The 72,089-nt window shown below is 39.4% G+C and overlaps 2 protein-coding genes across 7 annotated transcripts; both read left to right on the forward strand.

The window, feature by feature from the left end:
* Window positions 1–23,644: 23,644 nt before the first annotated feature.
* LOC140516692 (syncytin-2-like) lies at window positions 23,645–25,378 on the forward strand. Its single transcript, XM_072627679.1, has one exon. The coding sequence runs from the start codon at window positions 23,645–23,647 to the stop codon at window positions 25,376–25,378; it is 1,734 nt and encodes a 577-aa protein (XP_072483780.1).
* Window positions 25,379–30,703: 5,325 nt separating this feature from the next.
* LOC140516585 (E3 ubiquitin-protein ligase Mdm2-like) lies at window positions 30,704–60,500 on the forward strand. 6 transcript variants are annotated; one of them, XM_072627534.1, is made up of 11 exons: window positions 31,183–31,315; window positions 31,445–31,529; window positions 33,485–33,559; window positions 36,858–36,991; window positions 38,098–38,147; window positions 41,806–41,873; window positions 41,994–42,087; window positions 43,783–43,943; window positions 54,298–54,441; window positions 54,889–54,966; window positions 59,339–60,500. In XM_072627534.1, exons 2-11 carry the CDS (start codon window positions 31,464–31,466, stop codon window positions 59,900–59,902), a joined length of 1,434 nt encoding a protein of 477 aa, XP_072483635.1. In that variant the 5' UTR covers window positions 31,183–31,315; window positions 31,445–31,463; the 3' UTR covers window positions 59,903–60,500. The 6 variants fall into 6 exon arrangements, with proteins under 6 accessions (XP_072483639.1, XP_072483635.1, XP_072483636.1 ...); XM_072627535.1 differs by having other exon boundaries at window positions 43,786–43,943; XM_072627536.1 differs by lacking the exon at window positions 33,485–33,559.
* Window positions 60,501–72,089: the final 11,589 nt, after the last annotated feature.

The following is a 72,089-nucleotide window of genomic DNA, read 5'->3' on the forward strand; positions in this document are numbered from 1 at the left end:
AGAGATTTCCCAATAGGTGAAAGGATTTCCCATTCTAATCTAAGCCTCAGAGCCCCCAGGAAGCAAAGACTTTATAAAGTGAGGGGAATGGGTTGGATAAATTCTAAGGTTCCACCATGTTCTAAAGCCTACGATACTGGAATCTACAAAGAAGGCTTAGCTTCTAGAATTTGGCTCTAATACTTGTCTAAGGCTAACTCTCTGGGACACTGGCCAAACTGTTCTCTTCTTTCTAGGTCTTTAGCTTCTTTCTATGAAAAATGCAGCTGTTAGAAGAAATTATGTGTAAGGTCCCCTCTAAGCTCAGTCCTTGAAAATGCAATAGGAGATCCGATGTCGCCTGAGAGTGGCACAATAATAGAGTGGTATTCTCCCGTATTGGAGACCTCTGGTCATTTTGAAGCAGTTTCATGTATTATCTCATTTCCCCCTCATGTGAACTCTATGGATTAGATAGAATAGGACTTACTGCCCCCATTTTTCAGAAGAGGAGCAGACACAGAACTTGCCTAAGGTCATGCAGCTAGTTAGTAATAATGATCTCTCACATTCATATAATGCTTTAGGTTTGCAGAATCATTCTCACGATTTATCTCATCCTCACCATAACTCTGTAAGATGCTATTATTATCCAGATAAAGAAACTGCAGATGAATGAGGTTAAGGGGCTTTCCTAATAAATGTCTAAGGTGGGATCTGAACTTAGGTCTTCATGATTCCAGCACTCTACCCACTGTACCATCTAGCTAACTACCTTTAACTGTAGTCAGTGATCGAACCCATGTTTCCTGCTGCCAACATCCAGTGCTCAAAGCACTACAACAAGGTTTTTATACGTAGGGTCTAGTCTGAAGTAATAGCAGTCTCAACCACTTCAGATACATCATGTCAAATGATGAAATTGGGTCATTGATGGCAAAGTCACCAGACACTTCAATGTCGAGGTCAGAGCTGAAGAGCACTAGAACAGATGCCCATTGTCAGGAAGTTCAGGAATCAAGATTTCCCATGGACTTCAAGTCACAAGGGCAGAAAAGACATTCCATGGAAGACCCTGAAATCGAAGCCTCACGAGGAAACCTTGAAAGCGGTTGCAGTTGCAATGGGAAATATCAGTCTGAAACCACAAGAGGGCAGAACTGTTGCACCAATCCATCCAGTCATTTAATTTAATTAATTAATTTTGTTTTCTGCAATAAAATTGCAGCTGGAAACCTCCCCCGGCAAGAATCCAGGAGAAATCATGTTCCTTCGCCTCCAACCCTGACCGTGGGGCACCATAAAAGAATTACAGTTAGCGTGCAAAGACCCCAATTCAGGATTCTTAAAGGATAAAACTCAAACCACATGTTTTTTTTCAAAGCAGATTTGTTTCTAAGCTGGAAGAAAAGGATGAGACCTGAGTGAAAAGCGCTCCCTTGTTCTCACTGAAAGACAAAAGAGAAGAAAATGCTGTAGTGACTGTATCTTTCTGAAATTACCTTCAGTCTTTGGTTGACTTGACTCAAGGGGACTGTAGATCTTTTCTTTCCTAAACTAATGTAATCTTTTCTTTTTAATAATTAAGTTATTTGTTTTCAGTTTTCTGCAATCACTTCCATAAGTCTTATATTTTCTCCCCCTCCCTGAAACGGCATGCAATCTTATGTGGGTTCTACATATACATCCTTATTAAGCACATTTTCACATTAGTCATGTTGCATAGAAGAGCTAAAATGAATGGAAGAAATCATGAGAGAAAACAAACCAAACCAAAACAACACAAAGCAGAAATGTTCTGCTTCATTCTGTGTTCTGATTCCATAGTTCTTGCTCTGGATGTGGGTGGCATTTTGTCTCAGTAGTCCTTTGGGAATGTTTGTATTGCTGTGAGGGGCTGGGTCTACCAGAAATAGTCCTCACACACTGTGGCTGATACTGTGTACAATGTAATCCTGGTTCTTCTCATTTCACTCAGCATCAGTTCATAGAAGTCCTTCCAGGCCTCTCTGAAGTCCTCTTGTCCATCATTTCCTAAGCCAGTGTTTTCTCATTCATTAAAGTCCTGGAATGGTCAGCATGGGGTATACAGTCTGCTGGTCTTCTAACCAAGCAAGAAATGACTCCACGGGCTGAATTTTGTGCCAATCACATTCTGTGTGGATAAACTACACCTCCCTTCTACATTCTACGAGTAGGATCAGTTATTTGATATGCAATGCATAAGCCCTTCTCTTTGCTTCCCTTCTCCCCTCCAGAATGCCTTTCTTTGGTTGTTTATGGTATGCCAGAGAGAGAGACTCTGTGACTGAGACCCAGGTTCCTTTACCCCTATAGTCCTTGAAGGGAGCCAATATGGACACACCTCCTGAATCAGAGCAAATGAGAATTAGCTACAGAAGAGAACTCAAACATCATGGGAAAAGCACAGACCTGAGAGTCAGGAGGCCCCAGGCCTGTCATTGAATAATAGCTAGCATTTAGAATTGGCAAGAACACTTTATAAATATTGCATCATTTTACCCTTATTACAATCCTGGGAGGGATTATTATCCCAGTTTTACAGATGAGGAGACTGAGGCCCAGAGAAATAAAGCGACTTGTCCAAGGACTCAAATGGAAGTAAGTGGAAGAGCTGGGATTGAAACCCATATCTTTTGATTCCTCCATCCTCTGCTGCTTGGCGAAAGCTATGGATCAGAGAAAAGACAAATGATTTAGGGCATAGGCCTAGAGAGATCATTTGCCTTTTCTATAACCCACCCCCTTACAGAGGTGGACTCAGGATGCAGAATGAAGACGTACTGTTTTGAACATGTCCAACATGGTAAATTTGTTTTGCTGGCCTAATTCTGTTTGTAACAGGGGTTACAGGGCACGGATGAAAAAAATTTGAGAGAAAGGTATTAGATGAGGAAAGCTAGAGGCTGAAGAGGAGGGGATTTTCAGGCTGAAGTGATTCAGGATGAATGTGAAGGGTGGATGAAATTTTAGGGTCATGATAAATTGAGGGAAGACAGATCATATATTTCATAATGAAACCTTTTTTAGTGATATTTATATCCTCTTGAATATACTTATATTTTATGACTCAACTTAGAAAACAAGCTTAGGGGGTCAATCTGCCTAAGACTTGGGTCATTTTTTTCTTTCATATCTATTTCTTATTTACTTTTAGTGAATTTTTTCTAAACTTCTATGTCCTTTCCCCCTACACCCCCTTCTGAACATATCCTAGAAAATATACTCTTGTGGTACAATTCCTATGGCAGACAGAAAGTAAAGGAGGAAGGGAAATGGATGCCCAAAGTAGACATACAGTTAGGACTGAAATGACAGAAGAAGGAAGCGGGTAATTAAGAACTTGAGCATATACAACGTGTACAAATCCAGGAAGCCTAACAGACCCAGGGGATTAAGGTTTGGGGGCTCAGCACTGGTAACCAGAGATCAATCAAGGTTTAGAATTTAGCAAAGGAGAAAGACATGGGATGATGGGCAAAAACCCTAGAACCTAAGTGAAGATGGAAATGATACCTTCTCTAAAACAAACCAAAAAAAGGATGATGTAAAATGATGGCTTTTTGTTGAGGATTAGGGCAAGAACTTGGCAAAAACCAAAACCAAAAGCCCAAACGCTTTCTTTCCTCCCTGCACTTTACTTGACGTTATAGCAGAAAAACATTTGCCAATTTCTGATCTTTCTTCTGGACGTTCTAAATAGAAGCAGATGATACCAACATTTAACAAAGTCAAAGAGCTTTACAAAGCCCACATGAGTGAAGACTGAGTGACAGCTGGGGTGCTGAACTGTACATGATCCCAGTTAATATATTGCTCTTTTGTTCATTGTATTTGACCATCAGCTGTGGGAAATACTGGCAAAGGACTTTCCGGAAGCAGGCCGGGTAGAGCCCCATGATACTAGCTTGGATGCATTTGGCAGGATTTCTAGGGGGGAGGGGGGAATGCTGGAGTCACTGTTGGTCCCTTCCTACCTTGGAAAAGAAACGGACAAAAGGTCATCAAGCAGGTGTCCAGTTACCCCTCTGGAATGTTTTGGTCCTCAAAGACCTCATTTTGCCACTTACCACTTATAACCTCAAGGAAGTCATTTGAACTCTTAGCATCAGCTTTCCCAGATGTGAAATGGGGCCAAGAAGAGTTGTACTGGGAAACTAAAGTGAAATATGGAAATTTATGAAGTTCAAATTATGAAGTCACATATGCAGGTGGGCTTTTGTTAATTTTTTTCTATAATGGGTAATAAGTAACCTAGGATAGGTCACCATTGACTTATACGGTGGGATGTGAGATGTGAATTCATGGAGGACAAGGACAATGTCACCTTTTATCTTTGCAGCCCCAGTGCCTCCTAGAGCGTCTTATATGCCAGATTCTTGTAATAAATATTTGTTGAATGAGCGTCATCCCTTTCACTAACACAGGGTGTTCTTGTCTTGAGGCCAGTTTCCAAGTGACTTGATATTTGAACTTGGGGCCCACTGGAAATCAACACTTTTTGTCCTCTCTTTTACCCCAACTGGCTGACATAGCACCTTCCCAAATATGGAAGGATTCCTCTCTAGCAGAGAAAATTCTTCACTTCTAGTTATGCCTCCTAGGAAAAACCATAATGTAGCCAGGAAATTGGTAAGTTCGCATTCTTATCCCACAGGTTTTGCTAGAAGTCATACTTGGCGTTAGCAAAGAATTCATTTGAAAATCTTACAGACCTAGATGAACCTGTTTCATGAAGCTGATTAGTGAGTCTCGCTTCTTATTCCAAAAGTCTGGGAGATTTTCTTCTGGTGGATATTTGCAGCATGACACCTCCAACGTAATTTCAAAACACTGGGCCCAGATGTAGTTGTAATCTTGCATCCCACCTAAACAAAAGCACCAGACAAACAGAAATGGGTGAATTAGGCAGCTGCAGATGCTTGTGTTAAAGGAAAAGAAGAGGCATATCGCTCACAGTGATAAGAGCCTGCATTTGATGGCAGAGAATGTGATTTAAATTCTGTTTTTTTCTGCTGAAGACCTAGGAGATCCCTGGCAAGTCCCTTGACCTCTCTAAAATGAGAGGGCTGCATTAGACTGTCTCAGAAGTTCTTACCAATTAGTATTGTTTTCTTTTGTTTTCAAAGATGACCAGCGACCTCACAAATGATGTCTTGACTTGCCCTTCAATTGTATTTAAGAGAGGCAGAGTTGCATAAAGCCTCATTCTGTCTTCCTGAGTCATCAAAGTCCAGTCACAAGACAAAAGTCAAGATGACTGGTGATGATCTGGGGTGCAGTGGATGACCATGGCATCTTTGATGTCTGACCAAGCTCTAAGCACTCCACAGAGCCTGCCTCACCTCCTTCATGACTGCTGGAACAAATTGTTCTCATCTGCCCATTCCGATGGAGGAAGTCTTCACATGTTTGGTTTAGACATCCCCCTAATTCACTGATGAGGCCTGTTGGTTACCCTTATGGTTTAACTTGGGTAGTGACCACCTGCACATGCTCCAGCTTCTTGGAGCCACAGGTGAGAGTTGGGTGACAGGTGGATACCAAAGGTGGATGAGTAGCCCTGACAAGGGCTCAGCAAGCCCTCACACCAGAAGCACTAGCCTTCCCTGAACACCCCATTCACTCCATCAATTAGTGTACAGACACAAGACCTGACAAAGCAATTATCTAGGGGCAACTGGAAATGCTCCACTATGGCTCTTATACCAGGCTGCTGAAACATGTCCAAGATTGTCCCCATGTTACAAAATTTCCATTACAAAAGGATTCCTCCCTTAACAAAATGACTCATTGCTGGATCCTCTTAAGAGAGAGCTTCCTCAAGTGCACATCTCTTTAAGGCCAAAAAAAAAAAAAAAAAGAGAGGGCACACCTGCACTTTTGTAATGAAGGCTCAACTTCCTGGGCCATTTCTGGGTCAATCATCACCAGAGTAACCTTCTGATAGAAAAGCAAGGCACAAATTTTGCTGTTACTGATGCAGACTGAACTGGGGGTCCCCACTACTCCAGATGTTGAGGGTGTTCACTCTGACACTCTTTTGCCTCTCATTCCAGCACGTATTTTTAAGACGATTATAAATGTAAAGTACAATGTTTTATCTGATTTTAACTTAGAATCCTAGAAGAGTTGAAAAGTATGCACACATCAGGTATCTTCTATGGTTCAGGGGTTATTATCCTCTAAGGGTTATGTGGGTAGATGCCAGAAGGTCCATGAATTTGGATGGGGAAAAAAATTCTAACCTCATTTCAATAGAACTGGTTTCCTTTGTCATCCAATGTATTAAAAACATGCTTTTGTAGGCTTCATCAGATTGCCAAAGGGGTTCATGATGCAAAAAGATTTAAGAACCTCCCCTGGACTAGTGTATATTCCATCTGTAGAATGAATGACTTCTAACGATCTCCCTGACAAGGTTTGTGCTGGAATGGTTCTAGCTCTGATTTATAGACAGTTCTGTTGGGTAAGAGACCTTTATGTTGACTGAGATCTGCCTTCCTGTAATTTCCACCGAGTACTTCTGTGGCCAGGCAGGACAAATGTAATCCCTCCTTCTCACATGCTAGCCCTTCAAACATTTGAATAGAGCACACTTCCTGCCAAACTCCCCATTCATCAGCACTGAAGACACACAAGTCTATCGAGACTCACACATGGGAATGAGTCCCAGAATTACTGTTGTGTGTCACTATGTTTCCAACTAATCCCACGCAATACGGGTTTGTTCTCATACGCAAGAGACAGACAGTAAAGCTTGCCTTTGAGCCAGAGAATATTTCTCTTCTAAGTGTAAGGAGAAAACTTTGTATCAACAGTGGGGAGGAAGGTGACAGAAGCCTGGAAACAGAGGGAGCAAAGGAGGTGAAACCCATAGAAAGATGTGCTTAAGACACCTATTTATTTGGCTGCATTATCAATCCTACTGTCTGCTTGTTTTACATTCTTTCATGTGGCTGGCCCAGAGCCATCCTGCTGTAAAAAGTACCAACTTGTGTGTCTGCTCTCCGTCCTTCCCACAGCTGAACAACTGAATGGGGAGGGAGTTAGGAAAAGGGACTAGTGAGTATTCTGGCCCATCAGCACCTGGAATTCAAAAGAAGCAGTATCTAGGCTGCTATTTGTACAATCACGCCTCTAGGGGAGGGGACTCTTCCCATAGGGGCCTGACCCACTGTGGCCATGGAATGTTGCATTTTCTCATTTCTGCCTGGGTTCTTGATGACAGGAAACGTTATTATTATCTATGTCAAACACAAACTCATCTACACTCTGTTAGCAAGGGATTGCCAGTAGTCTGCAAGGACTGGGGGGTCTTTGGATAACTGCTTATAGAGAGAAGAACATATAACCTTTGGATTAAAGAGACAAGAAAAGAACCCAGTAGAACCAGAGAAAAACTAACCTTTGAGTGGGTACCACAAGTATCCATTTGTTATACCATCGGGGAAATTTATACTATTTTCACAAAAGTTTCCTGTTTTCATTTCAGGATTCTTTGAAGAGTAGGTATACGCAAGATACTCGAACACATCATTGTCTGGGGTTCGGCTAAAGCCCCGTTTTGTCCCAGTCTCTGTAAATGGAAGACAGACAGATACATAGCAGTAAATGCCAACTTAAGCTGAGGAAAGCTATAGCACAGCTCTGACAAATCCCCGAGGGGGCAATGTGATCATCCCACGCACAGTGAAGTGAATGGGTGTGCTATCTTCAGACAAGGCAACAGAAAACAAGATAAACCTATGACCAAACCAGGAACAGGGCTGGGTTCACTAAGCATCTTGCTGTCCTGTTTATTCACTGTGAATAAGCTCTGGGAGCAGCTAAGCGTTTCCCAGGCAGGGGAAGGAAAAGCTAAATGAAATTTCCAAAGCATGGAGAATACTCTCTGCCTCCATCTCACTCCAGGGAACTCACTGGCTCTATGTGGAGTCAGAAAATTTTGAGCAAGTGGGAAAATGAAGTGAATATTTGGCCTTTTATTATGTTGGGTTTGAACTGCTTTGTCACCCAATCAAGGCCAGAGTTTGACAAAAGCTTTGAATTCAGGGCCCGATCCAAAGCCAGAAGAGTTTTTCTGCTTTGAAGGGGAAAAAAAGTGATTTTGTTTTATTTTTTTTTTAAAACAACTTGTTGTCTAGGACTAGTAGTTTCGAACTTAGATTTCCTGTTTCAAGTTTTACGGTATTACAATGACCTGAATCTTTGTTTCTCCTTGACAAAAACTAGTCACCTGGAAGGCTGTATAACATTTCTTCAAGAGGCTACTAGCAGCCCTGCTGGGTCTTTGAGACCCATTGTTTAGGGCATTAGGGTGACAGGGAAATGTATAGAAGGGTCTTCAAGGTTTCTCTGGAACAATCCAAGGACAGCTGGGGATATGTGTATGGAGTAAGGTATACTAGGTGGGTGGGAATCCCTTTCCTCTTTTCTCTCCTGCTCTTTGGCAGCAGAGTCTAAGTGGGAGGGGGTATTATGGTGGCTGCCAGAGGAGCTGCCCTCTCGTAGTTGGTGGAGCTGCGCATGTGGAGCCAGAGGAGCTGCGCATGTGGAGCCAGAGGAGCTGCCCCCTCGTAGCTGGTGGAGCTGCGCATGTGTGGCCAGAGGAGCTGCGCCCTCGTAGCTGGTGGAGCTGCGCATGTGTAGCCAGAGGAGCTGCGCATGTGGAGCCAGAGGAGCTGCACCCTCGTAGCTGGTGGAGCTGCGCATGTGTAGCCAGAGGAGCTGAGCCCTCGTAGCTGGTGGAGCTGCGCATGTGTAGCCAGAGGAGCTGCCCCCTCGTAGCTGGTGGAGCTGCGCATGTGTAGCCAGAGGAGCTGCCCCTTCGTAGCTGGTGGAGCTGCGCATGTGTAGCCAGAAGAGCTTCCGCCCTCCCCCACCCCTACCCTCGCCGCCCTCTGTGACCGAGTAGGGCGCATTCGCATGCGCCGGGGTCCCTCCGCAGCCCTGACCCTGACCGCACATGCGCGCAGGGTCTGGGAGATAAGGGGGGGGGGGGGGGGGCGGGAAGAGAGAGTGAAAGAGATAGAGAGAGAGAGAGAGAGGGAGGGAGGGAGGGAGGGAGGGAGCGGGGCGAGACCGAGAGCGCGACCCAGGTCCGTGCAGTCCGCGATCGATCGACAGATCCTCCTGTCCTCCAGCCGCGGCGGTACGCTCTCACGGAGTGCTGGTCGACCCGCCCCGCGGCGAGCAAGCAGCGCCACGCCGGCCGCACGGCCGGCCCCCTCGCGCTCGGTTCGGGAGGAGGGGGGAGGAAGAAAGAAAGAACCGTGACGACGCTTTTGTCCACTTCCATCCAAATCTTCCCACACACCTTTTCCCTGTAAAAAGGGTTCGTCTCCTCTACCAAAGCAGATTCTTACAATGTCACCCACTTTAACCAGCGTTTTAATAAAACTTGTCTCTGACTGAAGGAAGGCTTGAGTTGAATACTTTTCAGGTGGGACTCATGTCTTTTGCCCTTGGATTTCAGGGTTCCCAGCGTTCCTAGACTGCGACAGTCTTATGTTTCCTGGGGTCCCAGTCATTGTTTTTAAGTCAGGTCTCATTAAAAATATATATACACATATATATATGTAAAATTAATTCTACACTTTATTTTCAAAATTGTCCTGTTTGTGCTTCTTCTGAACTTGCTTCTGTTCTCTTCTGTGAATCAAAAGAAGTTTTCAAGGCCATCTTCATGTGGGCATCACTATTGTTAACCCAGCACCTCTCCCCAACTAACCCAGAAAAGAAAGGGGAGAAAAATTCCTTGTAACAAACAGATAGAATCAAGCACAATAAATCCTCGCAGTGGGTATGTCTCTATGCCTTGTATCCATCACCTCTGTCAGGTGACAGGTGACGTTGGGTGATATCATTGGTCTTTGTTTGGATCACAGTTGCTAAGTTTTCAAAGTTGTTTTTCTTTACAATGTGACACTTGTCTAAATTATTCTCCCGGTTCTGTTTGCTTCACTTTCTACTCTCTAAATCCTCTGAAGTCATCTTCTTGGTGTCTGATGGTGCAATCACATTACATTACGTTTGTATACCAAAATTTGTTTTGCCATTTTCCGATTGTTTAGATCTGATCTAAGACATCCCCTTCTAGTCTGGTTTTTCATTTTCTTTTTTTCCTTACTTTCAATACTTCTTTAAGAACAATAAATGGTTTTGTTTATAGCTATCCTCTCCCCAGAATTACCCTTCCTCTTAAAAGTGCCCTCATCCTCAATTGTTTCCATGTTGAATTTAATGTATTTCCTACAACAAATTGTGGATACTCAGTTTTCCTCTGTCTTTTGGATACAAGTGAGTTTCATGTGATTCCCACTCCCCCACTCTTTCCTTTATATACTTTTTTTTTTGCAACCTTTAGACAGCTCTTTAACAAATGAGTTTATAAACTAGCAGAATCTGAATTACAAGAGAAGTCGTTTTTCTATGCTGGTGTTACTGAGTTTCATAACGTAAGCATGCAATTAATTTTACATTAATAGCACTAGGAAATATATGTCTCTTTTTATCTATACACATATGTACATACGTGCGCGCACACATATACACAGCTTTCCCAGTTTAGTTTGACAACTGTTATTGTTATTGTCATCAGGGGGCAGCTAGGATAGAGCACCAGGGCCTGGACTCAGGAAGCTCTGAGTTCCAATCTGGTCTTGGACACTTACTAGCTGTGTGACCCTGGGCATTTGCCTCAGTTTCCTCATTCGTAAGATGAGAAGGAAATGGCAAATCACTCCACTACCTTTGCCAAGAAGTTTCCAAATGGAATCAGGAAGAGTTGGACTCAGCTGAAAAATGCCTGAACAACAAAGAGGGTAGTAAAAACTAAAACCGAAGGGAGCGTGGAAAATCACAACAGCCAACATTTGCATAGTACTTGGTATATGGGCAAGACCAGATGTTAGTACTCTACAAACAAGAGCTTCTTACCACATGCTTGTGTACTCGTCTCTCGCCCTTCCCCTTCTTCCTTTCTTTGCTAACCCATTTCTCTTTTTACCTTCCCTTCTCTTTCTTTGTGTTAAGCCCTCAGAACGTTACCAATCCACACCCTAGATCTCTGTGTTTATTATTCAACTTTCTCAATACCCTTTGAAGTAATTAAGGGTTTTGGGCAATGCTCCTTTTTCTCCTCTTAGGATATTAGCATTATATCACGATGCCTGGCTTACTGGGTGCTTAATAAATGTTTGTTGATTGATTGGTTGCTTCTTTCCAATTACTCACATAAATTTAACATCATTTTGCTCTTAGGTGGAACTACTGAGAAAACACAACTCTGAAAGCTGATTCTCTGAGACATGCTTAAAATGAGAATTTAAATCGGTGAAATCCTTTCATAGCTGGATAATGAATCAGATTTGTTCTTGCAGTTAAAAACCTTAAACTGCAGTTTATTAACAATGTTTAATATGGAAACGTATTATGGGAAGATTTGTTGTTGGATTTTTAGGTTACATTAAATTTGAAATTTTTCAATCTAATATTTTAGAAGGAACTGATATCTTCGTTATCAATATAGCTATCCGTAACCAAGAAAAACTATAGGGAACTGATTTAGGAATGCATGTTAAAATGTTGAAAATAAAAAATAAAACAATTTATCTAAACAAAAAATGTTAAGTTCTAGCATATTGCAACATTCTGGTTTCCCCTTTAAAAATGTCAGCTTATATCTGCCTCCAGAGAAGGAAATGATGAAGTCTGAATACAGATTGAAGCATACTTTTAAAACTATTTATCTTGCTATTATCTGTGTTTTCTTTTGCAACATGGTTAACATGGAAATATATTTTGCATAACTGCACATGTGTAATCTATAGCAAAGTGCTTGCCTTCTCAAGGAGGGGGGCAGGGATGGAGGGATGGAACTTGGAACTCAAAAATTATTTAAAAAATGAATATTAAAAATTGTTTTTATGTATAATTGAAAAAAAATAAAGATATTCTTTTTTAAAAAGTCAGCTTATCTTCCTGCACTCAGGAAAGTCTACAACTTATAATTGTGTTAGTTCTTTCTTTTATAGTACTAATAATGATGGGAGAACCTGGAGCTACTAAAACGTTTGAACCAAAATGTTGGAAAACATATAATGGTTAGACAACCAAGACTCCTGAGGCAATTCATGTCCCAATTCTTTCATTTCCTCCTCCTATTTCTAGTTTACAACCCCCCTCCTACTTTTCTTTCTCTTTTTCTTCCATTTCTCTCTTTCCATTCCCTTTCTGTGATTCTTTAGGTTTTCTTCAATGACTACACCTAGATCCACTTTTTTTGTTACTGAAAATTCTGAACTTAACAAATATTAAATAAAATGAGTATTTTCATATATAAAGCAAATAGGAAAAGATTGTATGTGAAGTTACAAGTTTCTACTATGTGCTTTTCCTTTCAAGGATATTTTAATCTCTGCATTGTTACTTTTAAAGCTGTTGTGCCTGAGTTTCCTTCCGACCTTCCTTCTATCCTCTTCTGTGTATTAAAAAAAGGTGATTTAGTGATCTTTTCTTTTTTTCCTTTGGTGACCCTATTGCCAGCCTCTCTATCCCCTTCAATTCTCTATATCACCTGCCTCACTAGAAAAAAAAAAAAAAGAAACAAATCTCCACATTGGCCAAGTCCAAAAATATATGACTTATTATGTAAACTGAGTCCATAACCTCTGTCTGGTGGTAGAGGCTTCATCATCATTCAGATGTCTTCTTAAAATAGCAATAAATCAAGCCCTAATTTTTAGCACCAATTTCAGAGGTGTAGATTTTCACAGGGAAAAATTAACAATCAGCACTAAAGGGCCAAGCATACCCCTGCAGTTATTATAGAATTCATTTTCCTAATTCTGCTTATTTCATGCCCCATCAATTCATACAAATCTTCTCAGGTTTCTGTGAAATTGTCATTTCATCATTTTTTATAGGACAATCACATTCCATCATATTGCTATACCACAACTTGTTTAGCAATGAACTAATTGATGGCCACCCCTTAGTTTTTAGTTCTTTGGCATATAAATATTGTTGTATATATGGATCCTTTTCCTCTTTCTTTCATCTCTTTAAAATGTGGACCTAGTAGTGCTATTAATGGTTCTAAGAGTATACAGTTTAATGACTTTTTGAGTAGTTCCAAATTGCTTTCCAGAATAAATAGCGCAAGAGTTCATTCAACAGTGCATCAGTATACCTGTCCTCCCATAGCCCCTCTAACAAGCGTCATTTTTTTTTATTTTTTGCTTTCTTTACCAATATGATTGACATGATATGGAATGTCAAAGTAATTTTAATTTGCATTTTTCCTACTTTTAGTTGTTTGGGTAATAGATTTCTTCCTTTTCAAACTACCTGTTTTTAGCCTTTGACCATTCAATTATTGGGGAATGGCTCTTGTTCTCATATTTGAATCAGTTTCTCATATGTCTAAAATATCAGACCTTTTTCAGAGAAACTTGGCATAAGGATCCCCCCTAATTATTTGTTTTCTCTTTTTTCTTTTTAATACAAGTTTTTATTGATATTTTCTGTTTGTTACATCACCATAATAGCCCATGTATCCCTCCTCCTCTACCTTCCTAAGAGCCATTCCATATAATAGATGGTATTTTTTTAGAGACAAAAAAAGTCAAAACAATGTTTCCTTTCTAATTTTAACTACATATTTTTTATGCAAAAACTTTTAAAATTTTATATAAGAAAATACTTCCATTTTTACTCAGTTAATACTTTTCTATCTTTTGTTTGGTTATCAATTTTTATCCTATCCATAGTTGTGTAAGGATGGGGATCCATTGATTACCCCTACTCCCACTTAAATGCAATTACCTTTGTTAGGAAAATCTTAGAACTAAGTTTGGAAATTATTTGTAAACTTCTTGAATCAATCAATCAAAGGCTTTTTAAAATTAGGTATAACTGGTTCTGTTGGGTGAGGTCACATTTGAAGTAATTTGTATAAACAAGAATCTATCCCATAATTGAGGAGAAAGTTTAAGGAGGTGACTATGGAGAGGAAAGAACAGGGACATCAGTAGTTCGACTGGAAAGAATTGGCAGCACAGGGACAACTAGCAAAAGGAGAAAGAGAAAGTAGGATTAAGATGTGACAGAAGAGGGAGAGAATGAGGAGAGCCATGCCAATATGATGAAAACAACAATATTACTTCAACTCATTTTCTTCTTTAGTATTATACCAACCAAACTATCAGAGGATGCCTTTATGAAGCTAGAAAAAAATAATAACAAAATTCATTTGGAGGCACAGAAGGTCAAGAATTCCCCAGGAAATAATAAAAAAAAAATGGGAAGGTAGTCTAGTAGCACTAGATCTCAAACTACATTACAAAACAATGGTCACTGAAACCATTTGGTACTTGTTAAAAAAAAAAATAGAGAGCTTGATTAACCTAGCAGGTTAAGTACACAACATACAGAAGAAAATGAACATAGAAGCATAATGTTCCATAATCTCAAAGACCTCAACTATTAGGATAAACACACTGTTCAAAGAAACCAAGAAAACTGAAAAGCAATATGGCAGAAATTTGGCATAGGTCAACATTTCACACCATATATAAGGTAAACTTCAAAGGGGCATATGACCCAAACATTGAAAGTCACATCCCAAACAGATTTGAGGAGCAAGGAAGGACATATCTAATTCTCTTTTAATCTCTCAGGCTAGGTTTAAGAAGAAGCATGATCCAAAAATCTGCTCTTGTTCTCATCCCACACTTTGTTCTCATAGTTAAAATTTCTAGATGTGAGATGGGACAAAAGACATAAATTGGAAGCTTTAAAGAAAAGAATAACAGTGACACCTCATTTATCCAGAGTCATCAGAGAAAAAGGTGTTCCACTTAAATGGAATAAACCTATGACATTCATGGAAAAGTGAAGTTATTCATATTTCTTACCAAAAATTTGAGACACTTGTCACAGGTTTATAGAATTTTTACCTGAAAAGTCCCTCAGAGATTATCTAGTCCACTTCCTTAGTCCCTAAAAACAAACAAACCCTCAACTAGAGATTTCAGCTTTCTGGTTGTTTGGATTAAGGAAATATAAAAACTGGCTACATTTTAATTTGGAGATTGTTGGTTAAAATATTTTTACTTAAGAGACTTCAAGGATGTGAAGGATTTTAATAGGTAAAAAAAGAAGGAAGAAGAAGAGACCATAAGAGGTCACATAGTACAAGTCTCTCTTCGACATTTGAGAAAACTGAGGCACAGAAAGGGGAAATGATTTGTCCAAGAATATGTAGGTGACAGAGGTGGAAATTATATCTATTGGAGAAAGTGAAGAATCTAGACTGACAAAAACAGAGGACAGATGCTAGCAAGAAATAGATGACTAATAAAACCTTCAAAATGTATTTTCTCTCTTCTTTGGTCCTTTCTATATCAGGCTTTAAAAAACAGCTATGTTGCTTGCCTTTGTTTAATTCTTGAAAATATTAAATAAAATGTTTTTTAAAGTTGTCTCTCTTCACACACTTTCTGGCTTAAAATCTTTATGAACTCATAGGTGTGACAATGCTGAGTTAATTCTGCCAAAATACTGGCTATTTAGCTAATTCATATTTAACCACACATGTTCTATTGACAATCACAATACTTCACTAATACAAATAACTGAAATAATACCATTTTCTTCCATTGCATTTTTACTGCATATGATTGAAACGAAATCTATACTTTCACTGACTTAATTTCAAAAATTTTTTGCTATTTTTAATAAACAATATTATTGTTCTAATTAACAAGTGTTTATTTTATTTCTATTTCACTCATCTCACCAGCACTGAACAATTAAAAAAAAAGAAAGAAAAAAAAGAAAACCCTCCTAACAAATCTTCAAAGTCAAGCAAAACAAATTTCCACAATGGTCAAATCCAAAATGTCTTCATCATTCTTTATCTAACGTCCATTATCACCCTTCTGGCAAGAGGTGGTTAGTAAACACACTTCACCTTTCTTTCTCTGGTCTTTCGTCATTGCATTGATCAGAGTTCTCACGTCACAAAGCTTTTTTTCTCTGTAATGTTGTGAATTGTATTAATTGTTTTGGTTCTCCTCACTTCATTCTGCATCATAGTTTCCTCTGAAACTATTCCATCATTTTTTATGACACAATAGTATTTCATTTATTTATATACTATGTTGGCCATTCCCCAGTAGGTGGGTACCTCCCCCATTTTTAATTTCCAGTGTTTAGGTAAGATGAAAAAAGCTCATAGAAATGTTTTGTATTATATGGGTCCTTATCCGTTTTATCAGTTTGGGGTATCTGTCCAGTAGTAGTACTGTTGGGTCAGATGGCATGCACACTTCAGTGACTTTAGGACATGGTTCCAAATTGCTTTTCAAAGTGACTGGACCAATTTATAGTCCTACCAGCAATGCACTGATGTGCCTCTTTCCCTCCTAATCTCACGAGCATTTGTCATTTTTCCATCTTGTTATCTTTGTCAATTTCGTGGGTGTGAAGTGGAACCCCAGAGAGTTTCTAACTTGCATTTCTCTAGTTAGTGGTGATTTGGAGTATTTTTTCACATTTTATTTTTTTTATATAGGAATAGTTATTAAATAGCAAATGAGTTATAAGTAACTGAACGCAACCTTCTAGTACCCCTCCATTTCTACAAGTCCTTAGATAGAGCAACATTCAAATTTGCCTGATTTGAAAGATACTCTGGTTTTCTTTGAGTAAACAAAATAGCGCAAATCAATACAACCCCTTTTTATAATTTGTCATTTTATGTTAATACAATTTCATGCTAATTTTAGCTTTATCCTCCATAGTTACTGAAAAAGAATTCAGCTTATCTATTCACGCAGGAAAAAGCAAGTGGGTGAAAAATGCCTATTGTATTATGATATTCAGCGAGGTGGACAACCCACAGAGCTGTCACAGCATAAACAGGAGGGTACAGGTTCTCAGATCTGCTTTTTTAAAAGGAAGGCAACTTTTGAGGGGCCAGCAATCTATTTTAATCAAACACATATATCATTCACTTAGTTCAGGGGGGAAAGTCAGCACCCTGAACTTCAGGGAAATATAAACAGAAATTACAGCAGAAATTGCAAACAGAAAGACCAACAGACAGTCCTTTCAAATGTCTGTCATAAGCAATACATACACCACAAATCAACAGACAGATCCAACTGTCTATTGATAATGGTTAATATAAAATTTTGGAATAATCTCTTTGTTCTCTCTGAAGTAAACTCGGAGAGTGCCTCTTCCTATGTCAGCAAAAGTCAACCAAAGCTGACTCTGCACTCCTTGGAGACCTTTAACCTATGACATATCTTGAATAATGGGTCTTTCCTTTGTATCTTATTATCTATAGACACATACTATGTTATGACATATCTTGAATAATGGGTCTTTCCTTTGTATCTTATTATCTATAGACACATACTATGTTATGGCATATTAATGGTAAAAAAAATATAGACGTCTTAGGTCATAATTTCTATTGAACATTGTTTGCCCCTTCCTGTGTCAATTATCTGTGGTGGGATTTCCGTCCTTGTCACCAAGATATATGTTTACCCAGCTTGGAATCTCAACATTTGATTGACATTGCTTTGTTAATTGTCTCGTCTTACTGAATTTATGATTTGCATAGTCAAGAGAGTTTCCTCCTCATGGCAAAATGTATTTAAGACAGATGATTTCTGTACTAGGTAGTCAGAGTCACCTCTGACTCCATAGCTATGACTGTTATCTTTAAGAGAGAATCAATTAATTAATAAACCACGCATGCCTTTAGTCTAATGTCTTTTCTTTAACCAAGTTTTCAGGTTAACAGTAATGGTGCCGTGACGTGCGGACTGGAACTGAGGAAAGGACGAAGACATTTTCCTCACCTCGCCAACGCCAGGACTCAGGCGCCAACAGGATCCATTTTTCCTGGAGTCTTGGATCTTGACGGGGTCGGGGTAAGTGCTTCTACTTCCCAGCTTCCAGTGGACTCCCGTTATTTTGGTTGCAGTCCAAAATATTCTCTCTTAAAGATAACTCTGGGGGCGGAGACCAATTCGCGTTATGTCGCTCTGTACTAATTAGGTCTCCTCTGAGGATCGATCTAGGAAAGCTAGCTAGCCATGGGTCAGTCAAAAACTAAGATCAGAAATCCGGCCGACAAGACCCCTGCTTCTTATATGTCGAGTCGTTACCAATCTGATGATCACAAATATTGCCAGCGCTGGTATCAGTTAACTAAGGATAGCCCTAAATTATGTTGGCCACGATGGGGCTCTTTTGACCGGTCAAAGTTACTCTATCTTAAAACCCAATTGAGTTTAAAGGCCAACAAAACATCTAATCAGGAGTGGGAATGTTTTCATCGTTGGTTTGCTGAAATGGCTGAGCGAGAAAGGAAATCTGAGGCCTCTTCCTTTAAAGGTCGCAAAGCTGCTCCAGCACCACCCCCTCCTCCCTCAACCCCTGCTACCTCTCTCTATCCTTCTCTACCCTCTTCCCCGACAGCCCCAGTCTGTCCCTCCCCTCCCCCCGCCTCTCTTCCTTCCCTCCCGCCCCCTTATTCCTCGTCTCTTTCCCCTGAAAGCTCTGATTCTGGGAAAGACAAAAGCTCTTCGAGGTTGTTTTCTCTCTCCTCTCCTGCTCTTGCCTGCTCTAATCCCGAGGAAGGTGAGGGGGATAACTCTGCTCCACAATCGTTGCCCCCTTGCTCTCTCCCTCCCCTTAAAGACTCTAATCTTAGAGCGCAAGATTGTTCCGCGTCTGCAGGTCAGGAGTCTGTGTGTAACCCCGTTGGAGCCCATCCCTTTAAGGTGGTTACTAAGCAAAGCCCCCAAACTATGCCCATAACAGACAAAGAGGGCCAGGTGAAGCCAACTGTCACGCTCGTTTCCACCACTCAGTATAATTTTAAACCTTGGGAGCGGGGCGAATTGCAGGCTATTAAGAAGGACTTCCCAGATCCTCGCCAGGACCCTATAGGTTTTGCTGATCAATTCGGGGTTACCCTCCAGTTTTATAGGCCGGGAATTCCTGACATTTGCCTTTTGGTAGTGATCCTGGTTGGGAAGGGTGAAGCCAGGAATTGGTGGAAAAAGGCAGAGATAAAGGCCACAATTGAAGAAATGCAAAAAACAGATTGGTTGCTCATAAGAATCAGGAAGACCATTATCGGGAGGCTAAAGCCCTGGGTGAAGCCCTAATTGAAGCTATCCCAGCGGCCTTTCCCCGACTCGTAGACTTTTCTAAGATTAAGTGTGTTACGCAGAGATCTGATGAGACTGTGTTTCAATTTTATAATCGCCTAGCTGAAGTTTTTGATGCTAACTCTGGCTTAGTACATGATCGGGAAGGTGGGGGACAAACGCAGTTCCTCTCCTACTTTGTTTATAACCTGCAACGAAATATCCCTATCACGAAATATCAAAATCACCCAGCCGGAGTGGCAGTCTAAACATCCGCAGTTCATAGCTGAACTTGCCTCCCAGCTCGCTCAGACCTTAGCAACGCAGGCTGAGGAGGACTTAGAAGCAAAAAGGGAACTTCGAACTAAGAAGGATCAGGTTTATACAATGCAGCTTCAACAACTAACAGCTCCTGTTCCAACTTCACACTCTCCTCCCATTGCGACAACACGTCGCAAACGTGGCAATTGTCACTATTGTAAGAAACCAGGGCATTGGAAATCAGAATGCAGAACGCGTCTCAAGGTACTGGAACAACAGAAACGCCAAGGGCATTACAACCCCTCCCCCCAACGACCATAGGGTTGCTCCGAGCAAGGTTTGCAGGGTCCAACTTTTCTCTTCCCCTCTCTATCTCTTTCTCAACTAGGGGAACTGTCTGTAGTAGTACAAGGTCACCCCATTCTGGCCCTAGTTGACACCGGTGCTACTCTGTCAGTTTTGGATCCCTGCAAATTCCCCACTCCCCTTCCTCGGAGTAACGATAGTTTGTTGGTGGTGGGGGTTTCCAATAAGCCTCTTCGGGCTTTCCGAACTAATCCCCTCTCAGTCATTCTCGGCCAGGACCGCTTCCAACACACCTTCCTCCTTGTCCCTGGGGCCCCTTGTCATCTCCTTGGTCGAGATATCCTATCTTTCCTTTCTGCTCTATTAAGCTTTACCCCAACCGGTTTTCAGCTAGAACACCGTTCCCCTTCCCCAGTGCTCGTCACAGCCCTATCCCTCCTACCTCAGTCTGATATACCTGCCCCCTCTGACGAGGAACTAGCTTTAGCCAAGGTTCCGCCCCAGTTATGGGCCACGGATCATACAGACATTGGGCGCATTTCCACCGCCGTCCCCATAGAGGTTCAGATTGACCCCTCGCGTCCTCTTCCGTGTCTCCGTCAGTATCCTCTCCCTCATGCCGCTATAGAAGGTGCTAGGCCTCTCCTCCAAGCGTTCCTTTCCAAAGGATTGATTGTCCCCTGTACATCTCCTTGCAACACTCCTATTTTCCCTATTAAGAAGCCTGGTAACCGAGGCTGGCGCCTCGTGCAGGACCTCCATGCTGTTAATGCCATTGCTCTTCCTCGATCCCCGGTGGTTCCCAATCCCCATACTCTGTTGTCCCTTATTCCCCCGTCTGCTACTGTGTTCACTGCTGTGGATCTTTGTAGCGCCTTCTTTTCTATACCCGTGCACCCTTCCAGTCAATATCTTTTTGCTTTCACTTGGGAGGGACGGCAGTATACCTGGACAGTCCTTCCTCAGGGCTTCACTGAATCTCCCTCCTATTTCTGTCAAGCCCTGCATGACAATCTCGCCTCTCTGGTCCTACCCCACTGCTCTGTACTTCTCCAGTATGTTGAAGACCTATTATATTACTCTGCTCCCCTGACCTGACTTCAGGGAGAGATGATGCGATAACCCTTCTTACATTTCTGGCTTTAAATGGTCACAAGGCTTCCTGAGACAAGCTTCAGTTTTGCCGTGCCTCTGTAAAGTTCCTTGGTCATGTCATTTCTAAGGGCAGTGTTTCCCTAGATCCCTCCCGAATTCGGGCTATCCGTGATTTTCCTCTCCCAACATCCAAGAGGCAGCTTCGGGCCTTATTGGGCCTGGCTGGATACTGCCGCTCTTGGATTCCCGAATTCTCTGTACTCTCCCGCCCTTTGTATGAAGCCCTGCGACACCAAAACCCTGATCCCCTTTGCTTATCCAAAGAACAGCACCTGGCTATTGAATCCATAAAAGCCTCCCTTTCTCAACCCCCAGCCTGGGGTCTTACTAACTATTCCCTGCCTTTTGTACTTTTTGCTATGGACAAAGGAGGGAATGCAGTAGGAGTTTTAGCACAGAAACATGGGGAACGTTACAGACCAGTAGGATATTATAGCAAGCAACTGGATGCAGTAGCCAGGGCCCTACCATCCTGCCTGAGAAGTGTCATCGCTATAACTGAGATTTTTAAACAAAGTGAGGACATTATACTCGATTCGCGATTCCCCAGTGACGCTTTTTGTACCCCATGCGGTTGAGGCCCTCCTAAACTCACATCACACCCAACATCTATCAAGCAGCCGCCTGGCAAAAATCGAAACCCAGTTGATGACACGACCCCAGGTCACAATCAAAAGACTAAACATACTAAATCCTGCTGAGTTTCTAGAGACTATTCCCCGTTTTGAGATAGAACAGTTCAAGAATGATCGTGAGCCTGACCCCTCCAATCACGACTGCAGGATCACCTACTGACTCCAAGAGCCGACCTTCAGGAAACACCCATCCTAGATGCCGACCTCACAGTCTTTACTGACGGCTCCTGTCTGAGGAACTCCGACGGGCAAGCAGTAGCCGGTTACGGTATCACTACGGTAACTGAGGTATTGGAGTTGGGCCCTCTCCCCTGGGCTAACTGCGCAGCAGGCAGAGTTAGAAGCTGTATCAAGGGCCTGTGAATTGGGGAGGGGGCTGAAGATTAACATCTATACAGATAGCAGATATGCTTTTGGGGTGCCTCATGATTTTGGAATGTTGTGGAAACAAAGGGGATTTTTAACCTCCCCAGGACAGCCCATAAAGAACAGTAAGCAAGTCTCTAGGTTATTAGAATGCTTCCTACTCCCCAGGAAGGTGGCTGTTATCAAAACTACAGGCCATTCTCGTGAATCCACCCCTGAGGCTGAAGGGAATCAACTAGCTGATCAAGCAGCCAGGGAAGCAGCCCTCTTACCTCCGGTTCCTGTGATGATTTCCTGCACCCCCTTGCTTGCTCCCCCGCCTATTGATCTGGTAGCTTTAAATGAAGCCCAAGCTCTTATCTCTCCTGAAACAGCGCGTCAGTGGGAACTACAAGGATGCACTCGGGACTCTGAAACTGGACTTTGGAAACATGGACAGCAGGTTGTCCTACCTCCTCAACTGCATCGACCATTACTAAGTCACTTGCACCATCTGAGTCACTGGGGACCAGATAAACTTTATGAACTCGCCTCTCAGCACTGGTGGGGAATATCAAAGAAGGTGGTTGAAGAGGTGGTATCCGGATGCCAGTCTTGCCCTTTATATAATCCCTCCAAGTCCCTTAGACCTCCCCGGGGTTGCTTTCCTCTCCCCCTCTCACCCTTTGAGATCTGGCAAATTGACTTTATCCAGCTGCCTCCCTGCCGAGGATATAAGTTTGCCCTTGTTATGGTCTGTATGTTTTCCAGATGGGTAGAGGTTTTCCCATGTCAAGCAGCCACTTCAGGGATGGTAGGAAAAATCCTATGTGAACACATCATCCCTTATTGGGGAGTCCCCCGTGAAGTTCATAGTGATCGAGGAACTCATTTTACTGGCAAGGGACTCAGAACCATTCTGGAAGCTTGGGGAATTCATCAGCACTTGCATTGTGCTTATCTCCCACAGTCTTCAGGGATAGTAGACAGAACCAATGGAGTATTGAAAGGGCTACTAGGAAAATTAACTTCAGATTTCCAGGCACCATGGATTAAGGTGCTACCTATTGCCCTCCTTGCCCTCCGGTCTCGACCTGTGGGCAAGACTAAACTCTCCCCCTATGAGATTGTCACTGGGAGACCAATGCCTCTCACCCCGGCAGACCTCTCCCCACTCGCTTCGCATTGTCTTCAGGAATATTGTGTCAAACTTGGTCAGCAGATTCATCAAGTTCAGGACCTTGTTTCTCAGTCTTATTCTTTAGGTCCACCGCCGGAAACCAGCTCCCTCATCTCCCCTGGAGACTGGGTATACTGGAAGCGCCATCTACGGAAACACTCTCTGGAACCACGGTGGAAGGGACCCTTTCAGGTGCTGCTCACAACCTCCACCGCTGCCAAGCTCCAAGGAATAGACTCCTGGATCCATTTGTCACATCTGAAATTAGCTCCTGCTCCTGAGTGGACATCTGAACCGATAGGAGACCTTGCCCTCCGACTTCGAAAGGGCCAGAAAAAGACGACATCTGGTGTAGACAGCTCTCCCAAGAGTCCGGACCAGGCCTGTGCGAAAAGCAACAGCTCCCTCCCCACTCTTGCTTAATCGCTTTGTGTCCCACTCTGTACCTCCCACTATCCACTTTGATTTCCTTTACAACTTACTCCTTCTGCTTAATTGTTATTGTCTTGCAATGGCTGCCTATCTCTGGGGATGATCAAGAATGGGGAGGAGGTGATTCCTTCTTCCCAATTTACCCCATGCGGAAGCTGAGCCAGGGGGCGGCCAGACTATTTAATCTGTCCAACTGTTGGTTGTGTCTTGACCCTCTAACACGCATTTCAGCACACCCTATATCAGCCTCTGATTGGGGGTCTGTCGAAGTGGAGTCCCAGGCTCACCCCATGGAGGGCATTAGGTTCTCGGAAGATGGGCATCCTGGAATGCCGATCTTGGTTCAAAAGGCAAATCAGGCACAGTCTACTGAGGAATATGACCTTCTTCTTAGTGCCCCCTATTTCCGAAAGCGTTTAAAGAAAACCAGAGTCCATTTAGCCTTAACTAGCCCTAAGGGTCCTGTCTTTTCAAAGGTAGCCTGGGCTTCCACGGCAGCCCCTGCTATTTTTTGCTACTTATCCAACCACACTTCCGGAACCCCTGTAGGGAACCTCGACCCTGCCCGGTGCAATCACATAATCTGGCTGCGCCCTGGTAGAATGCTCTCAACTACGGGAGAGAAATCAAGTGTTATCTTTGTAACCTTGCCCTCTGCCTGGATTCTAGGCACCAACACAACTCAAAAAGACTCTACTTCCACCTACTGTGCAGGGCGACCCAATGGTTATGTCTGTGGCAGTGACTGGTTTCTCCTCAATGCCACTTTCACCCCTGGATCCTGCCTAAAGCTGTGGCCTGATAAAACAGGAAATGAAACAGTTTACTGGGACCACTATCGGGGTTACTTGTGGGCAGAAAAAGGGTATGGCCCTGTTTCCAACGGAATGACCAACAACCCCTGCCTAAACCCTTCTATGGGCCTCATTCTTTCTCAGTCACGCTTTTTGTCCAACGAGACTACAACTTACTTTTACCGAGGATCTAGAAATAGTATTAGACCGTTCCCGGGTTCCCTTACTTTTTCCCTTACACTACCATCTTCCTTAGGAATGTTCTTCCTGTGTGGTACATCCCTTTATCAGACCCTTCCTCCTCAGTGGACAGGACTCTGTACCATTGTTCGAGTAGTGCCAGACCTCCGATATATCCCAGGCTCAACTCCGATACCCATGCCACTTCAAGACCTAATTATTGCTGACCCCAACTCCCCTGCCAAGCCTCTCCGCTTCAGGCGTGCCATCCAATTCCTGCCCCTCATCATAGGAGGTAGTATCCTGGCAACCACAGGAGTAGGAATAGTAGGGCTAGCCGCTACAAATGAAGTTTATAAGGATCTATCTCACGAAATTGCAGACCTGATTGACAATTTGACCCAGGTGGTGGGAGACTTGCAGACTGAACTTGGCTCTTTGGCCGGAGTGGTCTTACAAAATCGAAGAGCACTTAATGCCCTCCTTGCGGCTCAGGGGGGTGTCTGTGTCTTTCTCGGAGAAGAATGTTGCTTTTATGTTAACAAATCCCAACAGATACAGGATAGCATAGATGTGTTTCGTTCTCATGCCACTCAGCTACGGAAAAGGGCTGAAGCACCCCAGTGGTATGATATGTTTAGTTCCCTTTCCCCAAGAGTGGGTGGCTTACTCAGATCCATCCTCCTTTCTGCTGCGGGAGTACTTGCTATTCTGGTCCTTATTTTCCCAGGTATCCGAATAGGATTAGCCTTGGTCCACAAATGTTCCACCACTTTGGTGAACAAAATAATGCTGACCAAGATCATTTTCCCCCAACCTACTCCAGATGCACAGAATAGTGCATCTCCCTGTTCCATTAAGGAAGAATTTCTAGAACTCCCATTCCCATTTCCTGAAGAAATGTGAAGCTTTCCTTGGTCTACAGGCGAAGCCTTCGGCTGGCCTTTGACCAAAAGGAGGGAATGATAATGTTTAATATAAAATTTTGAAATAATCTCTTTGTTCTCTCTAAAGCAAACTCAGAGAATGCCTCTTCCTATGTCAGCAAAAGCCAACCAAAGCTGACTCTGCATTCCTTGGAGACCTTTAACCTATGACATATCTTGAATAATGGGTCTTTCCTTTGTATCTTATTATCTATAGACACATACTATGTTATGGCATATTAATGGTAAAAAAATATAGACGTCTTAGGTCATAATTTCTATTGAACATTGTTTGCCCCTTCCTGTGTCAATTATCTGTGGTGGGATTTCCTTCCTTTTCACCAAGACATATGTTTACCCAGCTTGGAATCTCAACATTTGATTGACATTACTTTGTTAATTGTCTTGTCTTACTGAATTTATGATTTGGGTAGTTAAGAGAGTTTCCTCCTCATGGCAAAATGTATTTAAGATAGATGATTTCTGTACTAGGTAGTCAGAGTCACCTCTGACTCCATAGCTATGATTGTTATCTTTAAGAGGGAATCAATTAATTAATAAATAACGCATGCCTTTAGTCTAATGTCTTTTCTTTAACCAAGTTTTCAGGTTCACACTATATACATACATAGTTCCCTGAGAGAGAAGCATCAACTTCTCGGTTTTAAAAGTGTGCATATGCATGGGGCTCCTTAGCAGCTACCCAGAGTCTTGTCTGGCCAAACACTTCCAGTGAGTAAGCCCCAAAACAAAGCCTCACCTCAGAGTATATATACATTTTTCAAAGCCAGAGGGCACAACCCTTGAGAACCAGTGCCTCATTAGAAATTAACAAAAGGTGTGGGCCTTCCGATGAATTTCTCCTAATCAAGCTTCTCTTAACGTGTAGGGAAGATCTTTAACTCTCATTGACATAATTAACATGACAAGAGCTTATCATCAGTATAAATATTTTGGCCGGACTTTGCAAAGGAATCATGAGATCGTCCCTAAGGTGAACTGGAGGAGGACGGCAGAATGGATTGCCTTCATGGTTCTTTTAATGACTTCAAATTTCTTGAAAGAAAGGCTTATCTTTTTAGCACCAATATTCTTCCAGTGATTCTACATAGCTGCAAGTCAGGGAATGCCACTTTCTAAGAAGTTGAAGGTGGCAGATAGTGGGTGTGAGTTAGCAACATTATACATTACACATGAGGAACTTATAGGATAAAGGATGTAAAGGATTACATCTGAAAATTGTATGACCCCACAAAAAGTCTTGGATGAGAGTTAGAGATGTCTAATGGAAAGTCCATATACTCAACTGGCATTCCTGCAATATCTAGAAATCTAAAGGAAAAGCTTAATGGACAAAAGTTGCAGAGTATGAAAGGACATGGATGGGTTGAGATCTGCACCATTGCAGGGAATACCCACATGTGACAAATGAAAATATTCTTCAAAAAGTTTAAAACTTTCTGGTCAAACTAAAAAGGCTATAGAATTTAGGTGATCCATGTTGTTTGTGTACTATGATCTTAGTTCTTTCAACTGAAGCACTCTTACAAAATATCTTGATTATAATAGAGCTCTCACCAAACAAAAAGTGTGAAGACTATACAAATTTACTCTAATTCCATAACTGCTGGGATTTTTCTTTTAAAACTATTCATATCTGGTTATTTCAAAGGTTATAATGAAATTGGGGTTATCTTTGGAATTTTTATCTTTGATGACTATTGGAAAATGTATTGCAAAACATCTTGTCTCCCCCTCCCTCATTAACTTTGTTTCCTACCATTCTGTAAAGATTAGTCCAGTTATCACAAATTAAGCCAGATGGAAAGATGTCCTTGGACTGTGAGCAGCGTCCATTCGATGTGATTGAGGAGCTGAGTTAATGAGTATTATAAGAAAAAGTGAAGTTTGCTTTGCAGCAAAAGAATGTTTCTAGAGATTGTGCAATAAGTAAGAGAAGCTCATCTCAGAACAGTACTGACATTTTAAAGTGTGATAATGTTTAATATAAAATTTTGGAATAATCTCTTTGTTCTCTCTGAAGTAAACTCAGAGAGTGCCTCTTCCTATGTCAGCAAAAGCCAGCCAAGGCCGACTCTACACTCCTTAAGGAGACCTTTAACCTAAGACACTATATCTTGAATAATAAGACTCTCCTTTGATGAATAATGAGACTTTCCTTTGATGAATCTTATTATCTATAGACACATACTATGTTATGAATAATGGGACTTTCCTTTGATCTATAGACACATACTATGTTATGGCGTATTAGTGATAAAGAAAATATAGACATCTTAGATCATAATTTCTATTGAACATTGTTTACCCTTTCCTATGTCAATTATCTGTTTAAGGGCAGAAGCCTGCCACTTAGTAGTGGTGGGGTTTCTTTCCTTATCACCAAGACATATGCTTACCCAGCTTGGAATCTCAAGGCCTGACTAACATTGCTTTGTTAATTGTCCTGTCTTACTGAATTTATGATTTGCTTAATTAGGAGAGTTTCTTTCTCATGGCAAAATGTACTTAAGACAGATGATTTCTGTACTAGATAGTCAGAGTCACCTCTGACTCCATAGCGCTATGTAACTGTTTTCTTTATAGGGAATCGATCAATTACTTAATTAAATCATAAAATGTATGCATTCAGCCATGTTGCCTTTTCTCTAACCAAGTTTTCAGGTCAACAAGTGCAACTTTTGAGCACTGTTGCCTAATATACATAGCACAGCTGTGGAATGCTGGGGAACAACAGGAGTTGATAGATCAGCTAGAAATGTGACTGTCTTTTTTAGCAAGAAGAAAATTGATAGAGTTCTAATACCCAAACTGGCAGTAAACCGCAAAAATAAATTGTACCTTTCTCTCAGACAAACAGGATTATAGTTAATGAGATTGTCATTACAGATCAGGATTGGACGATACAAATGGATGAAATAACTCTGCTGGACAGTGACCAAAGCCCAGATAAGCTGACGGTGCTCTTGCTGCAGCTGGCTGTACCCTTCTTTCCAAATCACCCATACTGAACCGCTTTCTATTTCTTTGAACGTATTCGCTTCGGATTATTCTGTATATGCTTATATATGTACTTGCTGTCTTCTCCATTAAAATGGAAGCTCTTTTTGAATAGAGATGGTTTTTTGTACTTGGCACTTGTATCCCCAAAGCCTCGCAAGGGTGCCTGGAACACAGGTACTTGACAAATGTCTGTCCATGAACTGTAATTGACTGAAAGAACTGTATGGCAAAGTTACTGTTGCAACTCCCTGACCAATGAAGGGTCAGGGTGGGAGAGATAATGGATGCTGTTGACCTGAAAACTTGGTTAGAGAAAAGGCAACAGGCTAAATGCACACATTTTAGGATTTAATTAATTCATCGATCAATTCCCCATAAAGAAAACGGTTACATAGCGCTATGGAGCCAGGATCAGAACTGGCTGACTTAGTACAGAAATCGACTGTCTTCAGTACATTTTGCCATGAGAAAGGAATTCTCTTAGATGGACACATTGTAAACAAAAGTGGCGGCAGTTGGGTTTTATGATCCCAAGCTATGGGCATCTTCATTCTGTAGCATATCTCTGTGATTTAAGATAAGGAAAAGGTCCCATCACCCAGATAACAGGTATCCTGTCCTAAACAGGCTTTAACAGAGTTTGACAAAAGCTGAAGTTACAACCCCAGGTATCTGTGTTTTCCTCTAAACAAAGGAGACTATTAGGTCCAGACTCTTCTTAATTCCAACTTTGGCCCTTATTAAAGTCTACAATTTATATTGAATATTAACAATGCCAATAGAAGGGACTCCTCCCTAACTCCCTAGTGGATTTTGGAGGGCATTCTTCCAGAAGAAAAGAGAATATTATTCCTTTCTTCCCCTATGGCTACGGTGCTAAAATGTCTGACCAAAGTCTATTCAATCAACATTTCTGGAGTGCCTGTTTTGTACCAACTTCTGAGGACACACAAAAAGAAGTAAGACACGAACCTTGCCTCACGGAGTGTGCATGTTCAGAATTATGCCATAACGCAGAATACGCCCTAAGAGAAGGACAAAGTCTTCCCTACGGTAGCTTAGAGAAGGGAGGGATTACTTCGGGGTCAGGGAATTCGGGAAGGTGTCTCACCCAGCCTTTTCCCTTGGTGCTGTTTTGTTACGGGTTGGTTTTTTCCATGTTCACTCCACCAGGCTCTTGTTGGGGAGGGGAGGGGAGGGCAGGGAGAAGTCTCTCTCAGTGAGAGTGGCTGTTTGGTCGGGTCAGCCATCACACATTTATTAAGCACCTCTTGTATACCGGCGTCTAGGCTAAGCACCGCAGATACAAAGAAAGGAAAATAAAAGCTCCTGTCCTCAAGAAGCTCACCCTCCCATGGGGGAACAACTACGCTCCAAGAGCTAGGTACAAGCACGATGGAGACGGGATCAATTGGGGATCCCAGGGGCGCAGGGGGCCCCCCAAGTCCTCCACCACAGTCTCTGGGACCGAGCTCACACAGGTCTGAGAACCACGCCAGTAAATGCGGACGGACGCTGAGGCGGAAGGGTTACGCCTAGGTGTTGAGTCGCGACAGGCATCGTGAGAGGCGCCCCAGGTATCGTGACAGTCGCGATAGGAGGCCCGGCCAACCTTAATTTTGCCATCTCCAGGAGCTCGTTAAACTGTAGAAGCCCGAAAAGGTTTTGATTTCTGTACCTTTTAAAATAGCGTGCTAGTATTTTTTTTTGGTAAAAAGCTGACTGAAGAAGCCCATTTTGAGGGCCGCTCCTCACTTTATGACTAAATAAAGCTTCGGTCAGGAAACTGGGAACACTTTGGGGAACTCTGGAGTTTGCTCTCCGCTGTTTAAAAAATCGTTCTTACTGAGGGTCATGTTGTTTTTAATTCTTCACAAGCCGGAGCTGTTCGTTGCCCTGGCGCCCTACTGACGAGGTGAAGCAGCGTCAACAAAAACACATGAAGGGCGAAAAGAAAGCTCGAGGGAGATTGGATCGGCTTCGAACGGCAGCCGCTGCGCAGGCGCGTAGAACGCTCGGCGGCGCGCGCAGAGGCCCGGATGGACCGCCGCGCTCGAGAAGGTAGCTTCGGGTTGAGGGAGGTGTGCGCACGCGCAGATATCCCTGCGGCTTCCGGCGCGGGCCCTTGGAGGGGGAGGGGTGCGTGCTCGCTCCCGAGGCCCGGCTGCGCACCCGAAGACCCCATGCGGTTTTCGGCGCGGGCCCGCTCTGGGCTTCCCTCGGGGGCCTTAGCGCGCCGAGGGCCTTCTCCCCTCCCCCCAGAGCCCGGCCAGGGTCCGCGAAGCGGGGTCTGGAGTCCGAAACCGCCCTTCCAGGGCGGTAGGGCCCCGTTCCGCCGGGGGCGCGGGCCGTGGCCAGCACGGCCAGAAGCGCCCCTCAGCTCTGGAGCCGGAGGTGAGGCCGGAGCCGCGGGGGGCCTCGCCTGGCCTGGGGGTCGAGGGGCGCCCTCCCGGCGGACCCTCTTTTCTGGGGCTCCGCCACGTCTCCCTCGGACCAGGAGGGAGGGGGGCGAACGAAGGGGCGGGTCGGCGGCCACCGGCGGGAAAGGGAAAGGAAGAAGCGGACGGTGTTGAGGAGGGGGTCTTCGCATCCGGGGACAAAGGTAGCCGGAAGTCGGGGCCGGCGGGCCCCCGTGGGGGTGGGGGGCAGAGCAGGCGAACCGGGGCCGGTTCTTCGGCAAGTCGTCGGGCGAGGTCGGGGCCAGCCCGCGGCTTGACCGAGCTTTTCCTCTTCGGGGTGGTCATGTTCGGCCCCGTCAGGCGGCGGCCGTGCTGGGGAGCTAAGGCCCGACTTGGCCGCGGGCCGCGGGTATGGAAGCCGCCACCTGCCGGCCTCTGGGTTTCAGGAGCTGTCCTCCGGCGGACCTCGGCGAGCTCTTCCCGTGCTGACCCAGGTGAGGGGCGCGGGCTTCTCTGATCGGGTCTCTCGCTTCTTCTCACGCCTCGTCCACTTTGGGGCCTCGGGTGCCATGGCGTCGGTTTTCTCACGCTTGTGTCGTCTGTGCTTCTTTTCCCGATTTTAGGCAAGTGTGCAATACCAGAATGTCTTCCGATGCAGACGGTGCCTTAAGCACCTCACACATGCCAGCTTCGGAACAAGAGACCCTGGTTAGTCTGCTTGTCCCCAGCGCTCTGCCTCCCTGCGCCCCGTCATCCGTGGGGGTTTCAGCTACAAGTGACGAAGCCCCGCTTTCCTAGGGTTTTCCTCTTGTAAAGTGGACCCCGATCCGATTGTCCCCCTCAGGCCGAAAAGAGAAGTTCCAATCCGACCGTGTAGGCTTGTTCCTAACGGGAGCATTAGCAGAGTGAGGTTCCCCCCCCCTAAATCTAGCGAAGGCGCTGAAAGTTAGGCTTTAAGTCTTATTCTTTCTCTTTCTGTCCTGTTCTGAGCTGTCCTGAGAAGTCTTGAAGTTTTCAGGTTAGGATGACTGGTCAAGATGTGGTTTATGGAGTCTTTAGAGGGAAATTAAGGACCTTTGGGAGCACTTTTTCTTTCTAAGTTTACATTTTGAATAAGAGAAGTCTTTGTCTCCTCCTTACCTGAGAAGTCGGTCCTTGAACCTAGGGTACAGGGCCTCTTGCACGTAGTAGACACGAGCTAAAATGCTAACTGGCCGCCTGGCATAAAAAGAGTTGATAGGAAATTTCAGAGGTTTATGATTCTATCATTATTATTACGTGCTTTGTTTCTGGTAAAAAAAAAAAGGTATTATAGATATCTTTTTACGACAGTTTGTACTTACTCTGTTTTTATATTTTATTTTAAAGTTGATTTTTTCGGAATGAACATTTGCCTTTTAGTTGAACATGGAATAGCTATTTCCATAAGTACAGGTTTTTCGGGTTGCATCTCAAGCTGTTACCTCATCGTAGCTGCATAAATTGAGCAGTGTAATTGTTAGTATTTGAGTGGAAAAACCCCAGAAGCTCTCTGTTTAGAAGAGTGTACCTTTGTTTAATCGTGAACCAAAGGGTTGGTAAGAATTAGAACAACTTTTTTTTTTTTTAAATTAGAACTACTTTCTGGTGAAGTATGAAGTATATTTCTTCAACAGATGCGGAGTACGTTCTGTTTGCAAGAGTCTTAGGTGCTGTGGGGGATGCAAAATAGAAAAGAGAAGGTCTCAGCCCTCATAATTCACAATCTAGTAGACATTGACATGCTGAATGTTTGAGATAGGGGAGTCCTGAAAAAGTAATTTCAGGCCTTGAAGAACCACGTGAAAGTTATGTTTTGGGGGTTATTACATTACGTTAAACTAAATCCACAAGGCTGTTTTTTTGGCTAAGTTTTTGACTTGGCAGTGGCAGGAGTTTAAGTCACACCCTTATGGAATAGTTTACATAGACTGATATCTCTGTAGCTGGAAAGGACCTTATAGGTCATCTAGTCTAACGTTTTCATTTTGCAGAGAAAGAAACTGAGTCACGGAAGTTGTGACATGCCCAAGGTCTAAGCTGATAGCAACTTGTAAAGCAGGGACTTGAGCTTAAGTCCTGTATTTCCCAGGTTTGGTCCTCTATGAAGTCAAGTGCCCAGGCCCTAAGGAAGCATTGTAGGGTAATGGAAAGACCATTGATCTGGAGGAGAAGAGCTAGGTTCTAGCTCCAACTCTTACAGGCTCATAACTATGAGGACTGATTGCTTTACTTCTCTGGACCTCCTTTTCCTCATGTGTAAAACTAAGAGGATTGTTTTGTAAGATCTTAGGATTCTGGATGCTGTGATTCTTTCATTCCTGCCTATTTTAGACTTCCATGACAGTCCATGATGTGGCTTGATCAAACTTAAATGTAGGTAATCTGTAGTCTTGGGTAGATGGTAGATTAAGGACTGATAGGGACCTTAGAGGCCATCTAGTCCCTACTCCCTCATTTTACAGATGAAGAAGCTGAGACCCAGGAAGAGGTTTTGAACCTGAGTCCTATGATTCCAAATCTAGCACTGCCACACCACACTTTATGATTTCATGTATTTGATTATTTTATGTGGTTACATACTAAGAAACGCTTGGTTGTAGAAAGATTTTCTAAGTGTTATAGATGATGTTTGTACTTTATAGGTTAGACCAAAACCATTGCTCTTGAAGTTGTTGAAGTTTGCTGGTGCACAGAAAGAAACATTCACATTGAAGGAGGTAAGGTATATTCGGAAATTATGAAAGAAGTACATTGTATTTTGAGATGAAATACAATTAAATTTTTTTTGTTCAGCATAACATAACTTACAGTCATGGTGAAATAGTTACATTGTGGAGGAATTTGTTCAGCTGCTAGGGGGATGAGATAGTAGAAGGAATTTGACTCTTTTTGTAGGTGCGTAACACTACTTTAATATACTGATTCTGCTACTCAGTGGAAAATACTAGCATCAGGTTTCAAGTGGAAGAGACAGGGAGGTCACAGAGAAGATAATGTATGTACTTGGAGTACTATTGAGCTAGCTTACCTATAGGCACTTTGTATAATGTGAACTATGTTTTAACTCATGATTTATCCTTTATAAATGAAATAGAAAGCATTATATTGGAAGCATTTCAACTCTGTCTACAGTGGTATTATATGCAAAGTTGTGGCCTTACTTCTTCCCAAATCCTCCTCTGCTCTAGAATTCTTTTCCTTTTCCTAAGTCAGCATTTTTATTCTCATCATGTTATTTAAAGTAATTTGGCACTAATGTGATCATTACACTATTCTCCTTCCCAGAGTAATTTAATTTAAAAAAAAAAGATCTTTTTAGTCCAAAAGGATGTCTTTTGGGATGTTGATGGGTAGAAGAGAGGGAATGAGACTTTTTTGCTGAGGCCTTTCCTTTTACTCTATGCCTATTATAGGTTTCACTATTCTCTGACAAAGAGAAAGGATGATCATATCAGTTGGTTGAGCGTGGGTTAGGGTGCTTCTTTTCCTTCAAGGCCAGTTTTGAAGTGAAGAGTTGCTTCTTAGCTTTTGTTCTCTAGGAAGAGGAAAGAAGAGGGTAGAAACATAGAATATCTTTACCATTTTTACCTCCCCAACTAGGGGAATCGTTCAGCAGTGTGTACTTCCATCCTGCATGCTTCTTTTTAAGCTTCAAGTCAAATGGTATTGTTCGGGACCAATAATGGGAGTTTTACTTTTTTTTTCCCATTTCATATTCTGCCTCCAAGGGAATTTCAGTTTTCAGTTCATTGCACATTTCTTAAACATGCAAAGTTTTGAGGTTTCAGAGACAGTGAAAATAATCCTTGATGTTGAAGAAAGTGCTTTCTTTTGAGAGATTGGAAATACCCTATTTAATTAACTAATTGCAAAAGTAATTAGGAAAAGTGGAAAGGCTTTCAGAAAGAGGTGGCACTTAGGATGTACCTGGAAGGAGTCTAAGGCTTCTGGGCTTTAGCTAAGTTTAGAGAACCAGAATTAGACCAGTTTAACTGGAAGAGAGATGGGGAAGTAGGAATTGGAAAGGGTTTTGATTCCCAGGTTTGAGGAGTTCATCTACCTGGAGCATTTAGCACAGGAATGATATGGCTAGACTTTTGCTGAAAGATTATTTTGGCAGTTACCTGGAGGATGGTTTGGAAAGGGGAGAAATTGGAATAAAGGAAACCATTTAGGAAGTTACTGGAATAGTCCAGGTAATAGGTGATAAGGGTCTGAAATAAGGTGCTGGCTATGTGTGTCTGAAAGAAGGGAATGACATAAGAGACTTTATGGAGGTAGAATTGACAAAACTTGACAACTGATTGGATGTGGAAAGTGATGAGAATCAAAGATATCTAAGATTGTGAATCTGGCTGACTGTAAGGAGGATGGAGCTCTCAACGGAAAGAGAAATTTGGATGAAGGACAGATTGGAGAGAAAAGATGAGTTTCTCTTCTGTATGTTTGGACATCATTCAGTTGGAAATGTTGTATGGAATCCAAGAGACTATTTCTGATGATGTTGATTTTGTAGTCATCTGCACAGAGATAACTGAATCCATGGGAGATTATGAGATGACTGAAAGAGGTCAAAGGGAGAAGAGAGGAGCACTCAGGACAGAATTTCGGGGACTTTATCATGTTAGTGGGTGATGATCCTGCAAAGAAAATTGAGGAAGATTATTTAGACTGGCAGGAGAACCGTAAAAGAGCAGGAACAGAAGGACAGAGAGGAGATTACATAAGAGGAGGGGGCATCAGCAGCTGTAAGTAAAAAACATGGAGGGAAGAAATGTAGCTGGGCTAGTGAGACTGTAGATCATAGGGTGTTTATTCACAGCTATAGCCTTGCAGGTGGAGAGGGAGAGCTCATACTTAGGAATTTAAGTAATTGTGGGAATCCAGGAAAGCAGTGAATTCTTTAGACATGTCTGTCCTGTGGTAACTGGAGTGAGAAGATAGGGACGTTAGAAGTCCGTGGTCAAGTTTTTAGTTTAGCCATCTTTGTCAGAACAAAATTCAATTCTCAGAACATGAATGTTTTGATGACTCATGAGAATATCAGTTTTTGTACTCTTAAGGCCCCCTTGGATGTGGGTAGAGTTTAACTTGCCCTCTCTCTGGGATCTCCTGGGGTTGTTCTCTGTTGTTGTTAGTGAGCAGATGATTTGTCTCGTGGTAGTGTGTTCGTAGGCTCTCGAGCTTTGTGATTGCAAAGGAACAGAAACTGACTACCACAGGAGAAAGATGCTAAGTCATCGTAGTTTAGAAACCTCTTGTAAGTTAGTTACTTTTGATGGCGGTATCACAGACATGAATCCAGAAGATCTATCAGCTTTAACTACACATCATTCTGGAACAGTTCTCTGAAAAACACGTTTTTATAGAAAGATTAAAATCTCACCACTCTTAACCTTGTCAGACCTTACTTAGTGAATTGGATTCTTAGTAATTTTTGAAGAAGGATGGTGATAAGCTTGAGAGTATGCAGGAGGAGGGCAGTCAGGAAGAAGAGTTTTGAGTCCATGACTGCTGAGGTTTGGTGGAAAGAACTGGATGTGTTTATCCAGAAGAAGCCACCTGAGGGATGTGACAGTGAAGTTCAAGCACTGTCACGTGGAGGAGGCACAGTCCTTAGTTTCATTGGACCACACAGGGCAGAACCAGGGACCGGGGGGGAAATTGCAAAGAGGCAAACTTAAGCTTTAAGAAAAAGTTTCTAACTGATCTCCCAGGGTGGAATGAGAGGTGGCAGACTCCCACTCCTAGGAGGTCTTCAGGCAGAGACTGAATGACTGCTTGTTGGGTATGTTACAGTTGGGATTCCTTTTGTCTCTAACTTGGACTAGAGAGCTGCCCTATTGCTCCCACTTCTCAAATTCTGTGTTAGGTGGCATCAAACCTATTCCTGAGAACTTCCTGGTAGATATGGTACAGAGGTTGATACTAATACTTTATAGCCTGTTTGCTATATACATATTTCAGATTGTGGCATTGATTTCTCTCTAGTCATAGATTTCATTTCTGTTTCAGGTTTTATTCTACCTTGGCCAGTATATTATGTCAAAACAATTATATGATAAAAAGCAACAGCACATTGTCTATTGTTCAGATGACCTTCTTGGAGATCTGTTTGGGGTACCAAGCTTTTCTGTGAAAGAGCATAGGTAAGCTGTTTCTGTTGACTTTGTTTAGAAATCCCGTTATGACTTCAGGTTTGTGTCTTTTTTTAACCTGTAGGATCATCTTTGTTTAGTGAAAGATTTTCTATAATTATATGTCATGCTAAACGTCATGAGATAGTCTTAGAAACTTGTATTCTTATGAAAACTCTTGAAATTTAATTCTTCAGCTCTGCATTTTTGTTTTCTCCAAATGCATTATCCCGTCTGTACCATAACAGGTTACTGATCACTAAGTCTGTAAATAGCTTACATCTCAACTACTTTTGAAAATGCCTATTTCCCGTTTTGACATGCTGCTGTGAAACTTTTGTTTTGACATCTAAATGTAACTTAGAGCCAGTGTTTTCTTGTAGAGTTGAAATTCATTACCTTGTTTGTACATGATTTCTGATATGTTCATGTTAGGTAATGTTTGATGCTGTAGCTGCTGTTGTGGACAGTTCAATTTTTAAGTGATTTCTGACCAGAAGTTTCATATATAGAAGGAGATTGAACATTCAAGAAAATTACTGATTAGGAAAATGGAAGTAAATAGAAACATTTTAGCAGGCAACTAGCTGGTAATGCTAATTTTCCTTCTCTTTTGGGAACTAGAAAATATGTAATAATGACATGCATGGTAGTCACCAACTGTTCTTTACATGTGCCTAGTTACTTAAGTGATCCTTGGTTCTTTTGTAGATGTTAAACTAATAAAACAAGAACATCAAGTGATTAGCCTAATGTGAATGATAAAATAGAAATGAATACAATTCCTTTGTAGGTTGGATTCTTCTCTGTGAGAAAGATTATGTTTTTTTCCTTGTTTTGACAAATCGAGAAGAAATAGTACTAAGAAGGATATAGTTCTCTAAATCCTTAGGACTCATAAAATTGTCTTCTTTGTTGGCTTACTTTAGTACTAATTAAGAGAGGTCAGTTCTTTATTAAGAGAGCATTGAACTCTGTCACTTGCGTGCTCTATCGGCCCTAATATGTTGATTCCGTTTGAAACTATTTAAATCTTGGATTATGTTAATTTGAATTCAACCACTATGCAGATTTTTCATCACAGACATATTTTTTTATCTCTCTCCCACCCCCACCAGGAGATTGTATGCAATGATTTCTAGAAACTTGATAGTAGTCAATCAACAAGGTAAGTTGATTTTGAAAGAATTCCAAAGTATTTTTTGAATTGTTTACATTCTAGCATTTCATAACTAGTTTTCATTAAATGCAGAATTAATTATGTGGAGTAGTAGTTTTAATAATTTGATGGAATAATTTCATGGAACAGTACAAAGAAACTTTTTTTATGTAGTATTTTATAGCTTCCAAATCAGTTATGTGTAAATTTAAAATTAACCATGACCTTCTTTAAGTTGGAAATTATTGATTTATTTTGAAAGTTGAGTAATTTAGAAGTCCTTGGTTTGTAGAGGTAATCAATATGGCTAGAACTTAGAACACTGAAAAGTGGATTTTATGTCCTGGTTAATAGTATAATAATCAGTGGTCCTGGATGAGACCATTGAATAAGTATGTATCTTTTTGATATACTAACAGAGTACCACATAGATCATTGTGTCTGAGTAAATGATAACTTGCTTCTCTGTCCCCAGTGTGTGGTTCTATTTCAGCATAGCCTTGTTAATTCAAGATTTTCCCGGGAAATCAGATTGGTTTTTAGCACTGACTAGAAATTAGGAATCACTAAACCTGAATTTCTGCCTTATAGCTGCTCCCCAGCCTCTACCTGAAATTCCTATCTAGATGAAACCAAAGCTTCTTCCCAGGTCATCCCAAGACACAGCTGCAAGAGAAGACATATTCTATGTTCAATTAAAATGAACAAATATTAAGCACACTGTGTGAAAAAAAAAGGGCATTGGGAGAGGCTCTGAGAATACAAAGATGATAATAATAATTGAGATCTTTATATAATGCTTGAGATTAAAAAGCACTTTAAATATTGTTATCTCATTTAAACCTCACAGTAGCTCTGCATGTGCCTGGGTCTGTCTTTGGACATGAAGTCTGACGGGTTAATGATTGCCCATGACCGCATTCTACTGAGTGGCAGAAACAGGATTTAAATTTAGGTCTTCCTGACTCCAGTTTCAGTGTACTTTCTGTTGTGCCATGCTGCCTGTGCCTTTGAAACTTATAAGTTGCTCAGGGATTACTTGTGACTGAATCTGCCCACTTCATTAGGGCTGGCCTGGAACTAGAGTTTTCCTGGGTTCGATTTTTGCATACATATTTGCCTGTGTGTTGTCCTTGCTCCCAGATTCTTTGTAGCTATAATATAGAAGTTACAGTGAACTCTCCAAATAGCTATTGGTGCCTTTATAACTATCAATTTCATTTTTCATCTCAGAAGAACATGTAGGTTAGGAGTGCTACCCTCGAGTGCTGTCATATTTGGCAGAAAAAGTTATGGAAGTTAAATGAAACCTTGGGCATATGGCATCTCTCTAGATGAGGGAATTCCCTGTTCCGTGAAACAAACAGAATTTAGACATAACTCCTTAAGTCTTGTGTAAGGAGTGGAAATTACCTTGAAATCAATCTTAATTTGTAGGGCAAGGATGTTTTTTGGCCAGTGAAATTTGTGTGAGTCTCTTGTGTGTAAAATAGGGAGTTCCTAGGTACACAGCCAATCCAAAAACTAGGAGACAGGAATCTCTACATATACTCGAAGATCTCTATGAGGTATTTCCCTGACAAATCATCATGGCTCTCAAGAAGCAGGTTCATCAGCTTTTTCATTTGGAGAAATGCTGTCAGGGTCACTCTGGTTATATGCCAGTCCCAGTTAGAGTAGTAAAGATACCTTTTGTCTAAGAGGATCTTGTGAAAATAGTTATTATGCTGTAAGAGACCACTGAATAGTTTATCTCCAGCCTTCTCAGTGTCTGTCTTTAATCTACAGTGTATCCAACCTCCTTATAGAGTAGAGAGGAGGTAATAGGAACAATTTTACCTGAAGGACAAAATTGTATATTAATGTTTCCATTTAAATGTTCTTTTGACATCTCAAACTCAATATGCTCCAAACTAAACTCATATTCCTTTCTAAGTTCTGACTCCAAATTCTCCTATTTATGTTCAGGGTATGAACACAAGATTAAGAATATGAAATCTGACAGTTGCCTTCAGATTTCTGTACAATATCTTAAATAAGTGGGAATGAAATGCTGGCTGAAGATGGGAGTGCAATCTAAAAGGCTAGTCACACTGTATTTGCCTACTTTCATGCAAATCTAATAAAAAAGAATTCAAGTTTAAAAAAAAAAATAGGGAGTTCCTTTCAGTTTCAGATTCTTAAAAGCAGACTAGTTTTTAGGTCTAGACCTAGATTGTTTATGCAGTTCCATAGGGCTTAGAAATAGAGGAAGTAAGAAGACTACTTTCTTCTACTAGGATACAAGCTATCACCAAAAGCTCACTGAAGCTGTGATCATGGGATTGTATGCTTAGAACCAGAAGGGACCACAAAGGCATGGTAGATGCCTTTCATTTTACAGGAAACTCAGGCCCAAGGAAATGCAATAACTTACTTAAGGTCACAATAGCACAATCAGTATTTGTACCAAAGTCCTCTGACTTGAAACCTGGCCCTCTTCTCACTGTACCATACTACTTTATCTGTTAACCTCATTCCTTCCTTATAACACAGTCTTTTTACTTAAATAGCTTTGAAAAACTTCAGTAAAATTGTCACTCAAAACAAACTTGATGGTTACATATGCTTGGGCCTAATCTTGTTTCTAAAATATCAGAAAATTTACTTTAAAATTAAAATTTGAGCTACTAAATTCATTTTGAATTTATATGAGTCTTAATCAGTGATTTCCTAAATGTTTACAGTTATATCTTCTCTTTGGTTTATTGTAAGTCAGAACCTGACTGTTACCTCCAAGTTCTTTCTGTGAAGCAACCTGGATCTCCAGCAGCCCCTATCTCCTTTTACCAGAGCTTCTACTGCTTTCCATCTTCCCAAACTTTTCTTCTTTGCAGCCTGAGCTTTCTCCCCATATCCTCTGATTACTGTCATGGCTGAGAGGTCCAGTATTGCCTGTATGTAGATAAAGTAGCCATCCATCTGTCCTCACGTTTCAATTATCTGAAAGAAAGTTACTCAGAATAGAGATTTGTGGTACTGTCTCCTAATACAGGAATTCAAAAATAATTATTACACTGTGTAATATAAATTTTAGAACTTTTCATCTGTCAAACCAAAATACATTTAATATGTTAATGCATTAAAAAACTTAGTATTTGGAATGATTTTTCTCTTGTTTTTATTTCTCTAATAATTTTTAAAGCCTTTGTAGGGAGCTATAGAGATTGTTGTCTTCAGATATTATTTTCTGAGTTCTTAAATATTCTTGTTTTCTCAAAGAAAAACATGTAAATTTATGCGAACATAGTGGGCTGTTTCACTTCATGTTTGTGTTAATAATAATAATGACTGACCCTTAAAATGTGTCTCATTATCTCATTTAATCTTTCAACATTGTGAGGTAGGTACTTTACATACTATTATCCCCATTTAGTAGAAGAAACAAGTTTAGAGAGGTTAAATAACTTTTCCATGGTCATACAACCTCTGAAATTTAACTCAAAATCTTAATCGAATTTTTCTTTTCTACATTTTTCGGGGGGAAAATGCTATTTTAAAGAAATATATTTGTGCCAGCTCTTAGGAGCATATTTGACAAGAATTTCAACTTTGTAAGAGGTTCATGTTTTGCATTTCCCAATTCAATGTCTTTTCTAAACACCTAATTTATATATTTTTTCCTAAGAATTTGCTGGTCCAGATACATCAACAAATGAAGCCAGCTGTCAGCTTGAAATAGGAAGTGATCAAAAGGTGAGCTTTAACCTTTCATTTTCTACTACAGTAATTCATTTGCCCCCGAAATTGTTTGACTTCTAGCTGACTGGTATTCTTAAGCTTAGTATTTATTTTGCATCTGTGTTGAATACTTAGGAGTCTATTCAGGAATGGCAGGAAGAGAAACCATCACCAAATCTGAATACTAGACCAACTACCTCATCCAGAAGGAGAACACATAGTGAAGCAGGTACATGGTGATATTTAACTTAGTTTCAAAATTTTGTTTCATTTCTCCCTTGAAATTAACTTTTGTATTGATGGTGGTTGCTTGAAGGATTTTTTTTCCTTTGTTAAGTGGATGGATCTCTGTTCTTTCTTTTCATTCTCTGTTGATATATGATATGGGCTCATTTATTTAAGGCTGGCTAATTATTTTCTTTACATTCTTTCTCATTTTTTTCTCATTAAAATGTTTTATTTTTACTGCAGTACATCTTAAGTATAGTTTTTCCCAGTGGCAGGTAACTTTTCATTTGAGAAAATGAAAAATGAAGATATCTTTGAGTAGAAAATGTAAAAGGAGAAAATTAGAAATGTGTTGAATCACAAATATGCTTATACAACACTTATGCTTTATTGATTTTGTACTTCTGTTATTGTACTTCTGTAAAAACATTTGAGTATATACCCTCAGTGTAGTACACTGTCATATAAATTGCTTACATGAAACTATTGCACTGATATGTTACATACGTTATAAAAACACAAAAATAGAAGTTAAAGTATGACAGGTAAAGGACAATAGTTAAACTTTTTTTATTAATGGTACATAAAATTGCAATACTTAGAGTGAGAGCAGTTGAATATGTGCTTTATTATCTTTGAAAATCTTGATAATTCAAGGTAAAACATGAATGATAATGGATTGAGATCCATCTTTCAAAGATTACGAATAATTTCAAAGGATTTTGATTGATTTTCTGTCTTATTTAATTACAGTTCATTGTACTGTCATTTTTATTTTGTAATTTGGCTGATGAAGGAGTAAGAGAAATGACATCCCTGCCATATTCATGTTCATTTGTGCTCCCGCATTATTAATGTTATCCTCAATCCATAGTTTCTTTGCAGAAATCTTTTTAAATCACTTGTCTATTTTGCAAAGGTTAGTGTAGATAAACCTAGATAATACTGTAAATCCACTCAGCCAGGAAAACAAACTGCAATTTGTTGTAATAATGGGGAAAGCAAATCAGTGAATGAGGGCACTAATCTCAACCCTTCTGTGTGGTATATCTCTCACTGTTCCCTTAGAACACCTCACATATCACTTATTAAATGTTAATAAAGCTTAATTTTGCTTTTTTAAGGTATAAATAAATGTTAGTAATTTTAACATTTTTACATCTCAATGGTTTGTCTTGTGCGCACAAGTCATTGCAGTCATTGGCAACTATCTTGGCCTGTTTTAAATCATGGAGGTAATCTTTTGTTTAAAAGTAGCTCTCACTTATATTGATATATCCTGCTGAAGAAATAGGATTCTGAAGAAGTTGAAATGATTAAAGCCACCTTAGCAATAATTTTTTTTTATTTTTTGAGATGCCAGTGATAAAAGTTCATATTCTAGAATACAATATTTATCAACATACAGAGGAGTTGAAAGAAGAAAATCTCTTTAGTGAATTTTATAAATCATTACTTGTGGAGATACAAGTCTGCAAAAATGATATGTTTGATGACCTTTTATAAGACTCATTTGGAGGTGTTTTGGTAGATGTTTCTTTTCAGACGTGTTTGTATGTTACTGTTACCTTTTAGTCCATATGCCTATAATTTTAACTTTTTGGTGAAAAAATTGTCAATGTAAAGGTACACAGAACACTTTCTAGAATTATTATAATTGTATAAATTAACAGTTTTTTCTTTTTTTCACCAAAAGAAGAAAATTCGGAAGAGTTGCCTGGTGAAAGACACAGAAAACGACATAAGTCAGATAGTATTTCCCTTACATTTGATGAAAGCTGTGCCCTGTGTGTCATAAGTGAGATATGCTGTGAACGAAGCGGTAGCAGTGACTCAACAGAAATCCCTTCAAGTCCGGTAATCATTACTTGTTAAAATAGATTAGCTATCTTGTCAGCAGAAATTTAGGTAAAGGGGGTTTGAAAGAAACTCTTTTTCAAAGGACAGGAGTATGGGCTTCTGAATTTGTGATAAGATTTTCCCTTTAAGGGGAGTGACTGTGTAATAACATCCACTTAGATGTAGTCTTGGGGATGGAGAGTTAGAGATTTGATGATAAAATTAATATTAAATGTGATGAAAGATACTTAAGAGAATCAAGCTTATATGGTTTTAGAAACTTGTAGCAATTCTGCTTTAGTGATTGTAAAAGTTAAAAAAGCCAGGGCAGAACCCCCCAAATTTCATTAACCTAGATATTTGTAGCTCTTCATATGAGTCTGAGCACCATAACTGGTATATTTCCTAGTTTTTTCAGTTACTAGAATTTGCATATTTTCTTGGAAAGCTTAATCATAATTTAAGGCAATGCCTATACGTTTCAGCCACCAGCAAGTATGTCATTGTCCATTATTTTCAACACCTACCACATAGGTGACGTGGTAGGTTTGGAAGTAAAAAAGGGCAGATTTAACTGGAAGGAAGGAAATACGGATGTGACATTATGTATGGTAGGACAGTATCAGTCTTGGTTTTTATTCAAATCTATCACAATTTATTAAGTACCTACTGTGTGTTGAGCATGGTGGGAGATATAAATCATGGCTTTGGTTTCCACTTTATCCAATTTATCCATCTAGCTGAAGGCCAGTGTCTTTTATCTTTGAAATTAGCTGTATTATTTTAACTGTTTTCCTGGCTATCTCACTATGTAACTATAATAAATATCCTTGACACAGTCTTTTATACTCTTTATCAGAGGACCATAGGCTGAGAGTTAAAAAATAATTTAGAGATCCTCTAATCTAACTCCTTTCCAAATCATGAATCCTGTTTCCAGTATGCCTAATCATTGATCATTTAGCCTAAGTGAAGATTTCCTCTGATAGAAAATCCATTAGTTTTTACGTTGGCCCATTTCACTTTTAAATATTCTCACTTTTAGGAGATTTTTTTCCCCTTAGTTTGTACTGAAATGACCTCTCTGTAATTTTTTATCAATTTGTCTTAAGGGGTCAAGTAAAACAATTATGATCTTGCATTCACATAACAATGCTTCATGTGTTTGAAGATTATCATATCCCCTATAAAATGTTATCTTTTCTAGGCTAAACATTCCTATTTCCTTTAATGAAAAATACAGTGATTTAGAGTACTCCTCCTGTTACAGTTCTACTCCTGGTTGAATATTAACTTTTCACCATTTCTTCAAAAAATGTCATACCCAGAGCTAGATATAGTAGTTCCAATATAGTCTGACATGTCTGTCATAGTATAGTGTAATTATCATCTCCTTGTGCCAGGACACTTGGGTCTTTTTTTTCTTTTTTGTAGTCTTACCCTGTGATCTTATTGATGTAAAGTCCCAGGTGAGGAGGCTTCCTCTAGTAATACAGATTAGCACCTATTCTATAACTTAAAACCATATGGAATTGCTTGGGACACTGAGTTCTGAGACCAACTCTGTCTACTACTGATTCTTAAGCTGGTATTCATGGATAAATTTCAGGTTATCCATGAGCTTAGATGGGGGAAGAATTACATATTTATTTTCACTAATTTCCAAATGAAATTTAGCATTTTCCTTAATTACTTAAAAACATTCTTTTGAGAAGGGGTCCATGGGTTTCAGTAGACTGCCAGGGTTTGGAGGGCATGATACAAAAAGGTTAAGAAGTTCCATGCTACCTCTCCTTGGATACTTTTCCTTTCACTGATAGTAGGAAGTTTTTATGACTTATTTTTCTGTTCTTCAACTGGTCTATTGGAACTCAGAGCCTTGATCAATCTGTTGGAATTTGGAACCCTCATTGCTCCGTTCAAACTCAGGCTCCCTTCATTGAACTATTAGAAGCTGGGCTCAAAATTTACCCATTCCGACTTGGATCCCAAAATTCTACCCTCGCTTCAAGGGGCAGGCCTTGTGATAAAAAGGAAAGGGTTGTAGATTATTGGTGTATGCTGAGCCTGTCAAAGGTCCTTTTTACTCCTAGATTTAGGGGTTGGAGAGAATAAAGACAGGAGGAGTAGGGCAGCCTTCCTGGGTCAGAACTGAGAGAAGGGGGGGGCTGATTTTTAGGGCAAATAGGGATTTAATCTAGGTATTGTGAAAACATTATTGGGGGAAAGAGACATGGGGGCTGTTTGGAGAAGGGGGATGGCAACTGAGGGAAGAATCCATTTTCACTAGTAAAGGGATAAACCAAATAAACCTTGCCTTGAAGTACAGCTGAATTGTTTTGAATAATGACCTGTATGGATTTTTTATGTTTTTACATTGCCACCATTTCAGTTTATAGCTCCTCTTCCCTCCCAACATATATACAATGAGCCCTGCCTTGTAACAAAGAAAAATGGGTAAAGAAAACTACTGTCAGCAACTTTTTGACAGTAGTCTACATCATTCCAAACCCACAGTTCCTTATCTTCTCAGAGAAAGAAGAGAAATATATTTATTTTCTCCTTGGGAAGGGGAGGAGCCCATACTGATCGTTAAATTTTTTGTGTTTGGCTTTATTTTAGTGTAGTTTCAATTTACGTTGTTTATCATTTTTATATATATTGCTTTTTGGGCAGCTAGGTGGCACAGTGGGTAGGGTGCCAGGCCTGGAGTTAGGAAGATTCGTCTTCCTGAGTTCAAATCTGACCCCAGACACTTACTAGCTGTGTGACCCTGGGCAAGTCATTTTAACCCTACTTGCCTCAGTTTCTTCCTGAACTGTAAAATGAGCTAGAGAAGAAAATGGCAAACCACTTCAGTATCTTTGCCAAGAAAACCCCAAATGGAGTCAGGAAGAAGAATAGGACACAACTGGACCACAGCAATTTATTATTCTCCTGTTTCTACTTATTTCATACTCTGCATTTCTTCATTATCTAGTGTTTTTTCTTTAAATTTCTCATATTTATTGTTTTTTATGCTACAATAATGTATTATATGTTCATGCACCACAGTTTGTTCAACTGTTTCCTCAGCTAAATGGGTCCGGTTTTTGAAACCACAAAAAGTGTTGCTATGATTGTTTTTGTGTATGTGAGAGCTGTTTGTCTCCCTCTCCACCCCCCAGGACTATACTCTTAAGCATTGGGATCTCTGAATCAGAGATTATGAACAATTTAGGAGAATTTTTCTCCTACATTTTATTCCACATTGTTTTCCAGAATGGTTGGACCAGTTTGCAGGTCCATCAGCAGTGCTGTCTTCCTCATAGATCCTCCAGCATTGACTATTTTCATCTTTTGTTATGATGATTTGCTGAGTATGAGATGAAACTGCCGAATTGTTTTCTTTGCATTTCTGTTATTAATAGTGATTTGGAACATGTTTTTGTATGCTTGTTCACAGTTTGTAATTCTTTTGAAAACTTGATATTGACTGCTTAACTATTGGGTAACAGCTCTTTAGATAATTTGTGATTATGATGATAATAGCAGCTAGCATTTACATGGTGTTTTAAGTTTTGCAAAGCATCTTACAGACATCTCGTTTTTATGAACTATTGAATACAATGAATTTTCCCATTGATAACTTCCCTTCTTATGCATGATCATTGTTTTATGATTCAGAACCATTTGGTATCTGTGATTGATTGGTGTTAAAACAGGCTTTTGCATCATCAGGTAATTTAGAACTAATGAATACATGCTGTTGATTTCCAAATGTAACCCATCCCAGTCTCATCCCTACCCAATTCATGCCCAAGCTCATTCTCCATCTGGTACGCCTATCCTACAAACATTGGCAAACTTATTTGATTGGCCATCGGGCGTTATCTAGGCAATATTTTAATCCACTATTTTTTTCCAATTGTGTATTTTTAGACCAGCCTCACATTGCTGTGAGTTTATTTGAAGTTTTGTGTAGTGTTACAGGGGATGATGCAAAAAGTACAGTCATCTGATTAGAAGCATTTGGATAGGCTTGTAATTGATAAGGAATCCTTCATTCAGACTTTATGTAAAGTATATTTTTCATGATGTCTTGTTTGCTGTGAGTCTTACGTGATTTTGATATGTGCCTCCCAGATGCACATCTGAGGAGACTTCAAGTCTCCATTGTTTTGTTTTGTTTTTTGAGTCATATTCTTTTAAATCACTGAATAATAGCCAGGCATGTTGATGCACATCTATAATCCTTGCTACTGGGGTAGGTTGATGGATCCCCTTGATTTCGGGAGTGCTGAGCTGCAGTGTGGCTGAAGCTAATGGAGTGTGCTAAGTGCAGCACCAATGTGGTCAGCCTTTGGGAGTGGAAGACCACCAGGCTGCCTAAGGAGGAGCAAAGTGGCGCAGGTCGTAGACGGAGCAGAGTGAAGCTTCCATAACAGTCGGTTTTGGATCAGGCTTGTTTAGTGGCTGCTGTATGTTGTCCATCTTGGACTGGTTGAGGAGACCCATTCTCCAAAGAAGAAAATCAGTGAAAAATAAATAGTGGTGTATTGTGTTCTCTGTATCTTTGAGTCAATAGAGTTGACTGTAAAGTTGTGGTCTTTTGTAGAAAATTGTCTGAGAAAATAACGCTTAAATGGTTTTTGTTGAGGTTACTGTTGATGTGAGCATGGACTGTTGTGACCATTTGAATAAATGGGGTGCTAGTTGCTGCTGTTTTCTCAATTCCCTCCTTTCCTTTCTCCCCTACCCATTTTTGCTTTTTGTTTTTTGGGAGCAGGGTAAGAGCAAAATCCGTAACTTTTTCAGTCTTTAGGAATCTTCACCTCTTTTGATTATCTGCTAATTGATCCTTGAGTGCTTCAGGAATTGTTTCCTGAAGCATGGATTTTTTCTGTGTCTAATTGGCCATTTCTAATGGTTCCCAACTTGTGGTTTAAGTACAATTGTCACTTCTTCACAAAGCCTGAATTGAATATGATGATTTCATATCTTTTTCATGGGAATGATATAGTACCATAAAAAATCCTCACAATTCTGCTATTTTACTTGTGTTTGATTCCATCTGGTTTTATCTGCAAATTCATTCAGGATGAACTGGCTTAATCTGGATCTCACAACATCTTTGTTGGATTGTTTTCTTAACAAGTTTTCATTGTTTTGAGGTAATAGTGCTTGTAGTTTTCCAACATTTTTCTGTAGTTTTACAGTTGAGTTTGTATTCAACTTGTATTGCCCTTGGCTGCCATTTGAGGTAGTATATACCTGCCAATGAGGTAGTATTTGCTGGTTGAAATACTTTATGGGCTTTTTTTCCCCACTCTTTTGTTGTGATGACTGTTGTACAGGAGTTGAAATTTTAAGAAATGTGATTAATGAACTTCTGTGAAGATGGAGGAGTAAAAGATCCATGGAGAACCTTCTCAGTATCCCAAATGAGCCAAAAATTGTGTCAATAAATGCCTGAAAGAGTGAAAAACACTATCATTTTTCAAGAGAAAAATTTTGGGGGAAAAAATTCAAGGCTTAATAAACATGAGAAAAGGTTCTGATACAATCAAAATGAATATAAGAGTAGAGACATAAACACCAGACAAATAGAATGTATAAAATACAAAACAGAAGCATTAATCTTTTTAGGACACAATGGATATTGGAACAGTGGATGTAGTAAAGGAATTTAAGGAAGAAATGAATTTAAGAAAAATGCCATGGAGGAGCTGAAATAAAATGAAAAGAAACTGAATGAGAACTTTCCTGAGATTTCTGAAACAACAGCTTAGAAGTATCTGAAGAAAAAGGTAACATTTTTAAAATAGAATTATTTCCCTGGAGGACAAAATTGAAGAAACCAAGAAAGGGAAACATGCTCAAAAAATTTCACAACTGGACAAAGATTTAGAACAGTTGGATAAATTGTATCTGGAAGCCAGAACAAGGCAAAAGAATATCAGAATTCTCAGTTTCTGGAAGCCGAAGAAAACTAGATGACGTTCTGGGAAACTATATAGGGAAATCTGAGAATATATTGAAAATGAGGGACAGATTATAAGTTAATGGAACAGTTAATCCTAAGGTAATCTTGCCTAGATACATCATTGTTAGACTTCACGACTGCCCTGATAAAGAGATGATTTTGCAAGTCACTGAGAAAAGCATCTCATACCAGAAAACATCAGTTTGAATTATATAACATTTCTAGCAAAACAAGAAAAAGGACAGAATCTGAAATAGTTTAGTTCTAAAAAATTAAAGCTATAAAATTTCATCCCAAATCCAGTTTAGTTTTCCATTTGTGCTAAGTTTCTAATAGAATCTTTTTGAAGACAAAAAAGGTGGTCATTTTGAGTCTACGGGGATTTCAAGGATTTGTGGAGGAGAGAGCCAGTCTTAAGGCAGCTTTGCAACAAGAAGGCAGATCATCGTCAAGGTATGAAAACCAAAGTGAGTTTTACAGTTTAACTCAATGTAATCACTCTAGGGAGATCGTTTTAGGGGTGAGGGAGAAGGGAGGAGGGAAGAAGAGAAATTGAGTATAAGCATCAAAGGTGAAGAAAATGGAGAACAAACAACAAAGAATAGGAAGAGAGGAGAAAGGGTAAGCACTCTTAATACTGATCTCAAAGGGGAGGAAGAGGGAACTGGAATTTTTAGAAAACTAATAGAACTTAAAGAGAGCCTGTTTGTTGAGTGCGATTGTTGTGTGTTAAGGTTGGAATCGGATTAAAATGAAATAAGGGCAATTTTATCCCTTTTACCTAAATGCTAATAAAATATAATTAAGGACAGACCAGAATTGAGATGAGAGATTGGGCTAGAAATGGTGATATCCAATTTCTTAAGTCTACTGTATATGTTCTGGATTTGTAGGAGCTACTGTAATTGTATGCAGTGTCTATACCTTTATCCTTTTTGGATGCTTACTTCAGCCTCTGCTCTATCTGGTCAGCTGATTCCACAGACAGCTGATTTGATGTGATTTGTTTCCTGTCTGTTGAAAAATGGCAAATTTAAATTTTTAATGTTTCTTGCCCTGTTTAGTGCCTTTCCGGCTCTTCTAAACGACTGTACTTAAGATTTGTATGAGAATTTTTAGGAGTCTACTTTCACTTTGGCTTTTAAGTTTTTTAATCATAAGCCATATGTGCCAGTGTAGTTTTCACTTTCTACCCGTGTTCACTTGTGTATTGAAGTTGTTGAATTTCAAAGTATATATTGATTTATCTTGAAGAACATTGTCAAGTTCTTAAGTAGAATTTCTCTACTACTCTCTGTAGTCGATATTGCGACATGAACTACTTATCTTCATGGTGGTATATTTGCTTATGTTTATTTTGAGAATCTTTTGAAATAATTTGAGTATACAATGAAACCAAACACAGCCAGCTTTTTTATTCACAAGCTGCTCATCCATGTAGTTGTGACCTCTTTTATGTATTCTATTCATATTTCATAGTTAGAATGTCAAAGTGGATGTTTTCAGTTTCTCCCACTGATGTCAGTTTGTTGGGCATTAGACATAAAGCATAATTTTTTTCTTGCCAGATTGAGAGTCTGCCCTTTATGTCCTATGCCAAAAAACTTCACATAGGCAGCATACTTCATTAGGAATAGGAAATGCCTACCAGCTTGCAAATAGATAGTGAATTGAATGCATGTCGTTTTGAATCTTTCCCTTTTAAAATGCTTTATAAATTCTAAAAGCTGAGTTGCAAAAGAATATTTGAGAAATAATACTCAGCTCACTTATAAAACTGCAGAGATTAAAAAGGTATACGCAGAGTTCTTCAATGAACCATTGTTATCTTTTTAAAATCTCTGAATAAAAAGATATAAGGATGTTCTTTCCTTCTGGTTCTTTGTTACTAACTAAAAGCACTGTTGTCAATATTTTTGTATATATGGGACATTTGGAAACTGTTGATTCCTTTTAGTATGATTGACATATGTAGCACCCACCTTGTAGCTGAGATACAGCATTTCAGATAGCGTAGAAAATAATATATGGTTTTAAATTGACATCTAAGAATCACCTTACGATTCTGGCAATAATTGAAGTACAGTAGTCCAGTTTCTAGCTTAACACATTTATGTATTATTTAAATGTTTTTCTTCCATTCCTTGGTAAGGTAGGTATCTAATTAGGCTGATCTATTAAGGTGGATGTTAGCTGGGGAGAATCAGCAAACTCATCCTACCTTGAGTTTGGTTACTCCTTTTTTCCTTTCAAATGCGATCAGCTGTAAGTCCAATATGCAGGCCAGTCTCCTGAGAAGCACTTCTTTAATATTTCTTAATTCCTGCTTTTTCTTAAAGAACTTAGGAAATAATAGCAAATGTTTTGCTGCCCATCTTCACCTTTACCCTCCAGTAAAATAATGAGATTAGAGCATAGCAGCATTCTTTCCTTGTTATGCATTTAAACCTTCATTTCTACTTCCAAAATTTGTAGTGTAGAAAAGGGGCTAGGATTAAATTGCCTAAAATATTTTATTCTCTTAACTAAGGGCTAAAATTCTCTCAATATGCAAGAAGTTTAAAAAGATTATTTCCTCAAACTCTCTTTATATGGCTACACACTCAAAATTTGTAACCTGGCTGGAATCATTTTTGTCAGGGAAAAATTAGAAGTGAATTCTAACTCATCTGTATAACAGACAAATCATAGTGATTCAAAAGGGCAGGGGAGGGGAGAAGAGAAAAGAAGGAAAGGCTTTCTTTGAGGGAGGGTTGGTAACTTCATTGGTTGGAATTCTCCCCCAAGCTAGGGAAATGTGACATCAGTCATGCTGGCTACTGAACTGGCTGTCCTCACCTGCTGCACTTAGGACTGGAGCTGTACAAACTTGGTACTATTTTCATAAGTGCCAGTGCTATATTATTGAATTGTATAGCTGCTGGTGCCATAATCAGACTGTGTTACAAATGAAGAATGTGGACTTCTAATAGCATATGGCCATGTAATTATAATCAAGCTTCTAGAGTGTCTCCAGCCACATCTGGATGATTGATTAAAGAAGTGGTATGCTGAAAACAATTACCCATTCCACCTCTGCCTTCTCTGGGATATGGCAGCATCTGCTAGGGACTGGCTGATCATCTCATTAAAGTATTTTCTTTAAGTGTGATCCTTGCATTTTCTGTGCAAAGATTCAAAATCCGTGGAAGCTGTGGTGGTTAATGAGTGTCATATAGTTTCCATTGATTTCTTCAAGAAGATGTTACTTGCATTTTTCATAGTTGATAGAATTGAGAAGCAAGAAGGGACCTTAGAAATATTTTAGTAGACCTCATAATCCAGATGAGGAGACTGAAACCTAAGCAGTTAAGTGATTGGCCTACAGTCACTCGGTTGTTAATGACTGACCTAAGATTCAAACTCAGTTTTTCTGACTTCCAATTCTTTACACTCAGCTATGTGACTAGATCTCATTCCACAGTAAGGGTCTTTGTCACACCTGCCTTGGTTAACAAATTTAATAGCTCTTTGGCTCAGAGTCCAAAAACTCATCTTTAAGCTGTACCTTGTATAAGGCACATAATACTGATGAACATTAGTTTCTCCTGATTTCTGAAATGTTCAGAGATAGCTGGGAAAGGCAATTGTCTCAAAATTGAGAACCTTTAGCAGGATTTTTTATAAATAGTCTCAAATTTAGACTATTTTACATAGCCAGTTATTTGTATTTTCTGGGCAAGCCCTCTGGTAAGTGCTAGAATTATGTAAATTGGACCATTCTTTTACCTCTCCAAATTCAACCTGTAATCCTATTTATTAAACTGTATAAAGTTTATGTTTCTAAGTCAACAGATTAAAGACCCAAGTGTGCACAAGTCATGTGCTAGTTCTGTGGGGGAGGCCTTAAGAAAGTATAGAGGACAGTCTTTGTCCTCAAATACATAATCTTTTGGGAAAATTAGATAGTACATCTGTAATTCAGTAATTCAAAGGAGACAAATAATTTTCAGATGTGTGATTGGGAAGGTTTTCCAGGAATATGGAACTTGAGCTGACCCTCAAGGACTGTGGAGGAGTGGGATGTGGTTGGGGAGGAGAAGGAAACATTTCAAATAGGAGGAAAGGTTAAAGCAAAGGCTTGGAGGTAGGGATAGTCTGCCTGGAGAGGATGGTTCATTTTGAGGTTATCAAGTGTAAGAAGAGCTTTAAATATTAGCGTTTTTGAAGGCCTGGAATGTCAGGATAAGGAGTCTAGGTTTTGTCCAATTTTGTGTAAGGAAATGACAAAGTTTTTTTGGAAGAATTAGTTTGATGTGCTGATTGGATTTTAAGGTGGGGGTGGGATTGGACAAGTAAGGGAGAGCAGTTAGGAAACTGTGGATCGTTTTTTTTTGCTTGAGTTAAAATTCCTTTTCTTTTGTTTAGGATATTGATACTGGTGTATTAAGTGAAAATTCAGATGATTCAGTTTCAGACCAATTCAGTGTTGAGTTTGAAGTTGAGTCTCTTGATTCAGAAGATTATAGCCACAATGAAGAAGGACAAGAACTCACAGATGAAGATGATGAGGTGGGTTTTTTTTTTTTTAACATAGCTGCTTAAGAAATAAGTGAAGTGTTTTCCTTGTTTTTAGTGCATTCTGTACAGCAAATTGAAATGTTAATCCCGATTTTTGAATGTATTGGTTCATTTAAAATTCCAGAAATTTCTTTATCTTTGTCTTCATCACCCTTCATGCATGAAAGCAAAGTCTGTTTACCTTGTAATTCTGAGAGGTAGCTAACACAAGCAGTATCATTCTCATTTTGTAGATAGAAGTTTAGAAAGGTGAAGTTACTTGCCCTTGGCAAGTTGCGGAGCCTGTCTGGGCTCTGCTCAGCTCCAGTGCTGTGCTTCTGTTTGCTTGTGGGTCAGCTCTTCATTTTCGAAACTCCACTTCTAGTAAATCTAGGGAACTTGTTTAGATAAAATGAAGTAATAGATTGGTATTAATGGAGTTGTTGGGCCTTGTTTTAGATATCCCAGGTAACCTTATATCAGGCAGAGGATAGTGACACTGACTCGTTTGATGAAGATCCTGAAATATCCTTAGCTGTAAGTATAAAATTCTGATTTCCTGCGATACAAAAGCAAATGACAGTGAGATGTGAATTTAGAGTAGGGTTAGAAAAGTATATCCACTTTGTAAGAAGTAAAAAAATTTGTGGAATTTACTTTATTTTTAACATTACAATATACATTAATGACTTAAGGCAGTCATCTGTTGCTACATATTTGTTGTTTATTGGAATGTGATTAATATTTTTTTGTTAAATGCTCACATTTATGCCACACACTTAGGATTTCCTGTTCATTAATTAACTGATGTTGAGAAAGATTTTGTTAAAACTGTTGTTTTAGCTTCTTATTTGGTTAATATTGCTAGTTATTCTTTCCTTCTAAGGATAGATTAGTAGTAAAGTGTATTTTCATATGCTAAAGAAGAGAAAAGATTATAAAATCAGGTATACACCATAGGGATATCTGTGTTTACCTGACTTTAAATACTCTCTTTGTATGTAGAATAAGAAAAAAGGTTAAAAAAGGTGGCCTGGGTGCTACATTTTGAGGACAGAGGATGGCAGGGGGATGACACAGCACTCAGTATCCTTGTGCCAAACAACTTCTAAGGAAGATTGTCCCCCCATGGTGAACTTAGGGAAGGATGTGGTGCAAGGCCTGGATGAGTTGTGACGTGCATTTCTGTTAGAGGGAATGTCCAAATCATTGAGATCAAAGGTATTTGAGAATTGTAAGAACACCATAATACTGTGTGACTTGAAAAGAAAACTTTAAATTTCATTGTAATGTTGGAAGACAAAAACTAGAAAATTAAAATGACTTCATAATATTGATATAGTTGAGGTCAAGTTGAGTAAGCTGTTTCATATAACATACTGTATATAAAAATTTTGAAGTACATAGTCACATAGTAGATCTAGCAATAGTTTTATCTCATCCTAACAGAAACAGTAACATATACCGTTATGATTTTAAAAGAACTTAGTGAAAACTATTTTCTAACATTCTTTTATGACTTCCATTTTAATATTATAAGATAGCATTGTAGACACTGGGCATGCTTGGTTTTGTGAGATGATGTGCTTTAAAGTCCATTGGTGTCAGACTAAATATAGGGGCCACCGATTTCTACATCAAGATCCCTGTGGGCTACTTATTGACTTATGTTACCTCTGTTTTATTGTATTTATTTATTTTGTAACATTTCCCAGGCACATTTTATTCTGGTTCCAGGGAGTGCTTGGAAGCGTTGTGGTGCATCAGTGAACTCTGTGTTTGATGCCTCTGCTCTGGTCTTTAAACCTGACTGCTCAAGAATTTTGCTTTCACCCATCAGTTATAACTGAATTTGACATTGTTTGCATCATTCTGCCCTTATCTCCAGCTTCTCTTCAAACTGAGCCTTATTGGTTTGTTAGTGACTCAGGGTTCAGGTTTTTTTTTTTCTTTTAATTTACATTGTTGTAGTTGTATGTATGGTTCTACTTATCTGTTTGTATCATTTTATGCAGTTGTTCCTAAGTTATTCTCATAGTTACTATTTCTTATTGTGTAACTCTATACTATTACATTCATGTACTGCAATTTAGTCATTGTCCGTTTGATGGACACTCTGCTTTACCATCACAAAAAGTGCTGAATATGAATCTATATACTGATCACCCTGCTTTTCTACCTGTACCTCATACTGTTTCCCTTCATGGACTCAATGCTCCAGCTAAACTGGATTATTTGGTATCTCTTGAATGTGTCTTGTACCTCATTGCCTTTGTTCAAGCCATTTTCTCTACCTAGCATGTCTATCTAGCTAAGTGACTCAGTGAATAGAGGGTTTACTAGAGTCAGGAGGAACTGAGTTCAAATCCATTCTCAAACACTTATTAGGTTTGTGACCCTGGGTAAATCACCTGATCTTTGCTTGCCTAAGTCTTCCCCTACTATAAAATAGGGATAAAAAATAGCACCTACCTTGCAGAGTTGTTGTGAAGATCAAGTGAGATAATATTTGTAAAGTGCTTAGCACAGCCCCTGGCGTATTGTAGGTGCTGTATAAATGCTTATTCTCTTCCCTTCCCTTCCTCCTCACTTTTGACTTTCTACCTATCCTTTCCAATTCAGTTTAGAATGCTCATCATTCATAAAGATTTTTCTAATTTCCCCTCAATGACTTTCTCCCCTCAAATTTTACATAGCACTTGGTTATGAAATCTTTCCTTAATACACAAGCGTTTTATGTACTTTGTTGCATTCTAGTAGTATGTATGTCTTATGCCTCTACTAGAATAGCTCTGTGAGGGCTATGTTTTCTCTAAACTTCATACCTTCCTCAGGATCTTGCACAATGCTGTGTTCACTGTTAATACTTCACTTATTAAATATTGTCTGTTGTGGAGGCCTTGGAATGGTGGGCTGAGGAGTCTGGACTTTTATGTTGTAGGTAGTGAAAACCATTGGATGCTTTTGAATAGGGAAATGACATGAGAAACACTGGCTCTAATGTGCAGGATGGATTGGTGGAAAGCTCGTTTAAATCATTTCATTACTCTAGATAATAAAGATCCTGAATGGCAATAAGAATGGGAAGAATTTTTGGATGTTGTGTTTCAGAGGAAGTATGAGGAGACTATAATGACTGAATTTGGGGGTAGAAGGAAATGGGGGGAGTCAGAGGTGGTTCCACTCCTTTGAGAGTTTGGTATTATTAGCAGAAACAAAAGAGTCAGGAGGGAAGGTTGATTTTTGTTTCTCTCTTGCTTCTCTCTTTGACCCCATCTCAACAAACACCAAACCTGCAGACAAAGCCTTTTACTGAAACTTGTTTTCTGTATTGTTTCTCATAAGATGGTAGTGAGGGACCTTCGCTAAAATCCTAGCTTAATGTCTTGTTATATAATTCAGGTAATCCTGAATTTTCAAGTTATTCCAGTGAGACTCAGACTTTTTAGCAAATTTAGTAAATTCCTACCAAGGTGAGAAGTCTAGGCCAAGTGAAGCACTATTAGTCTGTTCTCTCAAGATCAACCCAAGATCTCTCAAGATCAGAGAAGTTTATCACCAGAAGTGATAAGTCGGAAACCCTGTGCTAAGGTGCAGCATATGTACGTCAATACAGTGAGAATATGCTCACATGAGTGAAATCATAGATCTTCGAGGCATAAGAAACAAGTAAAAGTTAGGCTTAGTGTTAAGAAGAGAGACTGCTGAATTACTATGGCTTCTTTCTCTAGTTTAGCTCTCTAGAGCTAAGCAGTTGACAAACTTAAAGATAACAGACTGTTTAGTAACCTCTGTACCCATTCCAAAATATTTTCTCTTCCAAACGTATGCTTACTAAATATTTTCATTTCACTTTGTCCCTGAAATGACTACCAGGGATTCGTTTGAATTTGCAAGCCTTTTGAAAAAAAATGGAGCTATCACTCCTGGGAGGTTTGCTGAGGCTCAGAATTAATTTCTTTTAATTTAGGTTTTCTTCCTAACACAGCTTGATATTTGAAAGAAGAATTTTGTTTAGAGTGAAAGGATTATAGGTAATTTGGGGACATGAAGAACATTGGCGGGCACATAAGAGTTGATGATAATATAAGGAAATGCTAAGGGGGAATCACATTAGGATACATAGAGGGAGAAATGAGAGAAAGTACAATGGTAATGAAGATGTCAAAGACAGGTTTCATCTAGGGTTAACCTTCTCCACAGGGCAAGAGAACTAGAGGGGGATCCATTAGATGATTTTCATTCATAATTCCAGCCATCCTCTCAGCCTTTTCCACCTCTCCATTGTTCAGTGTTCTCAATATCTAGTATTATTAATTAGGCTGTATTATAAAGTAGACTTTTCTGAGTTTGGCCTGGGAACCTAACTTCTGTTTCTAGCAATATTTCTATGAAGACATTCATTTTCACTTTCAAAAAAACCTGATTTGTAAAATAACAAAAATCATTTGTAAGGTGGGAACTGGCTACAAATGTAAGTTGGCTAGTTTCCTATAAATTGCATTACTCTCTATTTTACAAAAAGGGGGAGGGGGGGGCAATAGTTAAAACAGATTCTTCTGAATACTACCCAATCAAAATAGACATGGTAGCAGATGGTTCCTGACAGATACGGATAAGGATGGATTCCTATTAAAAAAAGGTCTACAACTAAGAGAAATAGAATGCCTCACGTCAGAATCTCCAAAAGGTGAAAAGACCACTTACCCACAATTTCAGGTTTCAGGAGAAGTTGCTAAGAGTTAAAGATGGGCTAGAATTTGAAATGTTTTACAAAATAAGCTACCAAATCTTTTTATTCAATACCTGATTTTTAACAAACAAGCCGAATAAATTGGCATGACTAGCATTGTTATTTCTGGTTATTTAAGAACTATTGAAACTAGTTCTACTTCTTTTTTCATTGCAGGACTATTGGAAGTGTACTTCCTGTGATAAAATGAACCCTCCACTTCCACCACATTGCCATAGATGCTGGGCTTTGCGAGAGAATTGGCTTTCTGAGGGGAAAGGTGACGTGTCAGATAAAGGCAAACTAGAACGCCCCACACAAGGGGAGGAAGAGGGCTTTGATGTTCCAGATTGTAAGAAAGATAAAATGAATGACTCTCAAGATTCATGTGTTGAGGAAAGTGATGAAAAAATAGTACAGACGTCAGACTCCCAAGAAAGTGAGGATTATTCTCAGCCATCGACATCTAAAAGTATCATCTGTAGTAGTCAGGAAGGTGCTGGAGAATTTGAGAGAGAAGTGCAAGACAAAGAAGCAAGTGTGGAATCCATTCTTCCCCCTAGTACAGTAGAGCCCTGTGTCATCTGTCAGAGCCGACCTAAAAATGGATGCATTGTTCATGGAAGGACAGGACATCTTATGGCATGTTTTACATGTGCTAAGAAGCTGAAAAAGAGAAATAAGCCTTGTCCAGTGTGTAGGCAGCCAATTCAGATGATTGTGTTAACTTATTTTCTCTAAATGTGATATACTAAAAATGGAACCATGTATGAACCTTGGGTATGAAACTCTTAAAGAATGTTCACACGACTTGTGAACTTTATTTAAAATTTTATTTTTGTACGTTTTTTTTCTGGGATGACTTCTAATCCATATTAGTTAAATCTCATGCAATTTACTTTTTGGAAGAATTTTTTTATTCTCTTCCTTTGGGAAAAAACATTTTAATTACTATTTTTTCCATTTTTGCATTTTTATTACTTTTCATTTGTATTATTTATAGAGGCAGCCAGGTATAGTGGATAGAGTGCAGGTCAGATACTGCATGGGACACTTACAGCTCGTTTGACCCCGGATGAATCATTGAACCTCTTTGTGCTTTAGTTGGTTCCCAAAACTTATGTGCCAAGTCAGATCATTTGAGAGTAAGTCATAAACACTCATACTGGGTTATATTGAAACTATAGATCCTTTACTGTTTGCATCTGTTAAGAATCACTAGTTATTTTGAAGATTCACTTTCTTTTTGTTAAGTAATTTCCTTATCTACTTTGGGAGTGTGAAATTTTTTGAAAAAATTGTGTAAATAGTAAATTTAATAAATATTATTTAAGTTGAATACTGTTGGTGAAATGTGATGATGATTCATGAAAATGATTGTTTTTGAGTTGCAAATAAGTTCAGGTTTCTGATTCTTTGAAGTTTTATCTGTCCTTACTTCCAAGAATCTTAGGAAAAATCTCCTAGGAAAAACCTGATAGTTTTCATTTGTTATTTAGAGATCTTTTTATATTGCATAGACAAATAAAAAAGAAAGGGTGGCTTTATGTTTTTTAGAGCCCATCATAGTTCTTTTATAAATTTTTAAAATTTCTTTGTAGTTTACAACATTCAGTTCCACAAGCTTTTGAGTTTTAAATTTTCCCCTCTCCCCCAAGATGGCATGCAATCCGATATAAGTTATATATACATTCATATTAAACATTTTCACATTAGTCATGTGGTAAAGAAGAATTAGAATGAATGGAATGAGCCACAAGAAAGAAGAAACAAAACAGAGAACAAATACTATGCATTCAGACTCTAATTCCATCTCTGGATGTGGATAGCCTTTACCATCATGAGCCTTTTGGAGTTGTCTTAGAACCTTGCATTGCTGAGACTAGCCAAGTCTATCAAAGTTAGTCAAAATACAATATGACTGTAACTGTACGTAGCATATTCTCCTGGTTCTGCTCCCTTCACTTAGCATCAGTTCATTTAAGTCCAGGTTTTCCTGAAGTTCCTGTGCTCATTATTTTATAGCACAATAGTATTCCATTACTTTCATATACCACAACTTGTTCAGCTGTTCCCCAATTGATGACAATCCCCTCAATTTCCAATTCTTTGCCACCACAAGAAGTTGCTGCAAATGTTTTTGTACATGTGGGTCCTTTTTCCATTTGTATGATCCCTTTGAGATACAGCCCTAAAAATGGTATCATTGGGGCCATCATAATTCTTTCTATACTCCTTTGCCACCAGGACCATACCAGGCAGGTCTTTTTAAGGGCCTCAAGTACAATGTAGCAATGCCCCTTTGGATGAATGATAGCTTACCCCAGACCTTTTTCACCCTTCAAATTAGGATTAGAATTGGGAAAATCTGTTTCTACCAAGTTGAACATAATTCAGATGTAGCTCATTATGTTATCTTAATCTGGACATATGGCCCCAGGTAGGTGTCTTGGTTTCAACAACCAGGTCCACTTTTTTAAAAAATTCAGGAATTACACAAATGAAAGCATGTTCTTAAAGAATCTTTTGGTTTCTTTAGGCTACTAGATGTAGTTAAACCATTGGTACATGCTTGAATTTAATGTTTTAAAAGTTGGGGACATCAGTCACAATTACATAAAACTGATATTAACATGAATTTCTGCTCTTCCATGCAAATGAAGGTGATCCATTTTTAAGATTTTGCATAGGGGCACCTCCAAAGCAAATAGATTATGATTTGGTTTTTTTGGAAGCAGATTTACCTTCATAACGATTGTTGCTTAGTTTGTGAATTCTTCGAACTGCAGATTATTTGCTGACTGGAAAGCTAATTTAAATTTGAAATTTTATTGCACCAATTTAGGTGACTAACGTGTTTGTGCAAGTTAAGATAAGGAAATAAAATAAACTGGAGTCCATTTCTGCTTGTATTGAAGACTGGTAGTGAACCAGATAGCTGTACATCTGGATCATTTCCCTAGAATGTCTGCTCCAACTCTTGCTGAGACTGGGCCTACTCAACCCCCGTGGCTGCCCAGCCTGGTGTGTGTGACAATGCTGTTGAGTACAACTTGGACTGGAATCAAAGTATTGCAGCTTGTACCACTCAGTGGTGCTGCCCCATGCTGGGCTCACTGTTGGTGATCACTTGCTGTGGTGCTAAAAGTGGCAGTTGTGTGTGTATGTGTTCATCCTTTGTTACTGAAGAAGACCATGTCATCAGAGAAATGATGACATGACTTGCACTTGACTTTGTTTTGCGTGAGGGAGGGCTGTGCACATCACCAGCTTCACTGCCCCTCCACAGCCATCTGAATCTAGTGACTAGATATTCATCAGGATGATTGGAGATGACCCAGGATGAGGCAATTGGGGTTAAGTGACTTGCCCAAGGTCACAGAGCTAGTGAGTGTCAAGTGTCTGAGGTGAGATTTGAACTCCGATCCTCCTGACTCCTGCGTTGGTACTCTATCCATTGCACCACCTAGCTGCCCCAGGATGGGATCAAGAGAGTAAATAAAGGAGTTGTTCCAAGCAGGAAGTATCAACTCATGTTTTGAAACCAGAAGAAAGTCAATTACAGGTCAACAAGCATTTATTAGAAATGCCTAGAACACTTCTAAGTGCTGGGGATACGCAGAAAGGCAAAAACAACAATCTTTGCCCTCAAGGAGCCAGCAGTTTAATGGGAGAAAACATGCAAATAAGAAATGTACATAGAAAGCAGAAAGAAGAAAATCATGGTGTTGTGCCCTCATCTAGGAAAACTAGAACCACTTGCAGAAGGTAACATCTGAATTGAGTCCTGTGCCAGACAGGCAACTACTCTAAGTGATGTTGGGCAGCAGTCGGGCTGCTGGGATCAGGGTGGCGAAGCAGGCAAGGACTGGATAGGAGTGGGAACTGTATTTAAAGGATCTTGGCCAGGGTAGCATTCAATTCGGTATTCATTTGCTAAATATTTTGATTTGCACAGCACTTTTTTAGACAGTGAGAAGATATGTTGAAAAATAAAAGTTTCTCTCTTTAACGGACTCTACAGTCTAGTCCAGTGGATGAGACAGGTACACTATAAGTTTTAGTGCAAATTAGCATGAGAGATTGGACGTGATAAGGGTATCTGAAGTGCATTGAGGATTCTAAGAGGTATAAAATTGTGAGAGCATGGGTGGGTGGGTATTGGGGTGGGGATGTAGTCTGATGTAGAACCGAGCATTGAATGGATTAAGGAGAGAACTGTGAAATAAAGCTGGAAAGTTGGAGCTTACGCTTCATTTAATCTTTGATTTAGAAGATGTATTTCCAGACTTTATGGAATGGCCTAGGAGCATTATTATAAATGTCTGTCACCACTGTTGGTACTGTGAAGTAATTCTAAACTCCTAGGACTTACTAGAATTAGTGGGGGTGGGGTTGGATGCTGAAGACATGGGAGTTTGCTATATTTTGTTTGATGCATCATGCCTCTCAGCTTTCCCTGACAGCTTTAGACTGCTCGTACAAAGGAGTATTCAGTGATAATATCTCCAGATTCTTTTCAGGGTAATTTTTAAACATGAGAAGTTCTTATTGATACAAAAGCTAAGCTGTAAGCATCAAATGGTACTACTATGGTTTTTTTTAAATGCCTGCATAAATTTTTGAATTTGAAATTTTGGTACAGGAGACTGTTGGAAAGGATGGAAGTGAAATTCACATTTAAAAAAAAAAAACTTGTTACTCCAGGTATTACTTGATGAAGATTCAGTTATCTCTGCATGCCAGTAGATAGTGGTTAAACCACAGAGGGCAGAACTAAGGCAGGACTAGGGATGCCTTAAAGGATGGCAGATTTCTATTTAACAGAAAGGAAAATGTCTTGACAACTAGAGTAGTCTAAAAGTCAGACTTGACTACATGGAGTTGTAGTGAGTTCTTCATGGCTGGAGATGATGCTTGAGCTTTGTAATTCCATGACTGCAATATAAAATGGTCAAAAAGACATGTGTGTATACATACGTGTGTATGCATGTACATGGTATGATATGTATGTATGAATACAAACATATGCACATACACAGTTTAGGCACAGTTTTTTTGTTTTTTAGAGTCATTTATTAAATATTTACCAGCTTCTCTCTCTAGACATAGCATGATATGAATTGGGCTAAAATGGGATTGTAATTGACTTGAAGGTAAATACAGTGTGCTTTAAGAAAATTAAAAAAAATTTTTTTCCATTAAAGTTATCTTTCCTCCCACTTTCCCCCTTGAAAAAAAAAAGAACAACAAACCTTTTATGCATAGTCAAGCAGAACTGATCTTGCATTGGTCAAGTCCAATAAATAGGTGTCAGTCTGCACCCTAAGTCCATCACCTTTCTGCCAGGAGTTAGGTAGCAGTTTCATCATAAAGTCCTCTGGAAGTGGGTTTAGTCATTATGTTGATAGGAGCGCTTTAAGTCTTTCAGACTTGTCTTTACAATGTTGTGAATATATAATTTTTTCTCCTGGTTCTAGTCACTTAACTTTGCATTATTTCATAGAAGTCTTCCTAGGTTTCTCTGAAATCATTTCTTTTATTATCCTTTTAATATTTCTTAAAGCACAATTGCATTTCCATTATGTACTCATATACCATAATTTGTTCAGCCACTCGTCAGTTGGTGAATATTTCCTTAGTTCTTAACACAAAAAGGATTGTTGTATTTTTGAACATTTGGGTCCTTATTTCTTTTATCTCTTTGGTATATGGACTTAGTGGTCATATTGCTGGATCAAAGATGATGCACAGTTTAGTAACTTTTGGGACTTAGTTCCAAAATACTTTCCATTATGACTGATCTGGAAAAAGTTCTACCAATAGTACATTAATGAACTTGTTAACCTCTCCAACATTTGTCATTTTCTTATATATTTATATTCTTTTTAAATTTGGAAAAATTAACACTGCTTTCCTTAAAAAGCTATTTTTAATGCTTCATCTTTAACTGTGGATTGGACTGTATGATTTTGGGGATGCCTTCCAACTCTGATTTTTTGTGATTGCAAAAGAAATTTAAGATCTTTGCTTACAGGAAGAACATATTTTCAGTGGTGTCTTGGACTTATCCATTGGAGTATTCTACCGGCCCCTGAAACTTATAAGGTCCATCTTGACTTAGATTCACTGCCCTAGCCAAGCTGAGAAGCCTGTCAAAATTTGAGTAAGGATTGAACTAAATCTTGTTTGAGAGTCTGTGATTCCACACCATGCATATGCCTAGATTATTCTTACCTTTGCACCTGTCTTTGTGGAATTTCCTTTCTCTTTGTCAAATCATCCACACTGTTCACTCCTTTCAGTCTTGTCTGACTCTTTGTAACTTGTGGACTGTAGCACACCAAAACTCTCCATGGTGATTTCTTGGCAAAGATACTGGAGTGCTTTGCCATTTTCTTCTCCCGTGGATTAAGGCCAACAGATTAAGGGACCTGCCCAGGGTCACACAGTTATGTCTACACACAGCTGAGTATGCACTGAGCCACCTAGCTCTAACATTAAATTCATCTATATACCTACTTCCAAACTAGGTTGAAAATTACTTCAGAAATCTTCTGTATATATTTGTATTTCTCCAACTAGATTCTTGGGGCCTAGATTGTCTTCTCTTTTATCTCCATTCCAATACTCTCTATATAGTAAAGACTAAATAAAGGACAGAGTAACAGTATAATTTCTGACCTCAGATATTTGAAGCATGCTAACTCAATAGCACTGTGCACTTTTCTCAGAATGATAATTAAAATTATCTTACAATAATTAAAAACAAAACTTGTAGAAGTAGTCTTTCAACAGCACTATAAATAAAGTCCAAAAATAAATAAATAGAACAGAATAGAGATTCCAGGTGCCCCACCCAATACACTTTAGGATAAGGGGAAAAAATCCATTATTTCACAGATTATTTGGGAAGGCTGTTTTCATGATGGGTGGGAAATGAATTTAGACCTATATCTCCTAAATATCTACCTTGATGATCTCCAACTGGATAATATAAAACATGTAAAAAAGAAATAAACAGCAAATATTAGCAACATCATAAATGTTGGATTATTTTGAGCATTTTTTTAACAAGAAAAACATGAAAGTACCACTGGGGAAAGTATGTAAAATTTGTGATAAAACTTTCATCTTAACTATATCAGGAACTGGTAAAAATTTTCAAAAGCAATTCCTAGCCTCTAATGGATAAATAAATGGTCACAGATTTGGAACAAATAATTCTTAAAAGAAAAAAAATGGTAATCTTTGAAGAATTTAAGAATTTTAATAAAGATGCAAATTGAAACAAATTTGAGTCATCATCTCACATTTTCCAATAGGACCCCCAAAATAAAAGCAATGAAATTACTAGTCAGACTTACTTCTTCATTGCTGGTGGAAAACTGAAAACAGAGAATTTTGAAGGGCAGTATGCTGTACTAGCTTAAAAACAATTGTACTTCTTGACCCATTCTTTTGTTGACAATATACAACTTGAAAGTATTTTTTTATAACTATCCAAAGATCTACAGTTTTGAAAAAAAAAATAATGAAACTGGTAACAGTCTAAATGTTTAACAGATAGTTAATGAAACACCACATTGCAATTAGGATGACACAAATACGCAAAATATATAGGAATCTGGAAGGACTCTTATGAAGTCATGCAAAATAAAGAAATCAGAGGGAAGCTGAAAACTGGGGATTTTTGCAACTGGTGTCTGTGATAAAGGCCTCATTTCTAAAATATATAGAGCACTGAGTCAAATGTTCAAGAATACAAGTCATTCCCCAGTGGATAAATGGTCAAAGGATATGGACAGTTTTCAGAGGAAGAAATTAAAGCTGTCTATAGTCATATGAAAAAATGTTCTAAATCACTATTGATTAGAGAGATGCAATCAAAAAACTCTGAGGTACCACATCACACCTCTCAGATTGGCTAACATGACAAAACAGGAAGATGACAAATGTTGGAGGAAATGTGGGACAGTTGGAACACTAACTCATTGGTGGAGCTGTGAGCTGATCCAACCACTCTGGAGAGCAATTTGGAACTATGCTCAAAGGGCTACAAAAATGTGCATACCCTTTGACCCATCAATATTGCTTCTAGGACTGTATCCCAAAGAGATCATAAAAATGGGAAAGGGTCCCACCTGTACAAAAATATTTATAGTAGCTCCCTTGGTGTTGGCCAAGAACTGGAAATCAAGGAGATGCCCATCAGTTGGGGAATGATTGACCAAGCTGTGAAATATGAATCTAATGGAATACTATTGTGCTATAAGAAATGATGAACAGGAAGACTTCAGAGAGGCCTAGAAGGACTTATATGAACTGATGCTGAGTGAAAGCAGAACCAGGAGATCACTGTACACAGTAACAACCACAGTGTGCAAGGAATTTTTCTGGTAGACTTAGCCCTTCACAGCAATGCAAGATCCTAAAAAATTTCCAATAGACTCTTGAGGCAAAAAGCCTTCCTCATCCAGAGAAAGAACTATGGAATTGGATTGCAGAATGAAGCAAACTCTTGTGTTATATTTTGTTTTGTTTTCATGGTTTCTCCCATTCATTTTAATTCTTCTATGCAACATGACGAAGGTGAAAATGTATTTAGCAAGAATGTATATGTAGAACCCATATCAAATTACATGCTGCTTCAGGGAGGGGAGATGGAAGAGGGAAGGGAGCAGAGAAGGAAAAGAAGAAAAATCTAAGATTTATGGAAGTGATTGGAGAAAACTGAACACATAAATCAATTTTTAAAAAAATCAGAACCCATAGAATTTTGACCTTTGACTGTATAAAAAGAAAGCTGTCCAAGATAGGAAATGGCTGGAAAGTTATGCTATGTTGTCTGCTGAAATTCATGAAATTCATTTATTTAAAATGTAAATAGGTGCAAAACAAGTTTGATTGATGGAATGTCAATTTCTTGAGAGTAGAAGTTGTTCCATGTCTGTATCCTCTGAACCCAGCACAGAGCCTGGTAGGTACTCGATAAATAGCTTGTTGATGGCTTGGATTGGTTGTATGGATGTTTACCATGTTTATAATAAGTTATTTTTTAGATTGCTTTACAGTCAAGTGTCCCAGTACATGTTTGAATTCATTGCTACCAGAGGAAAATGAGCCTGGTGGATTCAACTTGAGTTCAGATATTTTGAACTAAAGCCCACCTGGTGTCCCAAGAGTCTAGCATCAATACGATGATCCCCCAGGAGGGGTTAGGGTGGGCTGCCTAAAGAGGGGCAAACTGACCCAGGCTGGAGGCAGCATAGGTTAAAACTTCCATGCCTGTTGGCAGTGGAGTAGGACTTTTTGCACTTTCAGCCTTGGAAAGAGACAAATCCAAGCTCAAAAATTTAAAACAGTACCACTCCCCACCCCAAATAACCTTCACAATGTTAAAGTTTTTTCCAAAATATCACAGCAAAAAAAGGGTTTAAATGGGGGTCAAAGGCACCCACATAAAACCTAATAAAGTGATCTTTAGAAATTGATCTTTGTGTGTACTTAAACAAATTATTTTGAATATTAGGATTGCCAGAGGATGTAGAAGCAGAAAAGTTTGCTTCTCTTCAAGCACACACACACAACCCCCCTCCACCCCACTGCCAAGCCTCATAATACATGTTTCTATATATACACATTTAGATAAAACACTTTATTATTTTTGGAAAGCAAAAAAGCTTTTAATGAAATAACAAGTCAGGAAAAATGACAAAGTTTCCCCCATGGACACAAGGGTAAACTCACCTACAATTTACTACTCTACAAAGATGGGGATGATGCATACATAGGAAACACATATAACAACTCAAACATCAGTATGTAGATGCTGCAGAGTTCTTGATGTCCTCTACTGATGTCAATAGAATTGACTGATCGGAGGAACAGTTTTCTTGGCTACATTTTTACAATTTATTTAATATTTAATTTTTTCTGAATTACATATAAAAAGAATTTTTAACATTCTTTTTAAAAAAAATTTTTTGAGTTCCAAATTCTCTCCCTTCCTCTCCCTTCTCATTGAGAAGGCAAGCAATTTGATACAGATTGTACTAGTGCAGTCATGCAACATGTATTTTCATATTAGTCATATTGTGAAAGAAAATAGACCCCCCCCAAAAGCAAAAAAAAAAAAATATGCTTTGTGGAGTTCAGAATCCAATTCTTTCTCTACAGATGGATAGCATATTTTTTTCATTCTTTTTTATTTAATTAGTTTATTTGTTTTCAGATTTCAACAATCACTTCCATAAGTTTTAAATTTTCTCCTCCTCCCTTCCCCCTCCCTCCCCAAGATGGCATGCAATCTTATATGGTTCTACACATACATTCTTATTCAACACATTTTCATATTAGTTATGTTGCATAGAAAAAATAAAACTAATGGGAAAAACTATGAGAAAAACCAAACCAAAACACAATATAACACGAGAAAATAGTCTGCTTCATTCTGAATTCCGATTCAATAGTCCTTTCTCTGGATGTGGATGGCATTTTACCTCAAGTCCTTAGGGAATGTTTTAGGTCCTTGCATTGCTGTGAAGGGCCAAGAAGCAGGAACATATGACCAGTGCATGGAAAGTACATTTTCAAACAAACAAATTTTCAAAAATGGAATGGGTTACCTCAGGGGAGTGGTAACTTCCCATGCACTGGTCATATGTTCCTGCTTCTTGGGCCTAGTTAAAAGTCTCTCTTCCCAGAAACAGAATTTCAGATATTTGAAGATTATTATGATCCCTCTTCTCATGGAATCCCTAGTTTCCCTGTTTTTATTGTTTTTCAGTCATGTCCAACTCTTCATGATCCAGAGGACCATACTGTCCGTGGATTTTTCTTGTCAAAGATAGTGGAGTGTTTTGGCATTTCCTTCTCCAGCTCACATTACAGAAGAGGAAACTGAGGCAAACAGGGTTAAGTGATTTGCTCAGGGTCACAAAGCTCGGGGGCTGAGGCTGAATTTGAACTCATGTCTTCCTGAATCCTGACCCAGGGTTTGATTTATTGAGCCCCCTAGCTGCCTAATTCCCTCAGATAGTCATAAAATCTTAGCATTAAAAGGGATTGTGGAGGTCGTCCATTTTGGTATTCTCCCAACTTTTTTGATCAAGCACACCCAATCAGTAGAAAATTTTTTGCATGTACCCTAATATGTTTGTATAACAAATTATACAATATACCACTATCCTAATAATTGTGTGTATTATAAAGCTTCTTCAAAATAGATATTTTTATATGGATGAGATGGAGATTAATAGTTGATCTTAGGGCCAGGAAGTGGTGCTGGAATTTATAGAGCAGATGGTCAGGACTGGGCTGTAGGAACATCTCTTTGAAAGCTATGTGGATGATAGATTGGAGAGAGGGAAGACTGAAGCAGAGAGACTAATTGAGGGACTGTCACAATAGCTTCAGTGAGAAGTGATGGGGGCCTGAAGCTAAGATGGGTTGTGTTATGAGAGAAGGTAGAAGCATTTGAAAGAGGTGGAGGTAGAAGTAACAGGACTTGGAAGCTAGATATCAGGAGTAGAGAATGACTCTGAGGTTGTATACCTGGGTGGCTGAACTTATACTCCCCCAAAACTCCTGGATTGTTTTACATAAAACATTATCTATCTGACATCCCATGAGATACCACTAGTCTGTATTAATTCCATGAACTAAAGTATAAAAACTTGAATTTATACCAAGCAAAATTTCATCTTACAAGATTTGGGCCATTGTCTTAGCTTGTTGAGATCTTTTTGGATCTTGACTAATCATTCAAAATATTAGCCATTGCTTCATATTGCCTTCTTTGATATCTTCATACTTTGATGAGCATATCATCACTCAAGCAATGCCTTTATTCAAGTGAGTGGGCGCTGAACAGCTTAAGACCATGGATAGTTCCTTGGAGAGCTATGATAATCTCTCTCCCAGTTTATTTTTTTTATTTTTAATTTAGCTTTCTTTTTTCTTCTTTAATGTTTATTTATTTATTTTTACTTTGCAACATTCATATCCACAAAATTTTGAGGCCCAAATTTCCTCCCCATCTCTTCCCTCCTCCCACCCCAAAAGGCGGTGCATTCTGATTACCCCTTCCCTCAATATGCCCTCCCTTCTATCACACCCCTCCCTTCCCTTATCCTATCTTCTCTCTTTTCTTGTAGGGCAAGATAGATTTTTATACCCCGTTACCTGTATTTCTTATTTCCCAGTTGCATGCAAAAACAATTCTCAACATTCATTCCTAAAACCTGGAGTTCCAACTTCTCTCCCTTCCTCCCTCTCCACCCATTTCCACTGAGAAGACAAGCAATTCGATATAGGCTATCTATAGATAGTTTTGCAAAACACTTCCATAATAGTCATGTTGTGTAAGACTAATTATTTTTCCTTCCATCCTATCCTGTTCCTCATTTATTCTATTCTCTCTTTTGACCTTGTCCCTCCCCAAAAGAGTTTACTTCTAATTACTCCCTGCTCCCACTTGCTGTCCCTTCTATCATCCTCCCTCACACCACTTCTCCTCTTCTCCCCTACTTTCCTGTAGTGTAAGGCAGATTTTCATACCAAATTGAGTGTGCATGTTATTCCCTCCTTAAGCCAAACGTGATGAGAGTAAACTTCACTTTTTCCCTCTCACCTCCCTCCTTTTCTCTTCCATTAAAAAAAGCTTTTTCTTGTCTCTTTTATGAGAGATAATTTGCCCCATTCCATTTCTGCCTTTCTCCTCCCAATATATTCCTCTCACCCCTTAATTTTATTTTTTTAGATATTATCCCCATTTGCCCTGTGCTCTCTGTCTATATATATATATATATATATGTGTGTGTGTGTGTGTGTGTGTGTGTGTGTGTTTGTGTGTATAATCCCTCCAACTACCCAAATACTAAGAAAAGTTTCAAGAGTTAAAAATATTATCTTTCCATGTAGGAAG

Source organism: Notamacropus eugenii, chromosome Y (assembly GCF_028372415.1).
Source record: "Notamacropus eugenii isolate mMacEug1 chromosome Y, mMacEug1.pri_v2, whole genome shotgun sequence".
In the NCBI taxonomy this organism is placed as follows: Eukaryota; Metazoa; Chordata; class Mammalia; order Diprotodontia; family Macropodidae; genus Notamacropus; species Notamacropus eugenii.

Coding starts and splice junctions, on each gene's coding strand:
- LOC140516692 (XM_072627679.1), top strand. CDS start 23,645: ATGCGGAAGCTGAGCCAGGGGGCGGCCAGACTATTTAATCTGTCCAAC.
- LOC140516585 (XM_072627534.1), top strand. CDS start 31,464: ATGTCTTCCGATGCAGACGGTGCCTTAAGCACCTCACACATGCCAGCT. Junction 38,148..41,805: donor GATAGTAGTCAATCAACAAG/GTAAGTTGATTT, acceptor TTTTTTCCTAAG/AATTTGCTGGTCCAGATACA. Junction 42,088..43,782: donor GAGAACACATAGTGAAGCAG/GTACATGGTGAT, acceptor TTTCACCAAAAG/AAGAAAATTCGGAAGAGTTG.